This window comes from Acartia tonsa, chromosome 2 (assembly GCF_053477335.1).
Source record: "Acartia tonsa isolate MP-2025a chromosome 2, ASM5347733v1, whole genome shotgun sequence".
Classification (NCBI taxonomy): Eukaryota; Metazoa; Arthropoda; class Copepoda; order Calanoida; family Acartiidae; genus Acartia; species Acartia tonsa.
In genome coordinates this window covers 46,538,904-46,603,251 of record NC_137261.1, presented here as the reverse complement: position 1 = coordinate 46,603,251, position 64,348 = coordinate 46,538,904, and the positions used below count along the sequence as shown (strand labels likewise).

Genomic DNA, 64,348 nt, shown 5'->3' with positions numbered 1-64,348 from the left:
TTGTTAGGATACAGGAATGAAAAATAAAAAAAAAACAAGAATTGCTATATCTATATAAGGGAAGCTCAACAAATCAGACAGCCGGTCAAACAAATATATAGTGAAGGTTTCAGAAGGTTAAATCTGTCAAAAATACTTCAATATAGAATGCCTAATTAATGACATACGTATATGTTATGACTTAACCAATATGAGATACTTCTTGTAAAATATTCAAAACAGCTAAAAATATCATCATGTCTTAAGTAGAGGTAAGGAATTTTTCCTGTTTAATACTTAAATGTTGTTCGCTTTCTAAATTGTTACAAAAGCATTATGCAAAATGTAAAATGGATAGGATGATTCTAAAACATACCTAAATTAACGTTTCAAGCCATCAAAAGACGTACGTACAGACGGATCTACCCCCCAAAAATGGAAAGCTTATCATTACTGATTCCTATATTTCTGTAAAAGAACATATATGTAGAGACATTTTAGCCAATAACCAATATCTTTTGGTTGGTATAGGTAGAAATATCAGTTCTATCTTTACTATTCAGTATAATACAGGGATCTAAAGGAATATGGCAACGGCCGATAAATTGATGGTAATCCCCAATGATGATAATAACCAACCAAAATTCGATAGAAGTCCCCAAGGTTGTTAAGCTAACGAATAAAATATGTTATTATAAAACTTTTGGGATTTGTGTAATAAACAGCCCTATGTCCCCTCCCTTCCTGCTATAACCAAATAGATATATGAAGGTCTGCAATTTATATCTGTTTTGGAGTAGGTTTCAAAAAAATTAGATTGTTCAGAATGCCAACAGTTTTATCGAATTTTATTTACTAGGGAAAAAATATTTAACTGTTTTAATTCATTTCTTTTTCAGTTTTCCTTTTATAAGCATAAAATTAAAATATTTAAATTTTAAATTATTTGGGTAAATACAACAAAAAATGTCAATTATCCTAGTTGATATTTAAACACAATCTTTATGATAAAAACAAAGATGAAAACATCCGTAAAAGCGGAGCTCTAAAATGGTATGACAAACGAACATTAACACTTGTAGAGTATCAGAACTAAATTATCAAAATATAAATGTATAAAAGTCAAAACAAAATTATGAGTAAATTTGTTGAAAAACTGCTTAATCAGGATAATGTTTAAGGACCTACTTTCATTTTTAGGACTTGATTAATATTATAGAGATGCTTCGCTTAAAACATTAAACTGTGTTGTCCTAGGAATCCGTATTCCAAAAATATTAGATTAAGACCAGTTTTGTTATTTACATGAATTTTCAGTATGGTTCTAATTCACACTGGAAAATAATATTATCAAATATCAAGTGCTCTTGTTAAGTCAAAGAATCAGTATTCTTTAAACTTTTGTAAAATCATAAGATTTACGGTGATTAAAAAGTAGTAACTCCAACAAACTGATTTTCTCTCTATTGTTTTCAATTTAGTTATTTAATCATCGTATTATAGACAGCTTTCCGTGGATTTGACATGAAAAAATTTGAAGATTAAAACAACTTTTGTAGCTCGTGCTAAAAAACTGGTATTTGATTTTAAGACTTTTATTTCATTCAGTATGGATGAGAAATGGTTCTATCCAGCAGTATAAATCAGTTTCGAACCCATTTTTCCCATTTGAAAAAAAAGGATATGAAAAATACCCCTTGACTGGTGAAAAATGATGTACAGTTACATTAATACTTTGTACAACCTTTTATCATGCCAACGAATAGAAAACCGAGGTTATAAATCGTAAAATATCATAAAATTTACATTTCATTGCTCCTTTATTCCCTGATTTCCTAACAATATATTTCTTTATTCCTGAGTTTTATAATGTATAAAGTTATAGAATGGAAAAGATATATCTTTGGATTAGGCGAGTTTTTCCATACTCATTTATCATATTTTTGACCTGATTTCCTATGAAGAGCCAAAGCTTCTCTACATTTAGCATTTTTCGTATAGTATAGATGTATAACCCAGACAACTACCTGGCCCATGTGGTTGGGACCATTTTCGTCTGCTAAATTCGATGCTGGGCCCCCACCCACATATAGTTTGTGTCCTCTCTATTCTTTTACTTTTATTTCTAAATATAAAATAAAGCATATTGGACTGTCCTATTGCAATGAGATTCCTATGACAAAAAGTTTTTTTTTCATGTTTAGCTATTTTGGCAACAAGTTTCAAATTATTTTTTTATAATTCAAAATTTAGTTTGGGTATAGTCCCTTTCGTGACAACGCCTTTTAAAGGGGCGTTTAGTCGTATTTTCACAGTAGCCTTTGATAGGTTATTTTAGGTTAGGTTAGGCGATTGCCCCGCAGGGTTAGAGCGCCCCCCCCCCCCCGCAGGTTCTAGAAATAGGAGAAAATCTTCTGTGAAATACGACGAATCGTTCCTTAAGAAGTGTTGTCGCGAAAGGTACTATAACCGGTATAGTCTCTTAATTCGTGACAACTTTATAATTACATACATATGTATATTGTATATATGTACCTCAGATTGATGCTGTAGTGTGTAAACTATAAATATCTTCAATCAAATTTAAAGTGCGGCAACTTCGCTATTATGTATATTATCATCCTAGTCATGCTTACATTATATGGTTTTCCTTTGTCACATAATACTTATGAACAACAACAAAAAGAATAAATTAATAATGGATACAGTCTTGTCCTACGTTCTAAGATATCTGGATGTCTGCCAATTTCCAGAATGACAGTTCGCAGGTTTTAGGCTTTTTAGCAAGAAATTACCACCTAAAAATCATCGTTATCTGATGTCTAACCAAAAAAATGTATCTGTATTATTGTTATAACTACTTAAACGTAAGACAATTATTTTTCTAGTATTCATTCGAATCCGGTGGATAGGAACCGGTTCTCATCCATATGAAAAAACTATGTCTAGCATCGTATTATATCCAGCTTTCTACAATTATAAAAATGTACAATCATAAGATTAAAACCAGTTTTTTTAGCCGGTGCCTTCGGCACCTCGGGGGTAAAAAAACTAGTTTTAATCTCATAATTGTACATTCTATACCCGCGGAAAGCCGATTATAATACGATGCGAGAAATAACTATTACTTGTTTTTTGTTATTCTTAGGTCTTGTGTTCTTAAAGTCATAAAAACGTGTATCCATGATTTATCAAATCTAATATCAGACGTAATATTATTCCATTTTTCGCCTTCTATATCAATTCAGTCTACTTAATCTTAGGGTAATAAGTGTCAAGTCTCAATAGAGTTTTCATAGAGTGTGCATTACATGTTAAACTGACGGCATTACGTCATTATATAAACAATGGATAGAGAATATGTGGATATATTGACAAGGGAAAACTTGTCGTCAATTTAGGTTGCTAATATGGACCTCATTTATTTGTCGGCTCTGTCATCAAGTAGAAGTAAAGGGTCATGGATGGTGGTTATAGTTATTTTAGCGGGCTGTGATTATCACTTTATTAGATTACATGAAAATCTGGTGCGCCTTCCAAGTAATCGATTGAGCCCTAGTGATTGGGACCTTTTTCGTTTGCTATCAAATTACTTTCTACTCTTTTGTAACGAAGATCCAATTGAATTAAAAAACCCATTGAAAGTTGTCGCAGGGTTCCCACCCCATAGAAAGAGTTACATATAGTTTGTATCCTCTCTATTCTTTACTTTAATGTATTGGCTAAAGATTTATCTTTTCCAGTTAAAATCAGTTTTCGGAAGTCTAAAATCTTTTGTCTAATATTTACTGTCAAAAGAGCTTTTCAAGATAACTTTTTGTTTCATTGATATACTTTTCATAACATTAACTTAAGAAAATGATATCCATTGTCAGTAATATATTTTGCTTTATATGTCATAAATATCTTTTATTTTATTTTATATTAAACAATTTAATAGCAAAGTATTTATTCTTTATATTCTATCAATAGCTTAAAACTACCCTACAGGAAATGTAGGGTTAAAGTCCCCTAGAAATATTTAATTTATAAATGAAAAATTAAGATGTTAATGGGGGGGGGGGGGGGCATGACGTCTAAGGATACGGTTAAAGGGCTGTTTAGTTTTACCCCCCTGACACCATGAATACCCTCATTTCACCCCCTCAAATTTAAAACATTTAGACTTACCCTTCAAACTTGTAAAACCCCTCATTTAACCCCTCTAAATATATAAAGATTGGACTTCCCTAGGGAGGGAAGGGGTCGGTTTTGAGGACGTAAGGACAATACTACTGCTTGATGTATTTTTAGTAGCGAAGCTACTCTATAATTCACTTTGTCCGTCCGTCCGTCCGTCCGTCAGTCAGTCAGTCCGTCAGTCCGTAACGCTATGGGGGAAATGGGATTTACTCAGCTCCTATAAAAGATAGAATGCTGAAATTTTTTGACAACATTCCCATTATTAAGGAGCACAATTGACTATAAGACATCATTTGCGGTCGGACCTATTTTTAGCAGGTTTTAGGCTATTTTTATATTTTTCACATTTATCTCCATATCTTCAGTGTTTATGGTCCGATTTTCAAAATTTTTTCAGTTATAGATATCAAAATTAAATTTCCCGTCTTTTAAAGAAGACAACCATGACGGCTAGACTGCCTTTTCAGCAGGTTTTAGGCTGTTTTTTATATTTTTAACATTTTTCTCCATATCTTCAGTGTTTATAGTCCGATTTTCAAAATTTTTTCAGTTGTAAATATCAAAATTAAATTTCCCGTCTTTAAAGGAAATAACCATGACGGCCAGACTGCCTTTTTGGCAGGTTTTAGGCTATTTATAAATCTATTTAACACTTTTTTCCATATCTTCAGTGTATATGGTCCGATTTTCCAAATTTTTAAAGTTTTTAAGGATTTAAAAATTAAATTTTTTGTCGTTTTAAGAAATCAACCATGGCGGCCAGACTGCCTTTTATCAGGTTTTTGGCTATTTTTATATGTTTTACATATTTCCCAAGATCTTTGTTTATTTTGATCCAATTTTTAAACTTTTATGGGATATCAGTATCAAAATAATTTTTCCCATTGTTATGAGCATCTTTAATATAATTTACTTTGACCATCGTCATCATACAAAATAAAACAAGGTTTCATATTTATTTTATCCAATAAATCTATTCTTGATTTTAGTAAAAACCTTTTAAATCTACCTGTACGTATTCCCATCTTCGATTTTTTGTGCTTCGCTACTTATGGATGTTGTCATCCTTGTTTTTATTTCATTCGAAATTTCTATTTAAATATATGTAGTTATATTTGTTTTTACAGAGTTAATTTTGATTTATATTATGATCTGTATTAGAATGAATAAGTTGTACAGAGAGAGAAGTGTTAAACACATTTGAAAACTCATTAAAGAAATTTGATTGAATTTATAATTAATTCTAAATTAAACTTAACCTATAAATGGAGAATTTATACAAGGATCAGCAGCCGAAACCGAATTAATCAGTGAGGGGGTGGGGGGGGGGGACATTGAGCTGTTATTACATTAGCCCCTAAGGTTTTATAATAACGTTTTCTTATTCGTTTTTTTAGAGACTTTTGTTGAATTTTGGTTAGTTCTGTAAGTTTGATGTTTAAACGTTTCAATCTCTAGTTGTTATCCACAGAAAAGGGTAATTTTGTGTATAATCATTGGGATGTAATTCATTTATTGTCTAATCCCTTTAGATCTATGTGAATTAATACGTATTTTTCTCCCGGTAGTATTGACCGCAACCACGTTTTAATTTGGAATAGCGTGAAGTGGCAAGGATGACGGCAAATTTAGGATCCGTTTTTGTACAATACATATTCTGTACATATGAGTTCTATCTTCAGTTTTACAAATGTTTTGCAAAACAAACAAAAAATTAACCAAATATTACCAGGGGGGGCAATGAATGATAAAGTGATTAACATCCACAATGGAGATAAAAAAAATTATCCCCTCTGAAGAATAAAACTATTAGGTAGGACACTACTTTTATAAAACCAACCTAACAAAAATCAAAATAAGTACGCAAAGTTTTAGATCCATCGAACAAGATAACGTTTGGGCACCCTAACAAAGAAGTTACAGTTCTCAAAAATCATTAGTTCCACTGCCAAATATATCAGCAACAAAAACAAAAAAAATACGTAGTCGCAACCAAACCGCTCCGTTGCCAAAATATTTAAATGGTCTGCAGGTATATCCAACCCGCACATAAAATGCGGCTGCTGAAACTGATATATTTATCTAGCTCGTGTGTATGTTTAGAGATATCAAATCAAACTTTCAACTGAATGTACCGAAAATCTAGGGAGGGAGGTGACATTGTGCTGTATGTATATTACACTAGTCCCCAAAATTTTTTAATAACCTTTTTATTAGTTGGCTTAACAACTTTGGGGACTATATAGAATTTGATTGGTTGGTTCATTAAGTCGTTTCAACAACTTGTTAAGATCTAAATAATTGGTTTCTTCATCAATTTATCGGTCATTATTCTGTTTGTTTCCTTGTCCTTTTAAAATCTTCTAAAAAAATGGGAATAAAATGATAATTTTAAGGCTAGTTGTCTTTAATTAGAAAAATAATAAAATTCGCCAAATATCTATCAAACATATTTACCAAGCATCCATATTCTATACACTTCTAAACCAATTTCTAAATTTGAATATATGGGTCCTCATGCTTTGAATCATGTTGGAGTACAAAAACAAGACTATAAAATACATAAATCCTATAATAGAAAGTAGAATGATTTCTATGTTTGTTCATTAAGATCTCACTAGCCAGACTCCTATTGAAATCGCAATTTAAGGGAAGATTCCCTTAGTTCTCTGGTTTTAGGCTATTTTATTTTTATATTTAAGGCTTTTCACTTAATTTTTTTTACGGACAAGAATAAAACAATGTGTAGGTCTCAGTGTAATCGGCACATTATAACTTTGAAATTCAGCTGGTTGTCTTAACCGGTTCCTAAACAGACAATATATCTTTTTTTGCGCACAAATGGGTTTTAATGAAGGCTTATGACCGGCTAATGCACGGCTGCCAAGCCCTAAAAAGAATCAAATAGTAGGATGCCTTTTATTACCCTGTTGGGCTTCCGTATTTTTTATTTTACCTAACATTTAAAAAGCGAAACAATATCTGTATTCCAGCATGGTTAAATTCTGTGGCACCCTATTGAATATTACATATTGGTGTGTAAGTAGGTCATGTCGTATGAAATGCATAAAATCTGACGATACCATTCCAAATCATTCAAACACATACATCCATATGTATTATGCATGTATATTTTTAGTGGTGTTTTAATTTTTATATCTGATAGTGGCTTCTCTCCTAGCATCTAGGGGCTTCACCCCTGGAGGTAATGATAAAACCTCTCTTATGTAAAATTGTTCTTAAAGCTATAGAGATATTATCTAATAGAGATATTGTCTTATCAATCGCTTCAGCAATTACCGAGATCTTTGTATTATAGACTTAACATTTTGGTCACTGCGTTTAAAAAAACGATTAGTCTGTAATACAACCTATATCGCGTTAGTTACATCGAATATGCATACTGTTGCAAATTAAGTATCCCTACATTTTCTTTTCTTTATATCTTAACCCTTTTTTTGCATTTTTCGTATTTGTGAAGGATATGGGTATTTTTGTTTGTGATACATCAACTAGATTTTATGGATATATTTATTCTTGTTACTATCTAATTTGAAAAAAAAAACCACAAGTTTTTGTTCAAATAGTTTTTTTATCGCATCGTATTATAGACAGCTTTCCGCGGATATTAAAATGAATCATCATAAGATTAAAAAAAAACAATTTAGTTGGCCCCAAGGGCTAAAGGCCCTGCTGCCAAAACCAGTTTTAATTTATGATATTTGATTTAATATTCGTAGAAAATTGTTTGTGATAAGAGAACAGGTTCTAATCCAGCGGATATTAATCGGTTTCGAAGCAATACTGGAAAAAAATTATCCTTATTTTGATATTTGGTATCCTTAACTTTCTATGATCACGTGAGGGAAGCTAAACTGTGTAGGAATTTGAGTATGGGTAAATGGGTATCAGTATCAATATGATATGAGAATGGATTTATTATTACGTGGATCTTATACCAGATTATTATGTACTCTACTAAAGTAACGCTAACAGCTGGCTAAATAACGATACCCCATCCCCTCCCCTACGTCTGGTTGAACGAACTGACCAGTATATGAGATCAATATTAGCAAGCTAAATTGACGACAAAATTTACTTCTGCATAATATCCACATATATTGTATATCCATTGGTATATGGGTATGAGTATTTATGATATGGCATCCAGCTGTGATTTCAAATTTTTATAACATTAATCACAGAGAAGCTGTGTGCTACTGGAATTTCGTACCATAGTCAATATAAAAGTTTATTTCGATTAAAAGGGGGGTTTATTAATTTCTTTACAATACCCAACAATAACTAATGTTTTCTACAAAATTAAACATACTCTTAGCTTAAACCCGGTCTAACACAAATGGTATTAATTTTATGATTTTTAATTTAATGTTCCTGTCAAATTGTCTGTAATACGAAGCTATACATGATTTTTCAGTATGGCTGATAACCGATTATAATCTAGCGGATATTAATCAGTGTCAACGTCATTCTGAAATATGTTTTCTACATTAGTTAACAGAGAGGTTATAGTCTGTTTTTACCCATATAATGATGAAAATCTAGACTGTATTCATTATACAATGCTATGTATGGTGCATGCCCTTACTAGCAGGGAGTAAGGGAGGGGACAATGGATCGAATATTCAATTTTTAGGAATCTCAGACTTTGGGGACTGGCTTAAAGGGAATGTGCAAGAATTTAGCAGTTTCTGACTGAGTTTGGGGACTTGCGCATAGAATGCCGCTACTCGTTATGTATGTTTTGAATATTGCAGACGGGGAGAAGGGATAAGGGAAGTGGGGGGAAGGGAAATAAACACTTGTTGTGTTAGTTTGGAATGTAGCAGACGGGGAGAAGGGAGAAGGGAGGTGGGGTCAAGGGGCAAGGGAAATAAACAGAATAAAAAGGGGCAGTCATATTCTTGCTAGCAGCTGGCCGGGTCCAATAATCTTTTAATATAAAAATCAAACCAAAAAACCTCAATATATTTCATCAAAAACAAGTTGTGATTTCACTTTACATGACGCTATGGAAATCTATTATTCAATTAACAATCCCTTTATAATTTCCTAAAAAATTATTGGACTAAACTGGATTTCATGCCCTTTCTTTGATAACTCTTATATTGAATTAATTGCCCATTGTCCCCTCCCTTACTCCCTGCCTTACTAGGCAATTCCATGGCTCTTGAACAGGCGAAACTTATTTCATTACACTTTTTGGTAAGTAGTAATTTTAAGCATTGGTCATATTTAAGATTTTTTCTTTCTCTGTATTTCTATAATTCAACTTTAATCTAAGTATTCATTTATTACTTAAAACCCCAGGATCATTTTTATATTATAATAAAATGTTAATTTTTCAAATTACTTTACTTTAAATTTTGGTGCATTATAATCTTAATTGATACCATATTTCAAACTAAGTAACTTTATTCAAAGTTTCCTAGAGACCTGGAGGATCAGGACCTACATGATCATACCTGGAATCTAAAACTGACTTCGATAAAAGTCCTTTACCCTCATATTTCAGAAATACCATGAGAATAAAAATATTGTTATGCTATACTTAAATGACGTAGGAAGGTTTGCTGGCAGCCTGTTTAGATTAATTAAAGCTTTATATTTCAAAATATAAAGGAAAGATTGAGTTCTATATTTTAGAAAACTATTTCATTTTTTTAAATTTAAACCTTTGTATGGTTTTTAGCTATATTTCTAGCCAATTAATTTCCCTTCAGACACAGAGCCCCTGGAGGCTAGGGGCGCAGCTGCTATTATGTTATATGAGATTCCATCAACTAGACACCCTTCTCACCAATCCACTCCAACAATCGTAAAACCTCCAACAGCGTTATGGTTACAATAAATCTACCCTCCAATTCCATGACTATTTAATCTCCCAGGGAGGAAGGGGACATTTGGCTGTTTATTACACTAGTCCCCAAAGTTTTATGAATTTTTTCTTATTCGTTGACTGGACAACCTTGGGGATTGAGTGTCTAAAAGTTTCATTCACAAATAGTAATCAACATGAGGGGTAATTTTGTACATCATCATTGGGGATGAACATAAATTTATCGGGCCATGGTCTTATCCCTTTAGATCCCTGATTATCACCCCTACCTCCCCCATTTGTGAGTATATAAACATTCCAGGAACCTTGTACAATTTTCCTACCGCTGTGGTATGCCCAGGGTTACAGGGAATAGTAAATAAATAACACTCTCTCTGTAATTTACTTGATCTTATTATAATTCGTATCATTAAGTAATAGGATCTGTGTCTGTGCGTCTGTCAGTCCGCATGTCTGTGTGTACCGAATGATTCCGCTGAACGCTGATCCAATATGGTCATCCTTTACCAATCTCCCAAGAGAATTAACCCCTAGAAAAAAATTACCTCCTCTCCCATTTTTTTTCATTTTGAAAAAAGAAATGTAGTAAAAATAATTATGAATAAGACAACGCTACACTATATTTAAATCTTGAATTAAATGTTTGTTACGTTCTTTTTCACCCTAAATCAAATTATGTTTATCTATTCCTTTTTCAATATAATATGACCCTAAAAAGGTACACACATATAACACACAGTTATATTATCATACAAATTCAATAAGAGTTATTTTATTCACTCCTATCCCATTTTAATTTTGAATTATATTATCTTCTGAAGTTTTTCTACTTTTGGGTCAGTCCGTCAGTTCGTACGTCGCTCAAATAGTAAATTTAGGTCGTTTATATCTTAAACCTTTCATAAAGAGTTCTGTAACATTTAAATATATTACGAAACAATGTTAAAAGCGCAGCATTTCTACAATTACGTCTGCATAAAGCCTCCTTAATTCTAAGCAATTATTCTCAGAGTAAAATCAATGTTTTGATCAGATTTCTAAATAATGTTCTGATACTTCAATTTCTCTAATTTTAAGCAATTATCCGTTTTGACTGATTTGTGGATGTTGTCATCCTTGTTTAATGTAAATTGAGGATAAGGGAACAAGCACAATATTGACCATAAGTAGAGTAGCAATATCAAGATAATAAATAATATTGAAATGTAGGTAAGTTTCAATTAACAAGATTTTTTGTTGATTAAATCTTACTCATATCTGAAATGAAATCTCTTCATATTTTACTTGTAATAAATATTGATTGGTTTGTTCAAACCAGCAGTGTTCAAAATTTTCCTTAAATAACTTTGTGTCCATCAGTGATTTACCCTTCATTGTTATCCCTTAATATTTCTAGTAACAAAGGGTTATGAAGTGCATTAGAAATAAATAACATATCTATAATGCAAAGTAGTTTGGTGTCTGTCCCTCCGTCTGTCTGTCCGTCTGTATGTCTGTCCCTCCCTTAAGATCTCGATAACCACTTAACCGATTTGATTCTACTTTTTTTAGGGAATATACCTACTGGTCCTATGGTGGTTTTAGGCTATTTTCTTTGAGGGTGGAACAACCCCGACCCCTCAAAAAACATTTTTAAAGAAAGGTACCTATTTTTTAGGTAGGTACGTACCAATTTTTTTCTTCTATTTACATCCGCCGCAAGAACACTGCGGCTTAGATTACTACATACAAATTCTATATATCAGGGTTGACTTCCCCTTACCCCATAGGGTGAGGACCTTAGAGGCTATGGGCGAAGCAGCTAGTACGAGTTATAAAGTAGGTGCTATTCTAAACAAAGATGACAATGGACTTTCTGGTAAAGATTATAGAGTTAGTACGCTTTCTGAATCATACCTATCTAATACAGGAATCATCATGCTAAGTTTGAAATCTATAGGACAATTCTAACATGCCTAAATTAACAATAAGAGCTAATCATAGAAAAGCCTTACTTTCAAAAATGGTTTAATATATTGTAGTCTAGCTAGTAAAAAAAGTATACATAAAGAATAAAAAAAAATATTAACCTCCTACGTGGTTCATGTCAAAAGATCCTATGCTTAAAAATCCAAATGCTTTATTTCTTGTAATACTAAACTTTAAAATGATAGTATATTTTAATCTAATACAGATTCTCATTTTACTTAATTGCTATAGTCCAGTCATCTTCACATAAAAAATGATGATTCTTACATACCTTTACATTCACAATTAAGAGTTCTCGCGGACGTAAGTATGGAAACGCCCTAAATAGAGTAGCTACGCTACTAAAAATTTACAATGTAGCTATTTTTTTTAATTATCTGTAATATAAAAACACCCATTTATGTAAATACTATATTGTATCTTTTTATTTGTCTTTCACGCCTTTTAAATATGGTAAAACTATTTAATAGCGCTTTTACTATCGGTAATAAAATAACCCCTTTGTTTGATTACTTAACCCAATAGATATTCTAAAATGTATTTTATGAGTATGTAATAGAGATAATCTAGAGACATACTCTTTAAATCAGCCAATAAGAGAACAAAGGAGGTATATTCCAGAAATGTCATTGGTTGAAATTGTGTACAGTTTAGGTAGGAAAGGGCATCATTTTTCATTTCGTTCGCATAATGAGTAAGCTATAAATAGTCGCATTTTAAGATTTTAAATATTTTCTTGGGTAAATTATACCGTGTAAAGAATTATTTCCTGGTAAAGCGTGATGCACTTGAAAAAACTATAATAAGTTAGATGTATGGTGAAATTTCTTAGGATGAAGTTAGCTTTCTAGAAATTATATCATCGAAAAATTTCGTCGCTTGTTTAACTTAAATGCAAAAAAAAAAAAAGATGTTTGTCTGATATGAAAACCCTTTTTAAGTTTGATGTATTTTGTGGTCAGATGTACCGTCTAGATATGTCTGTTTAGTATGTATATTTTCTTCTATATATATGCAAAGCGTGTTCCCAAAAACTGTAGGTTACCTTATTTAATTAGCATATTCTATGAAGAAGTAAGGATTTTTGTATGAATATTAAGATCTCAGAAGTTACTGGTCTATATGGGTTGTACACTTCAAGAAAGCTTTACATAATTTGGGGGTGGTTTTAGGCTATTTTCTTTACCTTCCCTAAAGGCTATTAGTCTATAATACGATGCGATAAATAACTATAATGTATAAACATGGTTTAATATTGTACATCACCTTCATGAAAATTTACTAGAGTAGATGTATATAATTTTACGAGAAAGAAAAATGATAATTTTCCTTCACTATAGACTTATCAGATAATGATTCTATCTTTCTTCAAACAAGGCTATGTAAGTCGATCCATAAATATCAAATAAATGACAAGATTCATATATAAGATCTAATTATAAAATATCAATTTAAGTTTTGTGGTCTTTCTGAATATACGTGGATATTATGACAGGGGAAAATTTGTCGTCAATTGGGCCGCAAACCTTGACATCATTTATTGGTCAGTTCGTTTATCCAGCAGGAGGGGCGGGAATTGGGTAAAGAGGCTAGGTGGGGGGATCCTTATTTTAGCCAGCTACAAGTTTCAATTAATTAGAGTACATGATAATCTGGTGTAGTATCCAAGTAATAATAAATCTAATAATATTGCAAACCAGCAAACAGTAATATACACTTTTCCTTTATTGTAAAAGATGTTCGGACGGACGGACGGACTTACCCTACCTATTAAGTATCTATACTACTTATTATAATCTATAGTCAAATGAAATAAGATTCAGCTTCCATAAAATTAATATGATAAATGGAATAATCTTCTGAAGAAAAGCTTTACCTGTGACTGGACCATTTCTGGAGATCAGGGGGGGTGATCCGTAACGGAAGCTGAAAGAATAGATTGGATAAAGAGAGGGGAAATGGGGGGAATCTTTTTCTCCCCAGAGAATAATACACAAGTTAAATCCGTCTAAACCTTCCTACAGATCCAAAGAACCCACAAAGATTTTATGATATTGTACACTCAACAGTAAAATATATGTCTATTCTTTACAATTAACCAGGAGTCATATGTATTAACCTATTGCTTAAATGGTAATCTGCTACTTTATGCCTTTAAACCTGAGCTAATCAGGGCTTGAACCCCGTCCGTCGAATCGTAAGCCACATGGAAATCGGCGCCTTAAATATCACTTTTATCTTAAAGAATAAAGCAATAGACGATAAATTGATAAACATACCTAATTATAATCAACAAATTAAATTATTGATTAAAGAGCTCGAAATGATTTGGAACCAAGCGAATAAGATAGAGCGTAAGTATCAAAAAGGGACGTATATATAAGTAAAGTAAGTGTGGGACCACCAGAATGAAACCATATCTTTGTTAGGTAAAGTTGAAGGGTGTCTGTTCAAATAAACTACATAAAACCCGTCTTCCCCTCCCTATCAATTTTGTTTCGAGGATTTTTAGCCGCGTCATTTTTTTCCCGATGAAAATATAATGTAGCAAAAAGGTAAATTTTCAGACAGTCCTAAATGACAGCATTGGATTTATTATTACTTAGATATTCCAACAGATTTTAATGTGCTGTAAAACTTAAACTTGTAGCTGGCTAAAATGACGATCCCCTCTCTCAGCCAGCTGTACCAAATCCTCCCCCCCTTCCCCTACTCGATGAACGAATTGACCAATAAATTTTACTGTGTCATAATATCCACGTATATTCTACATTGTGTCAGCTGTTGTAATATTTCTTTGTTGACAACGATTACTATTACTACCAGCTATTATGATTCTGCGGACAAGATACCTAGAAATGAATTCTTTTAAGCAAAGTTCTCCTTAATGTATTTTGAAAATCTGAACAAATTAGATTTCTTATACCAATAAAAAGGGGAATTAACAACAATACTTTTATCTTTAAAAGCAAATGTTCCTATAGTTTAGTTTGCACGTCGCTTTATTACTTTACTGGATCATATGAAGGAAATGAAGTCATTCCTAAAAAGGACAGAAATTCCCTTCCTTGGGTATAGGAAGGCTATTTCCTTTCCTTTTTCTTACAAATTCTCAGTAAGGAAGGTGATTTCTGTCCACTATCTTACAAATTCTTACTAAAGGAAGGTGACCTCTGTCCACCATCTTACAAATTCTTCCTAGTTCTTAGAAATTCTTCCTTTTCCTCACTATTACAACAATGTTCAATCAATCTACCTTATTTTACCAAATTCTTCCTTATTCTCAGAAATTCTACCTTAATTACACAAATTCTCCCTTATTCTCAGATAACTTACCTTATTCTAAGAAATTCTTCCTTATTCCAAGAAAACCTACCTTATTCCCCCAAATTCTTCCTTATTCTAAGAAAATCTACCTTATTCCCTCAAATTCTTCCTTGTTCTAAGAAATTCTACCTTATTCTAAGAAAATCTACCTTATTCTAAGAAATTCTTCCTTATTCTAAGAAAATCTACCTTATTCTCCCATATTCTTTCTTATTCTAAGAAATTCTTCCTTGTTCTAAGAAAATCTACCTTCTTCTAAGAAATTCTTCCTTATTCTAAGAAAATCAACCTTATTCTCCCTAATTATTCCTTATTCCCCCAAATTCTACCTTATTCTAAGAAATTCTTACTTGTTCTAAGAAAATCTACCTTATTCTAAGAAATTCTTCCTTATTTTAAGAAAATCTACCTTATTCTTCTTAATTCTTTCTTATTCCCCCATATTCTACCTTATTCTAAGAAAATCTTACTTGTTCTAAGAAAATCTACCTTATTCTGGGAAATTCTTCCTTATTCTAAGAAAATCTACCTAATTCTCCCAAATTCTTCCTTGTTCTAAGAAAATCTACCTTATTCTAAGAAATTCTTCCTTATTCTAAGAAAATCTACCTTATTCTAAGAAATTCTTCCTTATTCTAAGAAATTCTACCTTATTCTAAGAAAATCTACCTTATTCTAAGAAATTCTTCCTTATTCTAAGGAAATCTACCTAATTCTTCCAAATTCTTCCTTATTCTAAGAAAATCTACCTTATTCTAAGAAATTCTTCCTTATTCTAAGAAAATATACCTTATTCTAAGAAATTCTTCCTTATTCTTCCAAATTCTTCCTTATTCTAAGAAATTCTTCCTTATTCTAAGAAAATCTACCTTATTCTAAGAAATTCTTCCTTATTCTAGGAAAATCTACATAATTCTCCCAAATTCTTCCTTATTCTAAGAAAATCTACCTAATTCTTCCAAATTCTTCCTTATTCTAAGAAATTCTACCTTATTCTAAGAAAATCTACCTTATTCTAAGAAATTCTTCCTTATTCTAGAAAAATCTACCTAATTCTCCCAAATTCTTCCTTATTCTAAGAAAATCTACCTAATTCTCCCAAATTCTTCCTTATTCTAAGAAAATCTACCTTATTCCCCCAAATTCTTCCTTATTTTAAGAAAATCTACCTTATTCTTCTTAATACTTTCTTATTCCCCCATGTTCTACCTTATTCTAAGAAAATCTTACTTGTTCTAAGAAAATCTACCTTATTCTGGGAAATTCTTCCTTATTCTAAGAAAATCTACCTAATTCTCCCAAATTCTTCCTTGTTCTAAGAAAATCTACCTTATTCTAAGAAATTCTTCCTTATTCTAAGAAAATCTACCTTATTCTAAGAAATTCTTCCTTATTCTAAGAAATTCTACCTTCTTCTAAGAAAATCTACCTTATTCTAAGAAATTCTTCCTTATTCTAAGGAAATCTACCTAATTCTTCCAAATTCTTCCTTATTCTAAGAAAATCTACCTTATTCTAAGAAATTCTTCCTTATTCTAAGAAAATATACCTTATTCTAAGAAATTCTTCCTTATTCTTCCAAATTCTTCCTTATTCTAAGAAATTCTTCCTTATTCTAAGAAAATCTACCTTATTCTAAGAAATTCTTCCTTATTCTAGGAAAATCTACCTAATTCTCCCAAATTCTTCCTTATTCTAAGAAAATCTACCTTATTCTAAGAAATTCTTCCTTATTCTAAGAAATTCTACCTTATTCTAAGAAAATCTACCTTATTCTAAGAAATTCTTCCTTATTCTAGAAAAATCTACCTAATTCTCCCAAATTCTTCCTTATTCTAAGAAAATCTACCTAATTCTCCCAAATTCTTCCTTATTCTAAGAAAATCTACCTTATTCCCCCAAATTCTTCCTTATTCTAAGAAAATCTACCTAATTCTCCCAAATTCTTGCAATATATAGGGGTCCCAAAGTCAAAAACAAAGTTTCAGCGCAATCCGACCACCTGTTCTTGAGATACGGTGACCTGGTGTCCTTGGTACCTACAGTAAGATTTGGGAAATGGTTCGAATCCTTAGTAAATTTGGTTAAAGTCCAAAAATATTTTGACACTTAAAATAATTTTCAAATATTTGATCAAAATTATTTGTCCACCTGGGTATTTTTTCTTCAAAATTTTGACTAAGTGCCAAAATATTTTATTAAGGATTCGAACCATTTCCCAAATCTCAACGTCAGTGCCAAGGACACCAGGTCACTGTATCTCGAGAACGGGTAGTCGGATCGCGCTGAAACTTCGTTTTTGAGTTTGGGAACCCTATATATTGAAAGAATTTGGGAGAATTAGGTAGATTTTCTTAGAATAAGGAAGAATTTCTTAGAATAAGGTAGATTTTCTAAGAATAAGGTAGAATTTCTTAAAATAAGGAAGAATTTCTTAGAATAAGGTAGATTTTCTTAGAATAAGGAAGAATTTCTTAGAATAAGGAAGAATTTCTTAGAATAAGGAAGAATTTCTAAGAATAAGGAAGATTTTCTTAGAATAAGGAAGAATTTCTTAGAATAAGGTAGATTTTCTTAGAATAAGGAAGAATTTCTTAGAATAAGGTAGATTTTCTTAGAATAAGGTAGAATTTCTTAGAATAAGATAGAATTTCTTAGAATAAGGAAGAATTTCTTAGAATAAGGTAGATTTTCTTAGAATAAGGAAGAATTTCTTAGAATAAGGTAGATTTTCTTAGAAAAAGGAATAATTTGGGAGAATTAGGTAGATTTTCTTAGAATAAGGAAGAATTTCTCAGAATAATAAGGTAGATTTTCTTAGAATAAGGAAGAATTTCTTAGAATAAGGTAGATTTTCTTAGAATAAGGAAGAATTTCTTAGAATAAGGTAGATTTTCTTAGAATAAGGTAGAATTTCTTAGAATAAGGAAGAATTTCTTAGAATAAGGAAGAATTTCTTAGAATAAGGAAGAATTTCTTAGAATAATGTAGACTTTCTTAGAATAAGGAAGATTTTCTTAGAATAAGGTAGAATTTGGGAGAATAAGAAAGAATTAGGAAGAATAAGGTAGAATTTCTTAGAATAAGGTAGATTTTCTTAGAATAAGGAAGAATTTGTTAGAATAAGGTAGATTTTCTTAGAATAAGGAAGAATTTGGGAGAATTAGGAAGATTTTCTTAGAATAATGAAGAATTTCTTAGAATAACATAGAATTTCCAAGAATAAGGAAGAATTTGGGGGAATAAGGTAGATTTTCTGTGAATAAGGAAGAATTTCTTAGAATAAGGTAGAATTTCCTAGAATAAGGAAGAATTTGGGAAACCAAGGAAGAATTTGGGGGAGTAAGGTAGATTTTCTTAGATTTAGGAAGAATTTCTTAGAATAAGGTAGGTTATCTGAGAATAAGTGAGAATGTGTAAGGAAAAGGTAGATTTTGTTGTGAAAAGGTAGAATTTGGAGGAACTAGGTTAATTTTCTTAGGATTAGGAAGATTAAGTGAGATTTAGGAAGGTGATTTTTATTCTCTTTTTCAGATATGTGAGAAAAAGGAGAGTGATTTTTGTCCATATTTCACTTATCTGAGAAAAAGGAAGATGATTTCTGTCCTTTTTGCAATGAAATTTCTGTCCTTTTAAGGAATGACTTCATTTCCTTCATATGATCCACTTTACTTGCTGTTACGCCCCTAGAGGCCTCTAGGGGCACTTGACGTGGTGGGGGGTTGAATTAGACCACCCATTTTTATTTTAGTTTCCAAAAAAAAATAGAGGAGGGGGGCATTTTTTCTAGGGGCGATTTCTCTTGGGAGGTTTGTGATACCTTCACCAAAAATAGTTATAAACCTTCCTAGGACCTATGAGAAGCTTCATTGTAAAGAAGAACCATATCGGTGGCCTAGCAAACGTTTATTCAACAATCCATAAATATCTTTGTCTATATTTTAATCTGTTATTGCTTTTCAAAGATAAAAACTATTATTGTTTAACATATTTTGATGTAAGAAAAAGTACAGTTACATAAACAATTGAATATTTTGATTTATCGCTTTTTGTTGATATTTAAATTTTGTGTAAAAAAGTTGTGATATGTGTCATGTTAGATTTGTTTATAGATGCAAAGCTTTTATAGAAATATACACCTCCCTCGATAATTTAATGTCGACATTTTTTTCTCAGCAATAACAGTCGATGATACGATTACTGCAACTGTTTGAGTTGTATGACAGTAAATATTAAAGTAAAAGAAAAAGAGGAGACAAGAGCTATATGTAACTCTACCCACGAGGTGGGGACCCTGTGCCGACTTTTATTTTGGCCTTTGAAATCAGCTAAAAGCGTCGGAAATATAGACACGGCTAAAACACTACAAAAGATCAGAAAGCATTTTGCTAGCTGACGAAAAAGGTCTGAACCACTTGGGTCAGGTAGTTGTTTGGGTTATGTATCCATAATTATACATTTATTTGGTAAATAACCTGTCAAATAATGGTTTATATAGTTACAGTGTCAATGCATTAAAGTCATAGTCGAAGTATAGAAAAATGTTTATGTCGACTATGTAAATGGCTTTAATAAAAGATGGTCATGACTTACAATAAATCGAAACTCTAACTACATACATCATTTTTTAACAGGGTCAATACCTCTAGGTTTGATAGTTTTTTTCTGTCAAGGTTTACTGTACTTTGCAATAGTTTCGTGCTTGTTTAGTTGATATTATCCAGTCTTTGCATCACATTTAGTAACTGCTAAAACATAAATTCTAGACCTTTCAATTTTGACACTTTTATCAATTTAATCATTTCAAATACAAAATACAGACAAATATCTATAAAAACAAAAAATTAATAGTTTAAACTTAGGACGATTATGTACATAATTAGCGCAGCAACAATATGCTTAGTGAAGTTTTTTTACACCCAACTGGCTGAATGCCAGGGCTAAGATACTGGTATTAATCAATTTTATGATTCTTATTTAAATATTCGTTGAAAATAGATTGTAATTCGTTTCTTTATATGATTTTTTAGTATGCCTGCTAACCGGTTTTAATCCACCGGATATTTAATGCCAATTAAACATTAAATTGGAAAATTTCTTCATTCATATAATGTATAAACAATGGAGAATGTAGTTACAGTCTTTATCGGACAAACAGACTGACACACCTTAGTGATAGTTTAGCTTCACATCAACTATGATAAAGTTTAGAATTTGAAAAGATTTATTTAATAACGTTTTCTTTTTGTCTGAAGCTTAAGATTTCAATAAATTCTTAACCGATTGAGTTCTTCATTTTACTGAAGCTTTACTAAGGGCCATTAGAAGTTAGGGGCGACTCCGATAGTTATTCATATACTGTTAGTTATTTTTCTTTGATTCTAAAAAATTATATATTTTCTGTATATCATTGCAATGTTTCTGAAAACTCGAAGAGAACAATTAATAATTCCTTATTATAAGAAGGTAAAAACATAATAATTCTTCACTCTATAATCCTCTAACATTTCAATAAATCAAAATGTTCCCCTTTTTATTTTACAATATTTTAAGTAAGAAATCCTCGAAAGTAAAATAAGAAAATCTACTAAAATAAGTTTGAGAGAGAATTTGTAATGGTTGAGAGCAGGGGAAATAAAATGGATATTTTGCAGGATAATTCCAGTGAGGAAACCAGCTTAATACAGGAGGCAGAAACATTCAAGTAAGTTTTATTATTCAATTTGCATAATGGAACAGTATTATACCTTCGCAGTTCATCTTTTTACTCATCCTATTAAGCTGGAGTAAGGGTGGTAATTAAGTAGAGTTTTATTTTATTTTTACGTAGTTTTATAAATCTCTTTGGTTCATTAGAACAAGTAATTTATTCCAAAGAAGTAGAACACTAAATTAATAAAATCTAATTTAGTTGGAAGTGAGGTTTCGGGTTCGAATCTTTCTTTTGACGGTCGACTCTATAAATGTATGATTTATTTGGACTAAATGATGACATTTAAACATATCAAACTTTATACACGACCATAATTTTATGAACCCACCCACGGATCTAAAGAAATGGCCGATAAATTCATGTACATCCCCAATGATGATACACAAAATTACCCTTTTCTGTAGATTACAATTAGTGTTTGAAACGGTTGTACACTTAACTTAATAAACCAACCAATCAAAATTAAAATTATTTAAAGTTGTAAATTCAACAATTAAGAAAAAAATTTTAAGAAATTTTGGGACTGCTGTAATAAACAACTCAATATTCCCTCCCCTCCCTGTAACTCACCTCAGAATACTTCCACCTTCCCTTTGTTGCAATAATGAAAATTTGAAACATAGCTGTAAAAGTTTGTGATTGATATATTGCTTTGGTTGTAGTTAAATGAATATTGTTCCCAAATCCAATAGTTTTATAATAATGCACTTTGCACTCTGTAACAATGGATGGGGGCTGGGTATAATCAAAACAAGGACAGTTATCTCAAAAAGCAGCGCATTGATAACAAGATAAATTGTTTTACAAGATTAAATTTTATATCACCGTGTGGCTTCTATGGCCAGCTATGAGGTGAAAAAGTATTTTGTTTTTGATATTGCATTTTCTTTTTAAAACATGATTCGGATCATGAAAAGAAAACGAAGTATCGGGTTTCGTTGTATTTACATTGAACTAACCTAACCTAAGATAACCTATCAAAAGCTACAGTGAAATTACGAGGAAACCCGCTACTTCGTTTTCTTTCCATTGTCCTATGATTTTTAATTATTCATAATACAAAGTAAAACGCTGCTTGTCCGTCTGTCTGTATGTTTATCCTCCCTCTGTTTAATTGTTTTCTCTATAACTTGTATGTATCCTTGACTGAAGTATAATTTTGTTGGCAGGACAAGCAGTGATGCAGAGGGCCTCGCTAAACTAATAGATGATGCAAAACTTTTGGCACAAACTATAAGGAAAGTTAATAGTGACCATTTATTATTATTTCCACAGTTCTAGTCATACTTATTCAAACTTTAATTTGTAAGTGGTGCAGTCTTGATAACTTTCCAGCAACAACATTATTATAATTTATATTAATTAATTTTTGCATGGTAAAATTGTTACGTCCCCCTTAACGTCATTAAATATGTGTTCATTTTCAGATTGGAAGAAAGCAGCATAAGGTGCCTAATAAAAAATGACGTCACACAATACAATTGACCAATGATAGGCCAGTATACATTTTACTAATGTCATTTACAATGTATACTGGCCTATCATTGGTATTGTATGACGTCATTTTTTAATAGGCACTATAAGCTGCTTCATTATAATAGCAACTTTTAAAGAAAGATCTTTTATAACAATGAAATGGGTCAAATTGTAGTCTACGTTAATATATGAAAGATCATCGATCATATATTCTTCTACTTTGGAAATCCTATCAGATGATTGTATTTGCCATTTCATTGCTAAGTATTACAAAACATTATAGATTCTACTTAAATCCGTCATTATGCTATGTTGAAATTCCTAAAAATTATAATCTACCTATGGTCATAATTATACTTGTTCAGTAGTAAGGTCAGAGGTAATCAAGTGATAAAAATTCTTGTTGAGGCTTATTTAGCTGTGGAAAAATCAGGTATGTACATGGATATATAATATACGTGGATATATTGATACGGGAAAATTTAGCTTGCCGATATAGACCTCATTTATTGATCAGTGCGTTCATCAAAATGGAGGGAAGAGGATGGGGTGAAGGGGGTGCATGGGGGGTATCGTTACTTTAGCCAGTTGCGAGCATCACTTTGTCAGAGTACATTAAAATCTGTTGTAACATCCAAGTAATAATATTTCGATTCTTATTATTATATTTTTGAATGCAGATTCTTGTAACAATATGGTACTTATCCTCTTATTGCTTTTATTAAATCAATTTAGATTAATTAAAAGTAAAATATATCTATGTATTTTACACTTTTTTTATTATAATCATATGAGTAGGTACAAGAAAAAAAAAGTTTCTTTTCATAGTAATTACCTTCAACACAAAATAAATTATCAATCAAAAAAATAAATTAATACCTACCTACTTATACATTTATATGATTAATATTGATATGTATAAATAAATAATTTAATAATTCATGTTTTATTAAGGATTGAAAGTGGATGTATTAAATGATTTGATTAATTGGGCTGACCAACAAAATAGAACATTTCTAAAAAGACATTTACAGGTTGTATTTATTTGAAAGCATAAATAAACAGTATCAGCCGGACTATTTAATGACTGCTTATTAGCCGTTTTGTAAGTTTTTTAATTACAGGGTAACTTTGTTAAACAGATAGTGGTAAATTATGTCAAAGAGGCGTAACAAGTTTACTTAGATAAGACAAATAGGTTCTAGTGCAGTAAAATGTGAAATGTTCTTAGTAACGATTATCTCCAAAAATCTATAAAGAATGCTAACAGCCAAACGGTTGAACGTATAAATTTTGGTGGCAGAAAATTGTAACCGACAAAAGAAGGCCTACAAATAATTCAGTATAGTCATTAATTACTAAATAATGCAATAATTTGACGTCACCGAAACTGTCCCAATTTTGTATAACTTTTGCGGAACAAGTTTCAATTACGTCATATTTTTCTTTCCCGAAAAAGGGAGGGGGGGAAGAAAATCTCTTCAAAAGAGATGGGGAAAACCCCCTTTTCTCCCATCTCTTTTTTCTTCCCCCCTTCCCTTTTTTTCTTTCCCCCTTCTCTTTTTCGGGAAAGAAAAATATGACGTAATTGGAACTTGTTCCGCAAAAGTTATACAAAATTGGGACAGTTTCGGTGACGTCCAATAATTTCGCAGATCATATAAATGCGCTAAATAAAAGACTTATTTTCTTTTGTGAAGCTTTTCCTGTGCATTATTGATAGGCCTTCTTATGTTGCTTAAAACGTTGTGCGGACATGACAATTATAAGATTAAAACCTGTTTTGTTAATCACGAGGGCTAATAATTATACATGATTATTTAGAATGGCTGAGAACTGGTTCTAATCCAGCGCGGATATTTACGAGTTTCAAAGCCATAATGGAAAAAACGATAAAACCATGATTAACTCTAACATATAACACTTCAATATTGAAGTTGTTATTGTACAAAAAGTTTTTGGTACTTATACCATGTAGATGATTCTTTGATTATATTTTTTTCCTAACTTGCCTCTGATGAATAATATTGGATATTTATCTATTATATTATACACAGCAATCATATTTATCTTTATATTAGTAATTCAATAAGAACATGAACATAGGATATATTGTACTCTAATAATAACAAGGATTGTAATGGCCAAAGCTCAGCCAAGAAATTTTCAATATTAGAGTAAAAAAAAACTATTTCAAAATCTATTTAGTTCTTTTTTATAATGTAAGAACTTAATTGTATTAATTTTAATGTTTAATATAAAGTTAGCTTAAAAGTAGATTTGCTCCTTATAATAATATGTAATAATTTATCTTGTGTATAAACTGAGATGGTATTCATAAATACTTCTTTAGTACACATAATGATAATAATGTTATTTGTATTCTTAAAAACAATTGGTAATAACTAACTAGTAATTTTAGTCTAGAATCAATTGTTAAGACTCTTATTTAGGGCATTTTCTAATTCACAGTAATTATTTTGTCCATAAGTAATATCTAAATATAATAACAATATATTGTTGTATTGGAATAAAATAAAAATATCTAACTTAACCTAATTTATGAGCCAATGTGAAGTAAAACAAGTGAAAATTATTTGTTTCAACATCTTTCTTTTATGAACTTACTGTATTGTATGACTAATCATCTTATGTAATCTTCATTCCTTTCCCTTTTATCTTACATTGAACCATTACAAATATAATGATTATTATTATTATTATCATTAGATAACTTCTGCCAACAATCTTAGTAGGGTTCTAGCATAAAATTTTATACTTCCTAACATAAAATAACACTAGGCCTTTATGGGAATAAAATACATTGTGATATGTAGGTTATTGTTCATCTTTGAAACCACCCAAATGAGAGAAAAGTTATATGCTGGATAGATAAAAGAAATAAACTCTTTGGGATAGTTTGGATATTGATTACACATACTTTCTCCTTTAATCAAATATAATATATATTTTTTATGAAAAGTTATGTTGTTCTAATTTAGATATAACCTTTTTATGTATTCTGGACTTAAACATCACGTTTGACATTACGATTTCTTCTTAGTATGTTGTAAAATCCTCATTTGAAAATCCCCTTAATTACACTACCTCATAATCATTTTAGTGCATTTTAGACTTAAGTAAGGCATTTGACGATATTTATACTTTTGTTCAAAAACCTTTTCCTGTTTTGTTTGATTTTGATAGATTTTGCATATAACCTAAAATACTAATAATAATCTTATATTTATAAAAAAAAAAATAATAAAAAAAATATTTTATTAAGGTTAGATTGGTTGAGACCTTGTACAGTTGTGAAGAATACTCTGATTGTGTCAATATAATTCCTGGCATACTCAAACAGATTAATAAACATAATGACAAGTATGTATTTCTTTGTATCAAGGATACTTTTTAATTATCCCTTGTCTGTTTGTCTATTACAGTATTGTTAACTTTTTGTCTAGTATTTTTGGTAGCAGTACTATTCTATATTTTACTCATATTTGTTTGTCTCAAGATAATGAATTGAGGAACTGCTTGAGTTAAATAGTTTAAGCTATTGGTTTCAAATGCTTTATTACTACTTAATACAAATGCACCTAGAGACTTAGAAGCTAGGGACAAAGCTTTGTTACTTTTTTTATGTTATTGTTCTTGTTATTTTACTAACAATTGTTAGATATATTTTCTTAGATGTTTATTTTTTTGATGTCTTCCTATCTTTCTATCTATATATTTGAGAGTATTGATTCTGTTGTATATTTCTGGCAGACTAACAGAGATTAATGCAGACATGACTGACAAGTATATCTATTCATGTACCTAATCTTATAACAAGTAAATACCAGGTAGACGCGTGCAAACACATTTTCCAGGGGGTCTGAGAATGGATTTATTATTACTTGAATATTACACCAGATTATCCTATACTTTTATAAGTTAAACTTCTAACGATTCATCATATCCCTCCTTTACCCCATACCATCACATTTCCTTCTACTAAATGAACAAATTGGCCAATAAATGACAGGGGAAATAGCAACCTAAATTGACGACAATTTTACCCCTGTCATAATATCCAAGTACGTATATTCTACATCCATAAGTCTGAACCTTTAGGCAAAAATGTTCGTTTATTAAGTAGCCTGGGGTTGTAAAAAGAATTTAATCCATCTAAAACTATTTTTAAAGGTGGTATTGTGGCCTTTCATACACCCCATTTTCACACGCCCCTACTATTACTTTTTTTCTAGCTGTTATAATAATATTCATATTGCTGGTATCTTTATCAGTTTTATTAACTACATAATGTACGGAAAAAAGAATTATCATTTATCTCAAAATAAATTATGTTCTTTAGTTAGAACGTCTGGCCTTTAATCATAGTAAGATACCCAAATAGGCTGTAACTTCCTTTCTAATTAATCAATCAAAAAAAATTAAAGGACATTCAAAGCTGGAGTCATAATGGAAAAGATATTTGTATTTATTTTATTTGTATCCTCTGTCTAGATAGGATACAATACAAGAATAGATATTAATAAAAACTATTCAAAAGTACATGTTAGTATATGTATATTATTAATGGATTTAGAATATACATGGATATTATGACAGAGGAAAAATTGTCGTCAATTTAGGTTGCGAACATTTACATCACTTATTGGTCAGTTCGTTTATTCAGTAGGAGGGGAGGGAGTAGAGTAGGATTATAGGTATCCCAAATAATAATAAAACATTTTTTGATTCGTTTTATTTCAATACGCCCCCAGAGGCTTCTAGGGAAACTTAAAGTGGGAGTGGGAGTCGACATCCTCTCATTTTTAATTTCTGAAGGAAAAATTTATTTCGAGGGGGTCATTTTTTTTCTTGATGCGTATGTGTATAAACAATAATTAAACATTTCCAGGACCTATGGAAAGCTACACTGTAATGGAGAACCATTTCGGTTCAGTGGTTAGAGATATCCTTCACCACAGACAAAAATAACCTACTACTTTATATAAAAGGATTTGTAAAAAAATCTTGAAAATTCAGCAAAGGTTTGAAACTTTATATGACTTAAAATGACCCCTTGGCAGTGCTTTGACTTATTAGCTTATATTTGTTAAGAGAGCTGCTTGTGAAAGTTCATTTGATTGAGGGGAAGTGTTATTACTACCTCAACAATTATGAGAAGGCTAAAACAGCTGTGGTATGTGGCAGGACTGCTGGCAACAGTATCTATTTACAACCAGAAATACAGGTATTATCAATAAAACATGGGGTATGGAAAGTGTCATGACATCATAAAAATACATCTAAATCAATCTTTTTTTAGGGTTTTCTTTTCCAATTCTACTCTAATCCTTCCTTTTTAGACGTATTTTTTGACGTCATTCATAACATTTTCCGTATCTCCGCAAAACATTCTTGATAATCATTTATAATCTTTTTAGCTGATAATTAGCTAAGACAATTTCCTTTCTTCTAAAATTAATGGTATATAATATGGCGCAATTTAAATCTTGACTCGAATCCGACACTTTTTCTGCAGGGTGGATTGGATTTGTTGAGTGGAATGGTACAAGCTGCTGCGCATCAAGATTTTAAGACTGCATCCTCCTATTTTACTGAGGCTTTCAGGTATAAAAACAGTTATTTCTTAGATTATTCCAATGTACCAATAAATAAACTATATGTAAATGTAAATATTCAATTCTATATTATTTTGAACATACAAAAAAGAATTATGACAATTGTTCCATTGAATGATAAGTTAAGATGCATATGCACAAATTACCCATATCTATTGCTACATTATCAATAAAATATCTTTTAAATTGCCAGGGTTTTTGAGGAGGTGCAGCATAAAGAGGCTAGTACTGGACTCAAATATCTTTTAATGGCACTAATTATGAGTCAGGATTTTAGAACAATTAATAAGGTAAAGTTAATTTCAGTTAATTCTTGATATAAGATGATCAATGAATCAAAATAGTACAAATAGGTTTAGTCTTGCTCGGATCTCACACCAAGTACTGTTAGAAAGTGAAACTTGTAGCTGGCAAAAAAACGCTTCCACTGCCTTAACCTCATCCCCACCCTTCTACTGGATGAAAGAACCGACCAATAAATGATGTCCATGTTAGCCACCTAAATATTGACAATTATATATATTCTACATCCATTCTAGGACAGCATTTAGCTTTTTTTGTGTATAAATTGTATATATCTGAAAAAATATTTTTCATGTAAATAATTTGAATGACAAATTTTTCAGTATGGCTTTGAAACCGACTAATATCCAATTGATTATAACCGATTCTCAGCCATACTGAAAATCATGTATAGCATCTTATTACATAAAAGTATTAAACCAAAAACTCATATTTAATACCAGTTTTGTAAGCCCGGGCCATCGATCCCTAAGTGCAAATGACTGGTTTTAATTTAATATTTTATATTAATATCCGTGGATAGCTATCTAGGTTACGATGAGATAAACTACTAATGTAAAGATTTTATTTATTTAGATAGTGAACAAGGACGAGTTTGAAAGATATAACGAAGATGATTTCTCATCTTTAGTTAAGATTTGTGAAACTGTCCAGCAGAAAGATTTAATTGGATTTCAGACTGAGATGAGGAAAAACAAGAATCTAACTAAGGTAAACTATATAGTTCATTTTGATTTAGTTTGCATTATATGTAGATAATAAATTATATATAAATCAAAATTGTTTTACATAATCAAAATTTACTAGATAACATTTTACCTAAATTCAGGCTGTAAAACAAAATTTTTATTAATAGTCATTGCATTAATGAAATGAAATTTATATTAACTAGCGAAGGTGCCCCTAGCATGAAGGGACTTAGATTCTTTTAATTGCAAAAAAAATATTTAGGATCCAGTTTTGAAGCTACATTTGACAAATCTGGAAGATAAAATGTTGGAGTATAGCATTGAGAGGGTATGTTTTATTTCTAGTATTTTTATTCATTACTAGCGAATACGCCCCCTAAAAGCCTCTAGAGGCAATTGAGGTAAGGGGGGGGGATTTTCAATTTTAGTTTTAAAAAGAAAAAGTAAAACAAAATGAGTTTTTTTGGGGGGAGAAGGGGTATTGTCATTTTAATTTTACTTCATTATAAGGGTATATGTTTTTCTCATTTTTGTTTTCTTTCTAGGTTGTGAAAGCCTATTCAAGAGTTGAAGTTGAACACATAGCCAATAAACTACAGATGCCAGTACAACAGGTTTCATTTCATAGGAAGCTAGTAAAAGTAGCGGTACAGATTATGACGTCAAAATAAATTACCCAATAAGCGGCCACTATAAATTTTACCATTGCTTAGTTACAGTGTATACCTGCCTCTCATTGGTTAATTTTTTTTGACGTCATAATATGTGACGCCACTTTTACTAGCTTCTAAATCAAAACATTTTTATGTGTAACAATAGTTATTTAGCGCATTTTAATATAGACAGCATTCCATGGATCTTGAAATGAAAAATCAAAAGATTAAAACCAGTTTTATTAGACCCTTATATTAATTGTTTAATTGTTTTTCATGGGTCTAATAACCGGTTCTAATCCAGCAAATATTAATCGGTTTCGAAGCCAAATTGGAAACATTATAAGTTATAATCCTAATATTAAATCTAATATTAGACTGAACAGAAGATAAGTTGTATGATACTTGATGGAAAGTTATCTGGAATAATTGACCAGCAGACAAGAGCCCTCACTATATTTCCACACAATAAAAGCCAAGACCATGATGAACTACAGCAAGCTACTGGTCTATTTGATAGCCTTAATAATATTGTCAATAACTTTTATAACAAGGCTAGAAGCCTTTTTCAATAAATTATTGTGATTTGATAATAACAAAAAATTAAGTTAAATAAATTTTCTTTGAAGCTTTGATTCAGTTGATATGTTTCAATTTCTCAATTCACGAAATCACGAATTTGTATTGGGTCAAACACTTTGATGAAGTCGACATGTCATTAATTAATCTACATACAAAAAATGGAAACAAACAAAAGAAATTGGGAGAAAGAAACAAATAAGATCAGTACACGCGGACAGATAGACGATCACTTAAATAGTAGCTTCGCTCCTAGAAAAAATCTAAATCGCATAAAGATCAATTTGAATGAAAAAAAAAATAGAAATTATAAGGAAAGTATGATTATATTTGAGATAAAATCTGATACAATTAATTAAAGAACCACTGTCTAATATTTCAACATAATGAGAGTGAATGCAAAACAGCAAGTAATTAGAGAGTTTCACCATAAGCATTGTTTCATCCAAAAAAATCTTTGTAATCTTCTAGTCCTATTATATATAGTAGTAACCTTTTTTTGTCTGTAACGAAGAATCTCGCTAACCGTTGAATCGATATGGTTCTCCTTTACAATGAAGCTTTTCATATGTTTTGGAAGGTTTTTGACAATTATTTTATGTCTTTAATAACTAAAAAAAAATAATTTTCATGATAAGTCGGTGTACATCCACATTGACATGATAGTACACAAAATTACCACTCCTGTAGATTACCATTAGTGGTTGAAACGCTCTGATACTCAACTAAATGAACCAACAGATCAAAATTTAATAAAATTCCACAAGGTTATTAAGCAAACGAATTAGAAAAAATATTACTTTGGGGACTTTTGCAATAAACAGCCCAATGTCCACTCCCTCACTGCGAAAACAGACAAGTGTGACCAAATATGTGTTACTGTGTTATAAAAATGGTTATAATAGCAGCTGTATAATACGTAATTGTATTGTTGTGTACATGGCTATATTTGTATGGTTAAGGAGAAGAATAGCTCTGCTTATGTAGTGGTTAGAAGGTGTAACTCAAATATTGTACATTTTAACTTAGTACTTACCCTATTTTTGCCAACCTAAATTGTAAGATCATACTGTATGTAAACATGGCTATATTTGTATGGTTAAGGAGAAGAATAGCTCTGCTTATGTAGTGGTTAGAAGGTGTAACTCAAATCTTGTACATCTTATACTATGGCCTAATTAATTTTAGTCAACATATATTTTAACACAGTATAAAACTGCTTTTGCATTAGTAAGGAGGTGTGACTCAACTTTTGTACATCTTAATTTATGGCAAACATGATTCAATTTTACATGAAATTTAGCTACATTTGTGTTGTGAGGATTACTATATATATATATATTGTATGCTTTTACTAATTGAAGATTTTAAAGGCGGAATTTGAGATATGTCTTTAAGAAAACCATGCACACTTGATAAAGAAATAGAGGTGTGTGTTTCTTCCTTAATGTAATAACAGGGCTTAACACCCGTCTGTCTCTAGAAGGCTGGCTGCGGGTTGTTGTGCTTTGTTTCCAGTCGACATAGTCTTCCATTTTCGTCTGCTTTTATATTTTTATAATTAGGGCTTGTGGCTAAAAGGAATATCTAATTACTGCTACTGCTACGGCTGCCAAGCCTTGATACTAACCAACATTTAAAAGAAATACAACATTTTTCTCACTCGCTTAAAAAAGGAGGGTGAAATGTTTGACAGAAGAGGGGGGAGTTGGCTATAAATATATTTTTATAGGTGGAAATATATTAACAATTTGCACTCCACACTATACCCCACCTATTTATTCTAGTAGCGCAGCTAATCTATAATTAGGGCTTTCAGTACGCCAAGTGCAACACGATTTTTTGTTTGTTGATTATTCTTAAAAATTTATGAGTTCATCATGTGTTGTTAGCTTTTCCTGTAGTTTAGGCCTGTTAGAATTGTCTTAGCGATTTAAAATTTTGTATTATAGTTTCAGTCACTATGTATATTATGATTGTCTGATTTGATGATCTTTGCATTTATGAATGCCATTATCCTTGTTTAACCATAAGCCCTGTAATAACAATGAATAGAGGCATGCTGATAATGTTTCTGTGTGTGTGTGTGTGTGTGTGTGTGTGCTTTTTTGTGTGAGTCTGTGTTGAGTTCTGTGTGGTTTTTTATGTGTATGTATGTTGTGTATAATGGTTGGGGGCATGTATTTTTATATTAGTTATGGCCGGCATAAAATAGTTTGGTCGTGGTTAACCAGAAATCCTGCTAATATGCCCCCAGAGCCACACATATACAGTGTGCAATCATTTCCGCTTATCATTTCATCCGAATAGCGCTAATGTTCGAAAAAAGGACAAAATAGTATAAAAATTATACGAGTTATTTATTGCATCGTATTATAAAAGCTTTCTGCGGATACAAAAATTTACATTTTTGATATTATGCTTGTACATTTTTTTATTCGTAGAAAACTGGATATATTACGATGGTATACATAATTTTTCAGTATCGGTTCTAATCCAGCTTATATTATTCGGTTTCTAAGCTATACTGGAAAAGGTCTTATACATATGACGAAAGTAGAGAAAAAAGAGGATTTGTTTCAATGAAAGAATTTGCTTTTCTAGTGATTTAATATCATAATACGAGTGCGGAAATTAATGCACACTCCACACAACACCCATCTTCACACCATACAGTGGGAAATTATCTTGAAAAATGGAGGCTAGAAAAAGGGACAATATTCGGATTATTAAATACTTACACAATAAAAAAAACAACATTATTTTAAACATCAAATAACAAAATCAGAAAATTTTAGAGCCTTCTTAAACATTTAACAGTGTCTCTTCTTTTTTCTTCTGCAAGGCATAATACTTTTAGCATAGCATGATTGAGGGTAGGCCTATAAAAGAGTGTTTTAAATAAATTAATGATAAAAAAAAGAAATATGATAGGATAGTCATTTTCACTGTTCAGGGATCTAAAGTGATAAGACAATGGCCTATAAATTTATAGTAAAAATACCAAATGATGATACACAAAATTAACCCTTCTGTAGATTACAATTAGTGGTTGATACGGTTGGACGTTATTATAAGACTTTGAGGACTAGTGTAATAAACAGTCTAATTTCCCCTTACTCCATGGGCTCTGTTACTCTTCTTTGTAAAAATCAATATTGTTTAATTTTCTTTCAAATTTAAATGTAATACCAAATATTCTTAATTATAATTAATTAGCTCCTTATTGCTGAGCTACTTGGTGACAAAACCTTTGCCAATGGATCCATTTCTTAATTGTTTTTGCTTTGATTTAAAGTAATCTAATATTACGTCTATTATTCTTGGTAAAGAAGTCTGCTTTTTTCTTAGCTAATGCAATAAACAATAGCACTACCATTTGTTACCATTATTATATTATTAACTATGTCTGTGTGTGTGTGTGTGGGTTGTGTGTCGGGGGGGTGTCTGTGTGTGTGTGTGTGTTGGGGTGTGTGTGTGTGTGTGTTGGGGGGGTGAGAGGGGTGTGTGTGTGTGTATGTGTATGTTCGTCTGTCCCTCATTATGGAAACAATCAAGAAATAACAGTTGTGTGTGTTACAACAAAATTTCTTTCAAAGATTTCTTTATAGAAGAAATAGAGGCTTCATTCATTTTCATGGTTCTGCTAAAAATTATCATAAGGACATAATTATTAATTAATTGTTGGTTAAAATGGCTTCAGATGAAATGGATTTAGATTATACGTGGATATGACAGGAGAAAAATTAAGGTTGTTCATATGGAACTCATTTATTGTTGATCCAGTTGGAGGGGAGTGAATGGGGTAGAGTTCACTTTATTAGAGAACATCTGGTGTAACATTCAAGTAATCCTATATCAATTGTGTCTATAGATTAGCCGCACCCAACCAAAACTATATTTCTAAAAAAATTATATAAAAATCATTTTTTAAATATCCCTCTATATCCCAAACTTCTTCTAATTAGCCATCTTGTTATAATTTAGTTTAAACAATAGATTATTAGCCCTAATGAATAGATATAAAACTATTTTAAATATAATTAATTTTAAAAACAAGGAAAGAATACAATAGCGTTTTTTAATTATTTGTTAATTGCTTAAAAGATTAATCTATTTTGAAAAGGATAGTTTTAGAAAAAGTTAAATTACGTCCAAGCTAAACACAACATTTTTATTGCATTTACAGTAGCGTTTTTAGCTTATTGGAGGATTACCGCCTGCAGGATCCTACCTGGTATCGTTCAAGCTATAAGGGTAAAATAAGGAGTTTTTAAGGTTTAATGGGGTAATCTAATATATTTTTTTTGTAATCTAAACTGGGTAAAATGAGGGGCTTGAAAGTTTATCTACACTTTTGGATGTTGGCTAAGACACGTATTTTTTATATTGTTTTTTACTATTCTATGAAATTTTACATAGTATTAAGGTAATTTTAAAGGCTTTGTCTAAAAGATATTTATATCTCTTTCTGGATGCCCCTGCAAGGTTTGCTAGGTCATACCTTCCTCCCCCGCTATGGTTATTATATTTCTTTCCTGCTTTATTTCAATCGAATATCATTTTTTTAATTTTTATGAATTTTTTCTCATGTCTTCTTAAAATCTTTATCCAAACAATTAATTTATTCATTTGTTTATTGCATTTTTAAGCCTTAATATCATTTTTGACAGATTTATGCATTGATTTCAGATAGATAGATAGATAGATAGATAGATAGATAGATAGATAGATAGATAGATAGATAGATAGATAGATAAGATAGATAAAACGATAGATAGATATATGTATGTATAGATAGATAGATAGATAAGATAGATAAAACGATAGATATATGGATAGATAGAGAGATAGATAGATAGATAGATAGATTGATAGATAGATAGATAGATAGATAGATAGATAGATAGATAGATAGATAGATGGATAGATAGATAGATAGATAGATAGATAGATAGATAGATAGATAGATAGATAGATAGATAGATAGATAGATAGATAGATAGATAGATAGATAGATAGATAGATAGATAGATAGATAGATAGATAGATAGATAGAGAGATAGATATATAGATAGATAGATAGATAGATAGATAGATAGATAGATAGATAGATAGATAGATAGATAGATAGATAGATAGATAGATAGATAGATAGATAGATAGATAGATAGATAGATAGATAGATAAATAGATAGATAGATAGATAGATAGATAGATAGATAGATAGATGGTGCAGTATGAAATGATGCCTATTAAATTATAGGGTATGCATATATTTGTTTGTTTAAAGGGTTTTTATCAAATTATTTATGTTATTTATAAGGCAATAAATTTATGACGAGAACAATTATTAACATTTGCAGCGTGGCAACTGTAGAAAATGTTATTTTGTGATAGCTAAGCTTCTATACACTATACTTTGTCCGTGCGTCTGTCCATCCATCCGTACATCTGTAGTAAACATAAGACACAATTTAGAAAAACTTTTGAATATTTCTCTGACCTATGACTATCCTTTTCAGAAGTTTCTGTCCGTCCGTCTGTCTCTCCACTCACGGCTGTAATTGTTTTTTAACCCTCTGATGAAAAGCTAAAACAGCATAATTGAACATTATTTGGACACCCTAAAAAAGCAAGCAATGTATATTTACAATATATCTATAAGAATATGAATATATATACGTATATATACATACAATATGAATATATATACACTCATGCTATGCAGTCAAACAATAAATCTCTTCAGCACACACACACACTCACACACACACACACATATTCAAGAAGAAGCATAATAGCATGCCCATACATCAGTAACTACAAATGGACATAGAATACCAAGCGAATACTGATTGGGCCTAAAGACATAAATTTCAAATAGTATAACAACACATAAACAGGTTAGCCAGGGTTGAAAACCTTTTGTTTCAACGGTATCAAAGATCCCTAAAACCATTAAATGTATGCATACTGACTGTATATATTTATCACTATGGTCTGTAAGGCTCAGGAACATGGAAAACCTTAGTAGGATTAAACCAATGACTAATGTGTCAATGGTTTAACATTACTTGGATCTTACACCAGATTATCATATACAATGATACATTAATAAATAAAAACTTGTTAAATAAAGATTTCCCCCTCCACCCCCCTTACCCATCCCCTCCTATTGAATAATTGAACTGACTAATAAATGACAGGGGAAATAGCAACAATTTTATTGTCATAATATCCACGTATATTCTACTTTCATTAATATGTTAACTTTGCATTGCCCTTTAGAAACTTTGTTGTATTTCAATTATAGAGTAGCTTTTTAAAAAATGACAACATCCAAAAATATATTACCAAATAAAAATAATAAATATTCAAATACATAGAAAAGCAAAACGAACTGACAGACAAAGTAAGTTAGAAAACAGATTCTCATTAATCAGATGAATTTTCATAAAAAATTCCATATGTCATATTTTTTTCTAAAGAAATCTCATGTCCATTACTTAAATGCTTTGTGACTAAAAAGCAGTAAAGCTAAACAAAATTATATATATGTCTGATATAATTTTAGTTGAAAGCCTGCGGTGATATAAATTATACTATTGGCTTGTATGATACATAGAATCAGCATATACTTACTTAATAATATATATACCAGGCAGGGAGGGGACATTGGGCTGTTTATTACACTAGTCCACAAAGTTTTATAATGATGTTTTCTTATTCGTTGCCTTAACAAATTTAGGGACTTTGATTATATTTTGATTGGTTGGTTTATTTCACGTTTCAACCAATAATTGTAATCTACAGAACAGGTATCTCTAGTGCATCATCATTGGGGATGTACATCAATTTATTAGCCATTGTCTTATCCCTTTATATCCCTGATATATACACACATACTTTCTACATACTTACATAATTTACTCGCCAAGATATGTCTGTTAAGGGATTTATAGTATCTCTTCTTCAATAGTTTATTAGCATTGCTCTCAGGGACCTTAAGGGATAAGACAATGAACCAACCAACCAACCAATCAAAATTCACCAAAGTCCCCAAAGTTGTTAAGACAATGAATAAGAAAATAAGAAAACGTTATTATAAAACCTTGGGGACTACTTAGATTATCAAACATGAACACAAGCTTTATAGATGTGAAAAGAATTTGAATTAACTAATGGCTCAAGAAAATTATTTGAATACCAAAAAAATGATTAAGAAGCTGCACTTCTAAATAGAAACCTGTTCAAAATTGAAATAAATTTAATTTTCAATGAATCAACATTTGTGCTGCGGGGGGGAATAATTCCAACCAGAATTAAATTGTTTGTTCAATTTTCAGTATAATTTGAAATGTCAAAACTTTAAAATAAAATCTGTAAAGTTAGGACTTCAGATATATCTTCTCGGAGTTACAAACTAAATGACAGGGCTCTGGGAGGGAGGGTGGGAGGGGGGATAAAGAATAAATTAGAAGCGGAGATGGGTGGATACAACCTCTCTTGTGCAACAAAGAAAAATAGGGGAGCAAGAGTGAAATATAACTTGAACCATTTTGATCCTTTGAGGTGGTGCTACCACGACGGAGGTAGGTAAATGTATAGAAACCAAAGTGGGGTGGGGGGGGGGGGGGGGGTGAGAAGAATGGATAGTAGTTCAGAATTACAATTTATAAGAGAGAGAGAGAAGGTTAGACCTTAGTTTGCAAACTTTAACTCAAATTTTTGGTTAGATTTGAGTTGAGCCAAGAATAGAATTTGCCAGAGCAATGCTTTACTCAATGCATACAGGGTTTATTTGAAATTGCCTGGCACCAATTTGTATGTACATTACAAACTAGCAAATTATTTATCGTCAATTTAATAAAAATGGCCCACATGTATTTTTAGTGTAGCTTTTAAAATTTTTATAATAACAAGGATGACAACATCCATAAAAGCGAAGCTCTGAAACGGTAGGACAAACGGACATTAACACTTGTATAATGTCAGAACTGAATAATCAGAATGCGAATGTATAAGAGTCAAAGCAAAATTGTAAGTAAATTTGTTGAAAAACTGCTTGATACAGGATAATGTTTATGGACATACTTACATTTTTAGGACTTGATTATAGAGTTGCTTCGCTTATAAAATTGTACTTTGTTGTCCCAGGAATCAGTATACCAAAAATCAGACCAATCGGATAATTAGGTCACATACAAATTTGTTGTTAAAAATGTAAAAAAATCAACATGTTTAAAATGGACGTACGGACATTCTGGTAATGATTATAGAGTTGCTACGATTTCTAACTTGTACCTAACTATTACAGGAATCACCATGCAAAATTTGAAATCGATAGGACAATTCTAACATGCCTTAATTAACGAAAAAAGCTATTTAAAAAAGTAAAAAAATCAATATGTTAAAAATGGACGAACGGACATTTTGGTAATGATTATAGAGTCGCTACGCTAAATCGTACCTTACTACTAAAGGAATCACCATGCAAAATTTGAAATTGATAGGACAATTCTAACATGTCTAAATTAACGAAAAAAGCTATCCGTTACGGACGTACGGACGGACCGACCCTAATTATAGAAAAGCTTCGCTTTTAAAACCCCAAAAAAGTAGTTTATCTAACAGGTAATTTTACATGAAAAGTTTTCAAGCAACTCAAATTTCATGATGACTAAATATGAAGATAATAATCGGTCATTTTGCAACTAGCAATTGTTAATGGACATTTGATGTATGTGGATATATTGACAGGGGAAAATTTATCCTGCCAATATATGGACCTCATTTATTGGTCAATTCGTTAATTCTGTTAGAGGGAAGGGAATGGGGTAAAGGGAGTGAACGGGGATAATAGTTATTTTAGCCAAATGCGAGTAACACTTTATCAGAGTACATGATAATCTGGTGCAACATCCAGTAATAATATATGGACTATATGTATATCTGCTGCCTCAATGCAACTCCTCCTACACAAATTCAAAACTTAATTTTCACCAAGAGAGAGAGTTGAGAGTACATTTCATTCTACATTTTAGTTTCACACAATTGGCACAAGATTTGAATTGATGTGTGCTCAACATTGAATTGAGTTGTACAATCTCTGCAAATAAAGTTTCCCCAGAATATATATATATTCTTAGGGAGCTAAAGGTATAAGACAAATGCCGATAGATTGATGTACATTCCCAATGATGATTCCCTCTTCTGCAGATAACAATTAGTGGTTGAACCGTTTAGACACTCAACTTAATGACCAAACAGTCAAAATTCTATGAGAGTTGTTAAGCCAACGAATAAGAAAACGTTATCATAAAACTTTGGGGACTAGTGTAATAAACAGACCATTGTCCCCTTCTTTCCTGATAAACTCTGCTAACTTTTGTACAAAATCTTATGTCACTTGTTCATTTTCTGATAAATAAAATTTTCCTGTAAAAGTTAAAAACATCATTTAATTTTATTTTGTTTGTTTGTTAGTATAAATGATTGATTATAGGGGCAATGTGATTTAATCAGATGTTATTCAAGATAGACGGCTGATTTCTTGTTAATATACCAATAAGCTTCCAGATTGTAATTTATTTTGTCTGTCATGCAATGAAATATAAAGAATATGTGAGAAAGGTAACTTGATTCTAGATTTTAACAAATGCTCTTCAAACCCCTTGTCAGTATTTCCATCCATGGTTTTTTGTACTTTGCTACTTTTAAATTTTGTCATCCTTGTTTTTCTTATATCTTACTCTATGGTTTTCAGCAGCAGGGTTTAGTTATCCTTCACATATGTACATATATTATATTTGTATATTTGTGTGCAGTGCATCTTGTAAATAGGTATTCTACACACAATATTACTGGATGTAGAAAATATGCGGATATTATTACAGTGGGAAATTGTTGTCAATTTAGGTTGCTATTTTCCCTGTAATTTATTGGTCAGTTCTTTTATTCAGTATACCCTACTGGAAAAGGATGGGGTAAATTGTTAATTTAGCTCTATAATAGTTTCACTTTATTAGAGTACATGATAATCTGTTGTAAGATCCAAGTAATGATAAATCCATTATATTACTACATACAAATATAAATACATACATATATTATACATCAGCTTCCAAATTGTATTTTCTTTGCTCTCAATTTGATGATATTATGTAGGTTTATTTGCATCTCTGTTTACATTCATTATTTGCAGTATATGTGTCATATAATAGAAAATTAATTACAATTAAACATAGGTAAGCAATAGGATAAGATGAATCATAATTGTATATATTTACAATACATTATTCAATTTAAACAAAACTCGTTTTGGGTTCTAGCCGTCTCCACGCACCTTGAAACATATTCTTACAATTGCTATGAAAAGCTTCCATTCGCCCGTACAACCGAGCCTTTGATTGCACTACCTTTGTCTGAAAGGTTAAAGCTTGCATGGAAATGGGTTGAACTGTTTGTGGGCCAACGCATTTCCCCTACTCTCACTAACATAGCGGCAGTTGGAACCATTTTTAACGTCTCTAGTATGACGGAGCGGTCTAAAATATCAATGGCCAAGGGGGGAATATGTTACACTGATTTGGAAAAAAAATTATTATATTTACAACAAAAAATTTCCTTTTTGTTTAACCCTAAATATTGTATAAAATATGTTGTGCATTGTTGTGTTATCTTGAGTCAAGAAATTCTTGGTTCTAAATAGGAAATATGGACAAACAAGTAAAATATTCCACGGAGGGAAAGGACATTGGGCTGTTTATTACACTAGTCCCCAAAGTTTTACAATTAGTTTTTTATTCGTTGGCTTCACATTTTGGGGACTTTTGTTAAATTTTGATTTGTTGGTTCATTAAGTTGAATGTTCAAACGTTTCAACCTCTATTGTAATCTACAGAAGGGGTAAATTAGTGTATCATCATTGCGGATGTACATCAATTTATCTTATCCCCTTAGATCCCTGAAAATATTGTCTATTTACACTCACTCAAGCTTACTCGCGACATACAAATCAAATTGAAAATATGAAAATATACTTTCATATTTTCATATTTTGACCCAGCAAAGCAGGTTTGTTATTTGCTTTTACTCTCAATATAATCAGGGATCTAAAGGGATAAGACAATGGGTAATAAATTGATGTTTATCCCAAATGAATTTACCAAAAATTCTCCATTATGTAGATTACAATAAGTTTGGACAACGAACCAACGGAGCCATCCAATAAAATTTCAATAAAGTTCTTAAGCCAATAATAAAAAAAAACGTTATTATAAAACTTTGGGAACTAATGTAATAAACAGCCCAAAGTCCCCTTACTCCCTGTGTATTATAACACAAAATACGCACATCAAATAGAATATTTATATGATAAGTAATCTTATAACATGTCAATTGTAGTTAATACCAAATTATCAGATAATATATTAAATTACAATTTAATTAGATAATTGATCTTTTTAATATTAAATACAGCAGTAGTAGTGTGTAATTTAGAGGACTCACATTTAGTTCATATGTCAACCAAATTAAACAAATTAGAAAAATATCAAATACTGAACAAAAAATGTCTAATTAGAAATGGAACCAATTAATAATAGATTAAATTAAACTTTTTTAACGTTGGTGAACATTTAGAGAAATAATTGTATGCCTTGTCAGGCAATTGTCAAATTAGATGGAAACAAATGTGGGAAATTGTTCTGTTAATACCTAGTTTTCCTTCAGCTCAGTAGTTCTTAGCTACACCTTATTGGTTGCTAGTAATTATGGAACAACATTTTAGTTACACAAATGGAAAAAGATTTAGCTGAAAGGTTATAGCTCCAAAATTAAAAAGAATTTCCAAAAATAAGGTATTTGTATTTCTAAATCCTATATTTTTTTCTTTTTTGCTTACTGCATCATAACTAAAGATGTTAAAAATGTTATAAAACTTTGGGGACTAGTGTAATAAAAAGCCCAATGTCCTCTCCCTGTCTGAAAGTTAGGACTTTCAGACAAAGGTTTTGCAAAAATACTTTATCCATATGTTATAGATCCATTATGACACCACCAGCAGCACACCAAATTCTTGGCGCCATTATAGCTTCTTCACATACAGATAGATAGATAGATAGATAATAAGATAGATAGATAGCCAAAAGATATGGCGACTACAAGAACCAATTATAATGAAATCTTGTGACAGTGATAATAATAAATAATCAGACAAGAGTTCTATAAATTATACACTTGTGTATACAAGCTTCATTTTAACTTGATATAGCAAGGAGACTGTCACATATCAGGGACTAGCCTACAGCTCACGTTGTTCGCTGGTCTGTAATGCTCTTGAGAATATTAAATATCCGTACTGGAAAGGTAGAAGGCTAATGCAATTATTAAGATATGACGAAGCGGCCTCAGGCCGCCTTAGGGTCCGAGTAATTAGGAAAAACTATTATATTATAAATTATAGAGTAGCTTCTCTACTAAAAAATATTTTAGCAGAAAATCTTACTTAATTTTTGTATGTCTGTCTGGTACAAAATCAGAATTATGATTTACTTAAAATTAAAAATGAAAAGCAAATTTGTCTGTGAGGATTTCGCTGACTAAAAAGCATCATATATTTAATTAACTTTGTCAGTCAGTCCGTCCATTATGCTAAAGTTTTAGATTTTATGGTATTTTACTATGAACGTATTAACATTCTGCCTTAGCGTTTTCTTGTTTTTAAAAAAAAACTCTCTCTAACTTGCTTTTTCTTCCATTTTCTTTTGATTTCTTAATATAATCTTCAAATATGTATTTATAATAAAGCCATTTTCATTCTTTCAAAAATGCAATTTAAATTACGGAATTTATTTTACAATATATATTTTTTCATAATCGTCAGGAAAGGGTTAAAATGTTTTTAATTTTTGTTTCAAAATTTGGACACATTAGGGAGGGGCGCTAGAATCAACTCATTTTAAAACTAAGTTTTCTTAAATTTACTATAATATGAATTTAAATTTTCTTTTTTAAGAATAGTAATAAAATACTTCAATATTATGTAAATAGCAAGATGAAATAAAAAAAATTAATTTATTCTTAATAAAGTAAAATATTGGGTTTTATTGTTCTGGGCAATGAGAGTTTATTATGGATTATTGGAGCACTATGAGTTTTAAACATTTATTCCTTGGAAAACTTGAGCTCGTTTATAGACATTTATTTCCTATATAGATCTGACATGGATCTTGAAGCAATAAAGCAGGCCCTTTTGTAAATGATAAAAATTGGAAAAATCTATTAAATAAAAGTAATCGCAAATATACTTAGTAAATAAGTCAATGGCCTATAAATTGATGTACATCCCCAATAATGATTCACATAATAACCCATTCTGTAGTTTACAATTAGTGGTTTAAACATTTTGACACTCAACTTAGTCAACCAACCAATCAAAATTCAATAAAAGTCTCCAAAGTTGTTAAGGCAACGAATAAGAAAATGTTATTTTAAAACTTTGGGGACTAGTGTAATAAACAGTCAATTGTCTCCTCCCTCCAGATGTAATTTCATAATTGTCTCATTCTATCTTTCTGTTATTTAAGTTAGTTACCGAAGTTGTTGAAATACTCTTTAAAAATTAAATGGTGGTATCCATCATTCTAAAATTAAAAAATAAACCTCTTTTGTTGTCTGTACACCCCCTGCTCCCCCCTAGATTTTCTATTAATGTCTGTCTCTGTCCCTAGTTTGTCACTTTCTCTCCTTTGTTGTAGAAAGAGTTTTAGGAAATTGTAAAATGCATTAACATTTACATTTACCCACAGATAAAGGAATATAAAAAGCCTTAAACAGCTAAAAAGCATAAATATTGAAGGTGCTTTTTTTAATTGAATAAATAATGTGACAAAATAGTTTTTTTACCTATCCTATTACCTATTATCCTATCCTAAGTAAATTGGAAAATTTTGAACTTACTAATTCCTTTATTATTGAAACCATCCAATTTCGCATAATTCTGTTTTCTACAGTACAGTGTACATACACAATTCTGCATTCAAAACTATTTTTATGCTAAATTGTGTTTCTAGTATTGCAGTGCATGCGGATTTACATGGTTCCAAAAGGGAATTTAAACCCTGGAATCACATATAAATATAGGTTAAAATATAAGTACATCATACTGTTATTGGTTTTCATTAGTACTAGAATCATCTTTGAATTAAGAATTAACAAGAAAGGCAAAATAATAACAATTGCATTTAGCAAAATTACAGACTTCCTCCGGATTTTTATTCTAAAGGTAAATTAAAGCAGTATAAAAACTTTTGCATTAAATTAGGGTTGGAAAATAAAATGATTTAATAACAATACCAGCTAATTTCATAAATCTTTAGTATAACAAGGATAATAACATCCTTAAAATCGTAACATATCCTTAATTTAACAATATGCCTAATCTTAATAGGAGTTAGCATTTAAAAGATTAAGAGAATGAAATAATTGTATCATATAGAAATTGTTGGCAAAAAGTGGAATGTTTAATATTAACATAAAGGTTCTCTGATAATGATTATAGAGTAGCTACGCAATTAAAATTGTACCTAAACACTGAGTAATCATTGTGTAAAGCTTCTATCATGACTAAATGAGCTATATAAAATCCTAAAAATCACATTATGATTCTGATATAAAAAACATGATAATATTTTTCTTTTGATTTTTCAGGTAAAACATTAAGATAAAAGAAAATGAAATAAAGCCTCACTTTTAGTATATTAAATCTGTCTCATTTCTAGTATTCATTCAGAGTAGTATTCCATGGATTGGGACATTAATTGTGCAAAAACAGAAAATATTTTACAATTTTTTATTGACTTATTTCAAATCATCAAGGTTTTTTGTCTGAAGCCTAAGATATAAATTACTACTAAACCAATTGAGTTCTCCTTTTAAGGGAAGCTTCACATATGTCCCTGGGTATTTTTAGGCTGTTTCACTTTTAGATTTGAATTTTAGGATGGTTCTGGGCTATTTTTATGCCCTTCGATACTCTTTCGAAATAGGTCCTCTAGATGTTAGGTGCGTATTATTATATATTATTAATCTTGATATTTTAAACTCATAATGCTTTATAATAGATTTTACAAAGACTTTCATCATACTTGCATTGCTTTACTACTTTTGCCAAGTTATTATCCTTTATTCAGATTTTATGTCTTTATCTTTGATACTACCCTTCCTGTACCATTCTTATAATATGTTAGCACTGAAGTTACAGCCCTTAACATTTGGTATAAAAGGAATGGTTGTATAAAATGGAAATGTTATTGCAATATTTCCCCTGAGCATCAATCAGGAATACAGGATGGTTATATCTTGGAACGTATTTTTGTAATTTAAAAGTTTTATTTTGAGGTCACTGTAGTTGCTATTTAAACAAAGTTAGGATATCTATTGATATGATACTTGTAAAGTAGTTTTATGACCTCTGCATAGCCTTTGACAGGTATACCTGGCAACAGCTGCCATTATCATAATTTATCCTCTCTATTAGAACAGCTAGCTTACATCCAGGTAAGATATATAAAGTAGGCAGTATAGTAATATTATCAAACTTTCTCCTATTCTAAACTTCAAGTATTTCTACAAATCTAAGCCTAGCGCTATTTACTGATGTACTTGGCACTAGAAGTATCTGCTGATTTTCAACAATCATTAAGGGATTAATTTTTATCTCCTATTGGCCCCTACCTGATCCCTGTATATCACAGAGAATGTGAGTTGACATCACAACACAATACAAAATATTTTCAACAATTTTCTTCAGGTTCCATTCCATTCACCTCACAACACTAACACACACACTCACACACACCTGACACATTCTATTTATGTATATTTTGTAAGGAATTGTTGAATTAAATATGTATATACAACAACAAAGTTCACTGCTGCTGAAAGATTTTTCATTTAAAATGAAAATGAAGAAAATTGATTTGGCATTTAATGTAGCAGAAATATATACAATACATATTCCAAGGAGGGAGGGGATATTGACTCTAAATTACACTGGTACCCAAAGTTTTGTAACCAATTCTTCGTTGCCAGTTGGGTCAAAACTTTGGTTACTTTTATTGAAATTAATTGGTTGGTTCCAAAACTGGTAGTGCTCAAACGTTTTAACTAATAATTTTACTTTATAGAGTAATAATTATATTTATCATTATTGGGGATTTATCTTGCATTGTCTTATCCCTTAAGATCCCTGATATATACTTTTGTATAGAGGATGTGAATTTATAAGAAAATGTTTTAAGAAGATTCTTTTACAGTTTCAAAATTAATTGTTTATATATGCATTAAAAGGTTTTTGTATCTATTTTTTATTAATGGTGAAGATTTTCTATAATAAGTGTCAATTTTCCAATAGTTGAAGCGCCGAAGCGGTAAGCTACTTTAAAAGTATAACCAAAAGGTTTGTATGTCCAATTGAAGTCTTTTAAATAGATGGCAAGAAATAGTTACTAAATCATAGCTGCCAAAAAATTACTGGATGATTTCTGCCCTATATCCAGATATCAAAATCAAATTACTAAAAAAAGTTTATCTAATTATATAATGATTTAAAAGCTTTAAATTCATTAAAATAATTAAATGTAGTCATTTTCGTTTCTTTACTTAGAAATAATAAACTATAAAGATTATATTTAATTTAACCAAGACTTTAATTTTCAGAAGCAATTTAAATACTTCAGCATTAAATTAACCTAAAATTTAAAAGGAACAATTAAATCCAAAAGTGCCGCAGCAATAACGAGCTAACAATAATTTGTAAGTTAATAAGGCAATGACTAATAAACAGTAAATGGTTTATGCACATTTTAAAAATGTTCGATGTTGTAAACAATTTTGAGTCTCTGTCATTTTGTGAATAGCTAATAGTCAGGAATCTCCATTGATGAAACACAGAATTACCCCTCTGGTAGATTAAAATTAGTGGTTGAAACATTTCGACATTCAACTTAATTAACCATCAAATAAAAATTCAATAAATGTTTTCAAAAGTTGTTAAAAGAACGAATAAGAAAACGTTATCAAAGAACCTTGTCGACCTCTAATAGCTGAACGAAGTTACCAATAAATAAGTTAAATGTTAGCACCCTAAATAGACAACAAGTTTTCCCTGTCATAATATCCAGGTATATTCTATATCCAAAATGCTAGTAACAAGAATATATAATAATTATTATACTGGGACTAATAGTGTGTTTCAAGAAAATTACATACACAAGAAATAACTAGCTTAATCTTCTATCTTATTATCTATCTATTTAGCCAAATCTTTCTGTCTAATCATATTATACTATTGTTTATCTATCTATCCATTTATACTTTCTGTTTATCTATCTTCCTTGTACTCTATCTTTCTGTTAAGCCTTATCTTATTTTCTAACTATCTAACCATCTAAGCTTTTATCTGTCGTTTTTTCTTATTATCTATATTACAACTAAATTAAATAATCTCTCTATTTATTCATTCATCTATCTATCCAGCTTATATCTTATTATCTATCTTTCTAGCTATGTGGCTTTTTCTATCTTGTTTTATATCTATCTACAGCTACCTTAAACTTTCTATCTTATTATCTATCTGTTTCTGTTAATCCGTTACCATATTATCTATCTTTCTATCAGCTTAATCTATTAATCTTATCATTTTATTCAGCTGTCTAGTATTAATCTATTTAGCTTTATATTTTTTTCTATTATCTATTTTCATATAATATTAATGTATCTATTTATGTATGTGACCAGGGAGGGGGCTGTTTATAACACTAGTCCCCAAAGTTTTTTAAGAATGTTTTCTTATTAGTTGGCTTACCAACTTTGGGGACTTGATTTTGAATGGTTAATTAATTAAGTTGAGTGTCCAAACGTTTTTTACCACTAATTGTAATCTACAGAAAGGGTAATTTTGTGTAACATCTTTGGGGATGTACATAGGATTTTTCGGCTATTGTCTTATCCCTTTAGATCCCTGGTATGTGACTAATAAACCCAACTATACATTGTAAATACATGAAAGGACAAGGTGACAGTCAACTATAACAAAGACAGAGAAATATGTCTTATCTATCCAGAATTATGTGTCCTGTAACTATACAAAATATACAAGGGGGAGATGGATAAGAATATGCTTTGCTTAATAGGCTATATATGTCTGGGTATGTGTGTGTGTGTCCATAATATGTATATATACATTATATATCCCCCCTCCATGTTAATTAAGTATTGAAAATTGAGCCTAGGTTATGCATAGCATGGCCCTTGCTTGCCAAAGTATCTGGGTGTTAGTTTGTGTGTGTGTGTGTGTTTGTGTGCACTAACATGTTCAATCCATCCCATTAGAACAATCTACCCACTAATTTAACAGCTTAGTAATCACCTTTCCCCTACACCCCACGTGGGTTCAAATTCTTGCCTATTTTCTATTGGTCCAAATTCAGCTGTATATTGATTGTCCCGAAATTCCTGCCTGTGATTGGTCCATTTAGAAATGGCCCACGTGGGATGAGTATTTTAGCCAAGTTTGTGCTGGAACTTGTAATAAAAGTGATAACGTTAAAGCTATATTTGTTGTTGAAAGGGTACATGGGCCATTGTTATAGTAAAGAGAAGTATTAGTTGGGGGAAACTTTTAGTTCATACACACACACACACATAGTTTCTATATACACAGAGTTTACACATAAAAATGAACAATATACTGTAATAGATTAACCATTACATACATACCTTTAGTATAAACCAAGTACAACTTTTAATTACTTTTTAAATAATTCTATGGAAAAATAACTTTTTTTCTTAAAATATTCCAGTTATCTTTTATTTAAATTATTTGTTTACAAAAGTAAAATTGTAAATATAAATATATTTTTGTTGACACAAAATCACGAAACCTCGACATCTAAAAAATGTGGCAAATTATTTTGTGTATAAATGTGTGAATTGATTAACTTAATTGAATGAATATCTGTATATTTAAGGACAGGGATTGATATATGAAGAAAAAAATGTTTTTATATACTGAAATAGTAAGTTTTATATATGTTTATTAACAGCTAAGCCCCTAGCATCTAGTGACTCTTGTTTTAAAGTAAAGATAAACAGCTTAAAACCACCTAAATACTTAAAATTATTAGCCTGAATCCATCACAGGACTTTTAGGGGACTTTTATTGAATTTTGATTGGTTGTTTCATTAAGTTAAGTGTTAAGTGTCAACTATTAATTGAAATCTACAGAAGGGGTAGTATCATTGGTAATGTATATTAATTTAGTTTCCATTGTCTTATCCCTTTAGATCCCTGAGAATAACTCATTATTAATTTAATTTGAAAATAATTTAATATCTTTAGTATGTCCTGTTCTGCACTTTGTATCCCATAATATTTATCTTTTAATCTATTTTAAAATCTATTAATTACTATGGTCAGTCTGAACTATTTAAATTATCTTTATTTTTCATTAACTGATAATATTATAATTTAGGTTGATTTAATAATAACAAGAACTTTAATGTCCATTTTGTAGTTTAAGAAACAAATTATTGAAAGCAAAGCTTTTCTATAAATAGTATCGGTCTGTCTGTAGTTCTTTTCTTTAATTTTGACATTTTGACGTCCTGTCGATTTCAAACTTTGCATGATGATTCCTAAAACAGTTAGGAACGATTAAGAAAGTGTAGCAACTCTATAATTGTTACCAGAAAGTCCGTACGCCCAATCAAAACTTCGAGATGGTGAGGTGTACAACCTTTTTCTTTGTTTAAAATGAAAGTGGGTGGGTGATTTTTGCCCAGAAATATATAGCTCCTATAATGGTTATCCTAACAACCTCTACATAGCCCAAATCCTGCCTATTATATTACAATAAAGTTATACCTAACTTATGACTTTTACCTTTACCTATCATTTATTAGCCTATAATAAATGATTACATATTTTCTAATAATTATTATATAGCTTTCATAAAAAAGGGTTATTTTCATATAATAATACTACAATAGTATATGTATGCGGCTATTTGTATATTTATTTTGTGTATGATGTTTGTGTGTGTATGTGTGTATGTATGTGTGTGTGTGAGTGTATGGTTGGGTATATATTCATAACATGATAAAACTCCTTTATGCATAAATTACTGCAGCAGAAATAAACACAGCAAGCTTTTCTAGTGGCGCAGCTGCCCTACACATTTTATATTTGTCATCCATAATAAACTTCTAAGTGTCTTCTTTAGATAATTAGTTCCCTAGCCCCCAGCCTCTAGTAAAGAACGGGGGAACCGAAAAATAGCCTGGAACCACTACAAGACATTTAAAATGTCTTCCCTGAAAAATACAAGCCATTTGGATTAGGAGTTTCTATGAACATCAGCTTTAGACAAAAAGCTTACTGCTTTATATTAAACTCGCGGCTTCGCCCAAGCCTCTAGCGGCTTTGCCCTATGAGGTAAGGGGAAGTCAACCTTCCTATATAGAATTTGTTTTTAAAAAATAGGCACTGATACAGGCTGCTGCCTAGTGCTACAGCCTACCTAAAAAAAAGGGGCTGGGGATTTTTTTGTTTTTTGGGGGGTTCGGGGTGTCCCCCCCTCCCAATAAAATGGCCTAAAACCACCACAGGATCAGTAGGTATGTTCCCTGAAGAGTAGAAATCCATCGGTTCAGTGGTTACCGAGATCTTACGGGACAGACAGACGGATTGACGGACAGACATCAAGCTACTTTGTATTATAGATTTAGAATTAATTCAAAAGTTTATAAACATTAAAAACAATCTTTAAATTAAGTCTCTTTACACTATTTTGAAGATGTTGGTAGATTATTTTTAGTAGCGCTTCTTATGGACTTAATTGCCCTTGTAAAGATATGATTTAATTTTCAAAATAATTCATAACATTGTAAAGAGTATTTAAAGAACTAGGTATGAAGTTCTATTATACAGTCCGTAATAAAATATAAATAAAAGCATAAGATAGGTATATTTTGAGGCTCGGCAGCTGTCCTTATAATAGCTGCTCTATTTAACTACCAGCTACCTCTTTTTTGTGAGGCTGTTGTCTTCGGGACTGCAACATATCAGGACCAACAACCAAGGATAACAAATGACTTTTCTGTCCAAGCTACCAGGGACCAGGGTATTAGGATAAGTATCACCCAACAAACAACTAACCATTTGATTGCGCACCCTTTATCTGGAAATCGTTACTCGGCAATGTAATTAATAAATTGCGTATGTAAAAAATTGTCGTCTAGTAGGAGGAGAGGGGATGGAGTAAAGGGGTTGGAAGGAAGGAATCGTAATTTTAGGACGCTGCAAGTTACACTTTATTAGAGAACATCAAAATCTGTTTTCAGATCAAAGTAATAATATATCCATATATTTGACTGTCAACAAAACATGGCAGCCGACTACGTGTGCTTAAATTGAGTTGTATATAAACTGCTGCCGAGCCCTGAAAAATGTATTACAAATGTATGTTGGGAAGATACTTACATACACACATCTTTGTAGTTTACCTAGAATTATTTTCTTTTTATTTATACCTGGAAATATTATTACTTTTTTATGTTCTCTAATAAAGTGAATCTTGTAGCTGGTTAAAATAACGATTCCCACTTTCCAGCACCCCTAAGCCAATCCCCTCCCTTTCTACTAGTTTAACGAACTGACCAATAAATGATGTACATTTAAACAGTTAAAATTGACAATTTTCCAAATCATCCACGTATATTTTATATCCAATTTTATATATATTCAAATGCGTATGGACATGATGTATTTAGTATTTTTATTTATTTACAAGATAGAAAAAGTAAAATTATGGCTATAAGTAGCCTAACAATATAAAATTTAAATAAAGTTAGAAAAGTAGATTGTCATAAAAAGTAACAGTATACTGAGCTGCTTTAAAGCGGTCGGGCTGCTATGGTTGTTATATACTTAAATATGCACCATAATGATGGAAATGTTGACAATAAAAATTAGAGGTCTAGCTCAAATAGCAGCTGAGTAAATCTCATTTTGAACGTAGTGTTACTGACTGACAGACGTAGGAGGTGAATTATAGAGTAGCTTCGCTACTAAAAAAAAGCAGATAAAACAGACATAGAAATATAGAAGTAAGGGAGAGAGATAGGTCAAGTAAAAAATGGCTGATAAGAAAAGTCAAAAGGAGTTTCCAATAAGTTCAAGCTGCGGTGGTACGTGGGGGGGGGGGGGGGGGCAAAGTCAATGAGGTGCACCAAATTGAAAGTTAGGTAGGGGGGGTATGGATAACTATTATCATGAAGATATATTGGCTTGTCTTATGACTTGGCATCTACTTATAGTCAGAGATATAGGGGCAGGCATTTTCTACTGATTTTAATTATTTATTTCGAAGCCATGGAACCATAAAAAGTTATCGACAAAACATCATTATATTAAAGTAAAAGAATAGAGGGGACGCTTTATGTAACTTTACCCACTTGGGCCCTGTGCCGACTAAAGAAGATATAGTTTATCTTCTTTGTTGCCGACTATAAATATCAACTAATAGCTTTGGAAATATTAACACAGCGAAGTCAAAAGACAAAAGAACAGAAAGCAATTTGTTCGCAGACGAAAAAGGTTCCTATCACTTGGGGCAGGTATGGTATTTACTAAAAGTGAGCCATGGCTGACATAATATCAACATTCAAATGACAAAATGTGTACGAAAAAAAAATCTCAAAAGTTTCAGGTCAATGGTCAGTCTCATGTAGTATATTCTGTGGCGATTTATTCGGGCCAGCCATCCCTTTGATTAAATAACATTTGACTTTAAGTCCTAATAGAACATTTTAAAAATCAACACATTCCCCATATTCTTGTCATTTAAATCACTCACCTCACATAATATCAATAGGAATCATTTCAATGTTGTTTTTTAGTTTTGTTTACCCCACTCTTACTCCCTGCTTCTTGTAAACCCCTATCCACCTATCTAATCATTTATATGCCTCAACCCTCCAGCCTACTTCTTTACTTGTACATACATTTAATCTTTCTCATTTCTTCCTATGTTAAACAAGTAGAAATATGACCATAGATACACAGCCTTACCGACCCAGCTATCCAAAATCTTCTACCATCCAACCTACTTCATTTATACTTTCTTATAAGGTAAACTCCTTTCCAGTATAAATATTCACTGAATTAGAACCGGTTCTCAGTCATTCTGAAAATTATATACAGGGTGGGCCAGATAAATCCGGACTTTTTCTTATTTTTAAACAAATGCACATAAAATCGTCAATTTTAAAGATTTTATTGAATTTTAAAAACTGGAAAGTAAACTAGGTATATGACTATTAGATTATTCAATAAAATCGCCGCTAGCCTCAATCACCGCCTTTACCCGCCCCCTAAACCGGCCCCCGATCCTGGTCACCATGTCCCTGTCCAAGATGGCGAAGTTCTCCTTGATAGTGGCAATGAGAGAGGTCTTTATGGTATAGGCGCGTCTATTAGTTCGTGCTTTAATGGCGCTCCAGGCGAATAAGTCAGTTGTATGAAGATCAGGGCTGCTGGGAGGCCACATCTCATTAGGGACGTGAGTAACCGCAGGATCCAAATATACTCATATTTCAAGCTACCATTCGACACGGCGGCTCTTATTTTGGCCACAGTTAAGCTAGAACAACGTTTTATACCTTTTTGGAAATGGCATGAAGATTAAGCTATGGTTATTATCGCAACACATAGTCTAATAAGATTTTTAAGGTTCCAAATGGGCCCATGTAGTCGAGAACCAAGAAATTTTCAAGATTATTGACATTTTTGACACCTTAAAATCTGCCACGTTTCACTTTGCCGGAGTACTACGGACAAACCAGATGTGATAGAGAGCTTTAGTTTTTTCTAGTGCCTTCATTAAGTATCTAACAGTATCTCCAGCAAGTTTTATAAGTCTATCTCAGCTACAGATGGGCTGAGATCAGATTTAGTGGGCCCATATTGATAATCTAGGGTAAACTAGCGCTCATTTCGAATCTGCCATGTTGAACATAAGCACTGCCAGCACGGAGTACACATCCTCCATCCTCCAAAAATTTTTATGGGCCAAAAGGTAATTACCTAAGCTTTTTATAGTGTGGTCAAACGTCCTAATTGGTCAAGTAGTTTTGGTGCTATGGCCGTTTGAAAAAAGTCCGGATTTATGTGGCCCACCCTGTATAGCATCGTATTACAGACAATTTTTCTAAAATATTGAACAAAAAATCATAAAAACAATACCAGTTTTGTTAGGCCGGGCCTTAGGCCCCATAAAATTAACAAAACTGGTTCTAATCTTATAATTTTTCATTTCAATTTACTCGGAAAGCGGTCTATAATAAGATGTGATTAATAGCTATTCTTTTTTGGTTAGAGCAAGTACAACATTCTCATAGATGAAGCAGTCTTCCAAATGTGAAAGTTATCTTACAAAGAAAATATTCTAGAGCTCAATGTTGGCAGTGAGGGAAACAACTAAAGGTGTACTTATAGAGATACTTTGAATATAAAAGCTTTAACGACTATGGATTTATTATAAATTAAATTATCATGTACTCTAATAAAGGTAAAATTGTAGCTGGCTAAAAAAACTATTCTCCCCATCCACTCCCTTTAACCCATCCCCTCGGAGTGGATGGACGAACTGACCAATGAATGATGTCCATGTTAGCAACGTAAATTGACGACAAGTATATTTTATATTCATTTTAGCGACAGAGTGCTTTTAATGCCAAACATGAATGCTCTGAAAAACATTAAATATGCACTTATAGAGATGCTGCGTACTTTTTTTTCAACTGTAGAGAGTGGGTGGTAGTGCTTTTGACCATGTTCCAAATAAGGTCTAATTTGGTTGACAAAAATCATGATAACACGGCCATTTATAAGCTCTCTTTCCTTGGATAGGGAGATTTATTTCATAAATTATGTTCTATATTTGTATTATTTTTTAATAGTTTCTACTGCTGCTATGTCTGGTGCGAGACATTAATAAATAGAGCAGGGAGAATGTCTTGGCCGAAAACAGGAGCAACTCATTCCCATGCACAACTAGGACTTCCAGACAAAAGTCGTGCAATCAAAAATTAAGGAAATGGTTGTCTGATGGGTGTTCCTTAACCTAATACCCTTAGATTTTGGACAGATATTAAGATATTTGGCTCCCCTTAGATATCCTGGATATCCTTTTTAGAAACACTTGAAAATTACCGCTGTATGTCTTAGATAGCAAAATGAAGCGGGGATCTAAAGGGATAAGATAAAATTACAAGAAAACTAATGGTTAAAACGTTGGGACACTCAACTAAATGAACCAATGAATAAGAAAACGTTATTCTAAAACTTTAAGGACTTGTGTAATAAACCAAAATCCCCTCCCTCCCTAAAACATTTCAGCAAAATTACTATATATTATTAGGTTAAAATTATTGGTGAAAAAGTTTACACACTGTTACTTAGTACAACACCATCAAGATTCATTTATGTCCCAAACTTTTAAAGCCAAATAGCGAAACAAGTTTTTTAACATTAAGGCCGTAAGTTTACTCAAACCCAACATTTATTCTTTTTATTTTTATTTAGAATACTTTTGCACATCCCTATCTTTATCTCTTTTTCTTTACTGAATTTGTTAAATGTTTTGAAAAGGCGGATTTGACTTTTCCTATGTCTTTTTTGTGTCCAGTCACAGACAGACAAACGAACAGACATTTTTCAACATTCAGATGGACATACATACAAACAGATGCCAACCAAGAGGGAGTGGACATTTGGCTCTTATTACAATAGTCCCAAAAGTTTTATAATAACGTTTTCTCATTCGTTTGCTCAATAATTTTTGGGACTTTTATTGAATTTTGATTGGTTGATTCAGTAACTTGGGTGTCCAAAAGTTTCAATCACTAAATTTAATTTACAATTGGATACCTTTGTGTATCATGCTTGGGGATTTATATCAATCTATCTACCATTGTCGTATACCATTAGATCCCTGGATGCCAACAGTAATATGGACAAACAAACATACAGACAGATGGACAAACAAACAGACAGACAGATAGACAAACAAACAGACAGACAGATAGACAAACGAACAGATAGATTGACAGAGACTGAACGACAACCTGAAAATATTTTACTGATAACCAAATTTATATTCAAAACCCACTTTTTGTATGTGTGTGTGTGTGTGTGTGTGTGTGTTTGTGTGTGTGTGTGAGTGTGTGTATGTGTCCTCACAATTCTATTTTAAATCTTTATGTGGCATTTGATGCATAATTCTTGAAAAAAGAAACGACAGGAGAAATAAAGAGACAAAATAGAAAGAAGGAGAGATAAAGAATGAAATAATAGTTATATATCACATCGTATTATAGACAACTTTCCGCTGATATTAAAATGAAAGATTATAATAAGTTTTGTGAAACCCGAGGGGCCGAAAGTCTTGACTAACACAATTGGTATTGGTTTTATGATTTTTATTTTAATATTTGTGGAAAATTGTCTGTAATACGATGCTATACATGATTATTTTAGTTTGGCTGAGAACCAGTTCTAATCCAGCGAATACTAATCGGTTTCGAAGCCATAAAGAAAAATGAATACAAGGTTGTATAAGAAGAATTACTGTTTTGTACATTGTCATTCTTGTTAATTTTTACAATGTTTGAAAGGATTGAATGAAGGTGCCAATTTGAAATTTTTAAAGTGCTTCAGCATAATAGATACTATTTTATCTTTCTATCTGTTACTTTGGGTTCAAGCTACTTCCTTTTTGTCATTCGTAGGATTTACAATCCTTATAATAAAGTAAAAGGATGTCTATTGGCCTATAAACACTGTCTGTCTGTCAGTACCAAAGATTAGTGCTAACCGCTGAACCCATATGGTTCTCTTTTAGCTTCTCTTTTGCAGAAGGTTTATAATATTTGAATTACCTAATTCAACTTCCCCCTCCTCATGTGCCTCTATGAGCCTCTAGGGGCGAAGCCGCTAGTAGTTTAAAGAGTAGCTATGATACCAAAAAGCTGATTAAGAATAATTAGTAATTCAAAAGGTGTTGTGTCTAATATTCATCAATCTCATCAAACAAATGTAAATGAATACACATTAAAATTCAATGGAATAATATCATGAATAATTAAAGACACTCACTCCTCCCTGGATTATGAGTTTAAAACTGTCATAGAACCTAAGTAAAGAACGACTGGGTTTGAAAATCTATACTGAGCTATAACATCGTTGTTTGTTACTAATGGTTATAAAATAAAGTACTTTTCATAAAATCTGAAAATTACCACTATCTGCTATCATACTTTTTATTAAATATTTGCTTATATTAAATCAATTTAGTATGCATGTCACAAAAGTGTTAAAATTTTATTTTTTCTTTGCATAATTCTTGCAGTACTTCTGTTAGTTAAAAAAATTATACTTCTATTTTTCAGAATTTGTCATCACAATAATGTATAAGTATAGATATATAATCCAGATAACTACCTAGATCCATGCAGTGCAGTGTAAGAAACCTTTTTTGTCTTCAAAGACCAAATTAAAAGTCGGTACAGGGTCCAGGACATACAGTTATTGTATTACTTTAATGTTCCTACCTCAATTTAGCCCATTAGTGACGAACCGGCTTTTATCGCCCGGTTACAAAAAATTTAAAAAAAATCCAGTTCCCAGTTTCTTAATTGCATCATTCTCAGTATGAATCCCCCCTCTACTACCCTGGTATAGCTCAACAAAATTTAAAAACCAAGAAAAACAAGGTGATTTCAAAATACCCCTCCTAACTTTTTTGTTTATGTAGTAAAGTTGCTGATTTTTTTTCGTGAAATTTAAAGTTTATTGGCAACTACATCCATTTGTGAATTGTTTTTATTCAAATCCTTATTTTTTATATGATATTTGTATCGTTTTTTTACGTGCTATATAGCTCCTCCTCGGCATATGAGGGGAAAGTCCAAAATTTTTATTACCCGGTTTTACTAATAGATCTTTTTTACAACAACAACAAAAACCGGGTTTATTAACCAAAAATGGGTGGTACCTATAGCCAAAATCTAAAACATGAGGTTATGTAGTTTTCAATTTCTGATCGTATCGTAGTGTTAGCTACTCTACAACTCACTTTGGACGTTCAAAACTTACATTTTTAATTTTTGGTCCAAAAAAACAGGTATTTAGTAAAAAACCGGGTTTTAATATCTTGGGTTCTTGGATAGTTTTCAAACTCATATTCCTTGAAGCAGTGGACTAAATGTTGTGTCTGATGTTTAGTGAACAAGTCGTCTAAACATTTTGTGTTCATCTTTGTCCTCTGGTGTAAAATATGTACATACATGTACACAAGAATAATATAATATACAGCATGACCCTCGAAAAAGTATTTTTAAGCATTTGCAGCCCTTATTTCTCAATGAATTATTAAAAAATGCATATGTCCTTGTTCTCCATAGTATTCCACGTAAGTAGATATAAAAATATTTTTTTTACCTCCATTAACACCGGAGATTTTTAGAGCTAAAGTTTTGAAAAAGTGACTGAGAAAAAGAATTTTTTTTTGTTTCTCTTATTTTTTGGATGGTTATATTATGTTTTTCTGGCAACTGAATAATGAGACACAAAGAAAAACAAGTTAACTAAATATTTCTTTTTTATTCCACCAAAAAATATAAATTTTTAATGGTAAAAAATACTACTGAATGAATTGATTATTTGCAAATTTTAGGTTATTTATTAACCCTTATTTATAGAAAAGGATTAATTATGACAGTTGCTCCGCCTACTTTTCTGACATCTCAATAATTTAATAGGGGGTAAATTAAGCTTTTTAGACTAAAAAATCATTATGTTTATTTTTATTTTCTTTATAACTTTTTTGTTATTAAAGTTAGGATTGTGAAACAAAAACAATTTTCCTGCTATATTCATAGAGATTTATTTGATTTTTTAATCTTAAACAATTTTGCCTAATAAGTAAGTTTTTCAAATTATCATTAAACTAAAAAGACTCAAAAAATATGTGTAAAAAAATGCTTTTTACTCAAAAACTAAATTTTTTATTTCATTTTTGTATAAATTTCTGCTAGTAACAAAAATAAAAGGATTTCTAGCTTAATTTTGCTAAAAAAGTCGTTTCATGTTAAAAGTTACTTTTTCCTCAGTCACTTTTTCAAAACTTTAGCACTAAAAATCTCCGGTGTTAATGGAGGTAAAAAAAATATTTTTATATCTACTTACGTGGAATACTATAGAGAACAAGGATATATGCATTTTTTAATAATTCATTGAGAAATAAGGGCTGCAGATGCTTAAAAATACTTTTTCGAGGGTCATGCTGTACATCTTTACATTGTACACTAAGATGTACAGGGTGCCTCATATAGATGGATGTAGAATATACGTGGATATTATAACAGGACACGGTTAGTTTTTTATTAAATGAATAAGTTAGGGTACAATGTTTGGCACTTTCGATATAAGTAAATGATAATAACAAGGCCACAGAATACGATAATACCTTAAGAAAAATCGATAAAAATAGTTTTCATACTAAATTTTGTTTTTTTTATATTTTTTCTAAAATGTCATGACAGAAGATGTAAAATGTCGTCTTAGTTTTTTGAAAGGATTAATCTTCTCTGAAATCTAAATTATCAAAATATTTTTTTTGGTAAATGATTATACGATATATGTCAAACATTTTATCAAAAAGAAATATTTAAAATTGTGAAGTAGAAACCTGAATAATTTTTCTTGTGGAAATAGCTTTCTGCAAATGTTGATAAACATATGTCTGCTAGCATTAAGATGTTTGTACTGCCAATACACGTTGGGTTTTATTTAAATAATTTTTTTAAAATGTTCTTTTTTTTACCTCGTATACCAAAAACGCAAATTTGCTATCAGGAATTTAGGAACATTAAAAAAAATCATTTTTTGTTTATGATTAAAAATATTTTTCTATTTCTATCATTTCAGTTTATGTGACACGGCTACGCCTGGAATTATTAATGATTTGAAAATGGATAATTTAGCAGCAGATTATAGAAATATGTGCAAAAAGGGCAGTGTGGCTGTGGCTACCATATGCCTAAAACTAGCTTGTCTCTGCTAAGACTGCAAAAAGTGCATTATGGTATAATAATTGTTGCAATAAATGTATAAGCATAGGTGTATGTAACCCAGACACCTATCTGTTTAAAGTTTAAAGGATATGCTAATATTTTTACCATTCAAGTTTATTTAATATTCTAATAAATAGCGCAACCCTCCAAGTTATGTCTACTTTTCATGAACATATGATCTAAAGAATAAGCTCTGACGCAATGTCATATAAGGATATTATAATATTCATTAAAAAAATTGTTATTTTTGCATATATTTTACATTTTACAGTGTTTTGTGGCTCAAAAGAAAGACAATTAAAATTTATTTCATATTATATAGTTTAAATTGCATAAGATAACCTAGAAATAGTAAAAAAGTCCCTTTCTTTTTTTGTCGTAAAACAGAAGATAACAAAGATTTTTATTAAAAAACACCTTAGTGTAAAAATTAAAAATTTTAAAAATGGTCACAAAAAGATTCAATTAGTTTATTAAATGTTTCATTTTCAGCAAATGACGATTAATCTCTATTACAAAGAATAAAGTGTAAAAAGATATTCTTGTTTTAATTTTAAGCAACTTAAAATGCATTTTAATACCTTTTAATGATTTATTTTTTAAAACATCATTTTATAAAATGTTATTGATTTTTAAAGTTATATATTAGAATGTTTTTAAATTTTGTTAACATTTTGTTTTAAATGTAGAAAATTGGTAATTCTAAACATTCAAAAAATGATTTTATTAAATTTTCATCACTTAAATTGCATGTTTGATGAAATTTTCAACTGATAATTCAAGAAAAATCGTTTAAGTTTTATTATATTTTACTTTGAAATGTTAAAAAATATAATTATTGTCAAAAATGTGGAAGTTATACTTTCCTCAAAAAAAGACCTAAAACATGCAAATTAACACGTGTAATGAGATTTTTTTTCTTTCAGGTTTAATTTTAAGTAATTATTGATATTTTTTGTAAAAATGATTTTATATAAAAAGTTTTAAAACTCGAGTTATGTAGTGGTTCTAAAAAAGGTTGCGAATTTATGCAATTTTCTTGCAAAAAAAATTTTCTAGGATTTTAAAAATAGCAAAGGGTGTTATTAGACGTACTTACAGATACAATTGCTAAGTCATTTTGGCCAAACACTAAAATAAAGTTTTGACATCTGAGGGCCCAACCGTGAGGAGAAAAATTGGCGTCAGTTTAGCTTGCTAATATGGAACACCTTGATTGGTCAGTTCGTTCATTCAGTAGGAGGGGTGGGGAACAACTGAGTTTCACTTAATTTTAATTTACTTCAAAATATCAAATGTTATTTAAAATATGTAAAAAAAATGACTATTTCCAGTTTAGAGGGGTCTCCTAAAGTTATTCTATAAAAGGGACAATTTATATGATAAAACCTGCAAAACTTGTATGTAGTAGTACATTGTACAATACTCTGACAAATCCTTTCTTAGCTGAGTATAGCTCAGTATATATGGATGAATTATTCAATTCCTGCACTGTACTGTCCTCATAGGATGGTCCTGTTTTTACCAAATATCAAGAATAACAACCAGGGCTCGGCAGCGTCGCATTCAGCCGCCTGTAAGCCTTAGGAAAATCAACCTTTTACAATTTTTAACATCAGCTGAAAGTCTAAACCTGACTCTTATTTTGAAATTTCAAAGCATCCAAACAGGTTTTGATATGAGGCTTAGTCCCGAGCCTTGATAGCAACATCCATAAGAAGCAGAGTCAGCAAAATAAAACAGTTTAATAAAATGCAGCGGAATTGACAAAATAAAATTATTAATTTGATATTATTGTCAAGAAAAATCTTGACAACAGAACTTAGCCTTCTATCTTGCATAATAGATGAGAAAAATAATAAAGTAAAATAATAGAGCAGGCATGAGAACAGAAAAAGAACAGAAAGGCATATGCTAGCAAATGGAAAGGGCCTCCTACACTTGGGCAAGGTAGTTTTCTGGATTATTCATTTATATTTAAACATTTATTGTCTGTTTTGAAATAATGTTACTAAGAGCACTGTGTAGAACTAGACAGACCATTGGTTAATGGAATCTAAAAATAAAATTTCTCCATCTATCTTCTATAGTAAGCAGGAAAAAAATGATATTCCTTTCATAAATTGAAGGATCTAATGAGAAAGGAAAATGCTGAAAAAATTGAAGTCTATCTTTTTCTATTCACGTTAAGCCTCAATATCCACAGATAGGTGGACTTGACAAACTGACGGACAACTTGAGTAATTGAGAAGTTTTACTGATTCAGATCTTTGAGGTTTGATAAAAATTGTCAATTTTAGACCCTAAAGTGGAGGTTAAAATAAGCATTTTTGTACATAATAGCAACTTTAGAAATTCTATATTAGAATTATTATTACTAAAATAATAATTTTAAGCATGTTTAACATGTTAATTGCGAAATCTGTATTAATTTTCTTTTATATTTGACCTCTATTTTAATAAACAAGACCATACTAGTGGTTGAACCATAAGGAAAGAATATATCTCCCTGTAATATATCTAAACTTCTGCCCTTATCTCAATCCCACGTGGGATATTCCCATCATGTGATGCTGCAGCACACAATTCTCAACTCCTATTAGTTAAAATTTTCAAATGCTTCTCTGTGATTGGCTATAATTGTAGTAACCCACGTGGGTACAATATTTGCCCAGTATATAGCAGTTTAGAGGAGTTCAGGGGAGTGTTTGTTTATGAATATGCTGCAGTAAATGTGTGTGTGTGAGTGTGTGTGTGCTGGTGTGTGTGTGTGTGTTAATTCCTTTGTTGTAAATACAAGACCAACCATTGAGTTGTGTATCATCACATCTCACACAACTAAACTAAAACTATCCATGCTCATAAACATAGATAGATAGATTAATAGATCCATGGATAGATAGTTATATTTTGGGAGGCTCATAAAGATTTAACTTTAGATTGTTTTTCACCCAATTTATGAAGCAGACAAAGATTATATTATCCATAGTGTGTGTGTGTGTGTGTATGTGTGTGTGTGTGTGTGTGTGTAGAATGATTTAATGAAATATAATTTTGATTTGGTGTTAGTTAATAAGTCATGGATTATGTCTCTAAAGGAAAACAAGGATGACAACATTCATACAAGCATAACCTTAGTTTTAATTAAAAGGAAAATTAACAATTGTAGAGTGCTAGTGCTTTAAATATTAAACATACAGAAGTCTTTAAAAATGTTAATCTGTGGTAAAATTGCTAAAGGATGCTTAACCTGTTCATAATTATGAAGATATTATTGTATCTATCTGTTAAAGGAATCACAATTTCAATTTTAAGTGTACAGGAAAATTTTGTGCCAAAAAAAAACAAAGAAAATTAAAATGAACTTAAAATCCCCCGTAAAGATTAAAGAGTTGCTACGCTTTCATATCATAATACAAAGTTTGAAATTGATAGGATGATTCTATATTGCCTAAATCTAGAAGAGCAGTCATACCCATTTCATAAACAATAGCTTTGCTTTCAGAAATCTCAATAACAAATAAATAGAAAACAAATAATTTTTTATTATTTGTTTTTGTGTGTATTTAGAATATTTCTTATCTTTTTATCACATTTTAAGATTTAAAATTAATCTAGAAAAATATTTTTAGATCTAAGCCCAAAAATAAAAACGTCATGAATTATTATTTTAAAACTCAAAAGATTACTTATTACATACAAGTTGCAAATACTTATACCATTTGTTAAATTTGCTGTTCTCTTGTTTTTTTCTGTACTATTTATAGACACTAGTT

The 64,348-nt window shown here is 30.9% G+C and overlaps 1 protein-coding gene across 3 annotated transcripts; it reads left to right on the top strand.

The window, feature by feature from the left end:
* The first annotated feature begins 20,887 nt into the window (after window positions 1-20,887).
* On the top strand, window positions 20,888-30,428 carry LOC145312826 (26S proteasome non-ATPase regulatory subunit 11-like). Of its 3 annotated transcripts, none has more exons than XM_080152066.1 (12): window positions 20,888-21,020; window positions 22,199-22,267; window positions 22,874-22,938; window positions 23,460-23,539; window positions 25,792-25,889; window positions 27,621-27,753; window positions 28,045-28,133; window positions 28,338-28,434; window positions 29,024-29,158; window positions 29,399-29,464; window positions 29,682-29,750; window positions 30,167-30,428. In XM_080152066.1, the coding sequence occupies exons 1-12, from the start codon at window positions 20,932-20,934 to the stop codon at window positions 30,362-30,364; spliced, it is 1,188 nt and encodes a 395-aa protein (XP_080008192.1). In that variant the 5' UTR covers window positions 20,888-20,931; the 3' UTR covers window positions 30,365-30,428. The 3 variants fall into 3 exon arrangements, with proteins under 3 accessions (XP_080008192.1, XP_080008190.1, XP_080008191.1); XM_080152064.1 differs by having other exon boundaries at window positions 22,871-22,938; XM_080152065.1 differs by having other exon boundaries at window positions 22,199-22,271; window positions 22,878-22,938.
* Window positions 30,429-64,348: the final 33,920 nt, after the last annotated feature.

Coding starts and splice junctions, on each gene's coding strand:
- LOC145312826 (XM_080152064.1), top strand. CDS start 20,932: ATGGTTGAGAGCAGGGGAAATAAAATGGATATTTTGCAGGATAATTCC. Junction 28,435..29,023: donor ATTTTAGAACAATTAATAAG/GTAAAGTTAATT, acceptor TTATTTATTTAG/ATAGTGAACAAGGACGAGTT. Junction 29,751..30,166: donor TACAGATGCCAGTACAACAG/GTTTCATTTCAT, acceptor ATCTAATATTAG/ACTGAACAGAAGATAAGTTG.